The sequence below is a fragment of the Ornithodoros turicata genome, chromosome 1 (genome assembly GCF_037126465.1).
Source record: "Ornithodoros turicata isolate Travis chromosome 1, ASM3712646v1, whole genome shotgun sequence".
NCBI classification, from domain to species: domain Eukaryota; kingdom Metazoa; phylum Arthropoda; class Arachnida; order Ixodida; family Argasidae; genus Ornithodoros; species Ornithodoros turicata.
This window is the reverse complement of record NC_088201.1, coordinates 66,809,965-66,882,053: the sequence shown is the minus strand read 5'-3', so window position 1 is coordinate 66,882,053 and position 72,089 is coordinate 66,809,965. Positions and strand designations below refer to the sequence as shown.

General features: G+C 43.5%; 2 protein-coding genes across 2 annotated transcripts in view; one reads left to right on the top strand and one right to left on the bottom strand.

Annotated features, from left to right (window-relative positions):
* Positions 1 to 833, bottom strand: part of LOC135401129 (putative nuclease HARBI1) — a 1,737-nt gene extending 904 nt beyond the window's left edge. The window contains exons 1-2 of the mRNA XM_064633373.1: positions 398 to 833; positions 185 to 297 (exon numbers count right to left, since the gene is read on the bottom strand). Of these exons, the coding sequence (XP_064489443.1) occupies positions 185 to 297; positions 398 to 833 (549 nt within the window). The remainder of the gene's footprint in view (positions 1 to 184; positions 298 to 397) is intronic.
* Positions 834 to 20,539: 19,706 nt separating this feature from the next.
* Positions 20,540 to 70,558, top strand: LOC135400027 (uncharacterized). The gene is made up of 14 exons (XM_064631772.1): positions 20,540 to 20,572; positions 22,701 to 22,727; positions 24,277 to 24,303; positions 26,120 to 26,155; positions 26,220 to 26,249; positions 26,362 to 26,388; positions 43,283 to 43,318; positions 46,390 to 46,609; positions 47,876 to 48,029; positions 48,914 to 49,056; positions 52,363 to 52,483; positions 53,234 to 53,407; positions 69,239 to 69,346; positions 70,194 to 70,558. The coding sequence occupies exons 4-14, from the start codon at positions 26,143 to 26,145 to the stop codon at positions 70,356 to 70,358; spliced, it is 1,191 nt and encodes a 396-aa protein (XP_064487842.1). The 5' UTR covers positions 20,540 to 20,572; positions 22,701 to 22,727; positions 24,277 to 24,303; positions 26,120 to 26,142; the 3' UTR covers positions 70,359 to 70,558.
* The last annotated feature ends 1,531 nt before the right edge of the window (positions 70,559 to 72,089 follow it).

Here is a 72,089-nt window from a genome sequence, read left to right as displayed (position 1 = left end):
CACATGATGACACTGCTTGTGAAACATCTTCCACTGCCACGCGTAATCAGGTCATTCTCACACGAGAGCCATATTTTGTAGGTGAAACAGCACCACATAACAATGGGTCTTCTACTTAGACTCAAGAAGCTGCTTAAAACGTGCAAACACTTCATTGCAAAGGAGGTAGAAGATGAATACTTACGACCATCGCGTTCAGTGCAAAGTACTGCTTTCTGCAGAAGAACGCGCTCTTCTGATATTGTCCACTGCTTTCGGAGGGAGCAGTGACGCAGACGAGTGTGCCGTCAATGCAGCCTGCGTAGCAAATTATGTGCTCTGTTAATCAATATGTTACATGGGTACATTTGTTGAGAGATCATCCATAACCCATTAACTAACTTTACGAAGCACTCACCAATTACGCCGGGCAACTTCCACTTCCTCTGGAAACCAGCCATTGCCGCGTGCACCTCTGCAGAGCTTAGGGGGAATTTAATCCACAGAGGTGCAAGGCGAAGCACGATGGCATTCGTCACTCTAAACAGCACCCTGCTGACTGTGCTCTGGGAGACGGACAGATCGCGGTCAGTAGCAACCATCCCCTGAAAGCTGCCCGTTGCATAAAAGCGAAGGGCAATCAGTATCTGCTCCGCAACTGTCAACGTCCTCCTTGTCGCCCTTCTAGGTTGCAACGCGGGCCTAAGCTGGTGGCAGAGCCAGCGGACGAGTTCCTTCGTCAACCTATATTTGTTGAGGAAAACTTGGTCACTTTCCTCGAAAGCATCCGCGCGCTCCCGGAATGTCCGTTCAGCGTCGTGCTCCAGGAGAACTCCCGGCAACGCGTGTTGCATTGCAAATAGCGAGAGAAAAAAAAAGATAAAATACAATAAAAAGTTTCAAAAAAGTGGAAATGTACAATTAAAATAGTTTCACTCAATATACACGTTGAAAAAGTCACAAACACACAACACAAATAGAACTCGGACGGCACAACGTAGAGAAAATCACTAAGGAATGGAGCGCAGAGGAGTATTCAACTGGGAGCAGCAGAAAAGTGATGTAGAGGGTCGCGTTTCAGCAGAACTAGCACACGATGTTCGGGATACGCCCCGCAGATAAAGCAACCCCGTTATCGCCACGAACCAAGGAATTACGTTGCCGATATTTTTCCCCACTGAACTTTTCCCCACCTTCACATATTACTTATCTTTTTCTTTTCCAACGTGCACCTGTATCTGTGCGCTGACAGTGCGATTGATAAGCACACGTCGCCTGCACGACTTGGGTACAACATGTGGGTGGACATGCGCGTTTTGACGCTGAGTTTGCGTCCGGACCGCGAACTATGCATGGCGTGGAACGCAACCGATGCTCATATATTGCAATGTACACGTCCAGTTGTCATCAGTGGCGGACGTGCATGAGTACATAGGGCTCTGTACCAATATGTCACTGTTTTAAATATTTCACACGCGAAAACAACTGTATACTTTGTTGATATACTTTATTTTTTGTGGCATATGGTATTCCGTGCAAGAATTTGACATAACAACCACATTTGCAAAATTTTACAAGAGCACATATCTTGGGGGCTTACGACCCCTTGGCTCTCCCCCACCCCCAAGTCCGTTCTTGAACAGTGGCAACCGCCTTGCAGGCGCACCTCCTCATGATCGGTGAAGACTGGGTTCCACCATTACCGTCACGCGTAACGGAAAAGGAAATCGCAGTTCAACGCTGGAGCCGCACCATGTAGACGCACCTACATAGAGTCCAACAAACGGCTCAGAAACTTCTGTCACACGTAATTGTTCAACCAACATGTATGTCCTCTTCGCAAGAAACAGCGGATAGCGAGTTAGTAAACCTTGTGGTACGAATGCTGTATCCGGCTACGTCCTTGCCTACGTTGGAATGCACCCATACAACACCAATAAGGTGCATTATTTCATAATACGACTAATGTGCGCTATAAGCAATGCAACAACTGCACAGTTTTCGACTGTATTCATTTGCCATTGATACAGCCAATTGCTACAGTGCAATGTCATTACGGTGGTGTGAGAACTTGCGCGGAGATGGCCGATGGCGTCTTGGAGAAAGAGCACATTTATTTTTAAGATCATGAATGGCAAGTTTCATCGCCAAGGGCCATACTTTGAAATGAAATACTGAGCTTCTGCATTCTAACAATGTATAGTAACAAGAGCCACAAAAGCGCCTTCTGAAAACCTCATTCTTGTCACGGTTTCTCGTAGTACGCATAACTTCATTCTCTTCGTCCGATAGCGAACAGCAATGCAACAAAAGTACGACAACCACAATCGCGTTCTCCAAATGAACTACAACTCCAGTTTCGGTTTCGTACTCGTAAAATGAAACGCTGGTGAACACTAGAGAGAAAGTTGTTCGGTCGATTTCTGTAGCTTCGGCGGCCAAAAAGGACGGCGGCGACGCGACTACGTGCAGCCGTGAAATGCTACTGGAAAGTGGCGCCCCAATGTAGAGTCTAGCCTCTATTCGCCTCTATTACTGAATATAGCCGTCTTAGTTGTCCCTGCATTTCTCCCTAGCATTCCCTAGCTCATGGCTTCATGCTAATCAGGACCGTGGCCCTACGTCATTTTGACGTAATCATGACGTAAAAGATTAGTTTCAAAGCTGAAAAGTAATCTAGCGAAAAGGGGTCGATTACTTTGAGCGGCGCGACTTTAATGACGCGTCCGCATGCATACTTTTATATGATGTTGTATGAAGTGTGTATGTGCTCGTGGCAACAAAAAGTTCAGACCTTTTTCGTTTAATGGTTTAATAATGCAGAAAGTATCGATGCACAATGCGCTTCACCGTCACAATTTCTCTGCGCCGATCGCCGCTCGTATGTGTGAGAGTGGCGCGCTTTTCGAGGCGTCATGCAATCGATGTTCTTGCAATAGAAGTGTGCACACAAAATACTCATCGATCAAAATTCACTGCTTGTGGATAGAGTACCAACGATCATTTGAGTACCGTTATTACCCCCACAACTCACGAAGGAAGCATTTGAAAGACGACTTCCATAACGTCATCGCATGTCAGTACTCGGACACACACAAAAAGTGACAAAAATAAGCTGAAGCTCATGATTTAAAGCACAAACCGATTTCTTATAGTCGCGTTTACGCTTCGCGCCACACTGTCCGTTCGATCCTTTGTGGGTTTGTTTTGTCGCCTGCCGGAGGCTCTGATGCCGCCGTGGGCCACCGGCGCCATCTCACGGCCACATACACTCTTAAAAATGAACTTCACCGCATAGCACGTTCCTAGCCAACCATCATCTCAAATGATATCGTTGTCTGCCCTGAATTGTTGAAAACGGGAGGTGTACGCCTTTTCTGTGACATTTATGCTGTTCATAATTGTCACAGAAAAGGCGTACGCCTCCCGTTTTCAACAAATCAGGGCAGATAACGATATCATTCGAGATTATGGTTGGCTAGGAGCGTGCTATGCGGTGAAGTTCATTTTTAAGAGTGTACCGCTATTATAAACGTCAAGTACAGTCACGGTGTCACAGATACATTGCTGCCTTGCACATCTGTACACCATGAAAAATAACAAAATGAAAAAAGAAAATTACGAGCGTGCTTTTGCGCACATTTCCCACGAAATTCAGTTTTACGCCAGAAGAGCTTTCTGGTTCCGACACCAAACAACCGAAGCAACAAGGCAAGGCGGGCAGGTCACAGGTGTGGCCTTCGGGTTCTCAGGAGGAAACATCGATAAGGCGGGTTGCATCCCAAGATAATACGTTGTGTCATTGGCTGATAAAAAATGTCAACCACTTTTAATATTCACGCCTTTTTAGATTGTCCACCAATGACAGAAGAGATTTCAAGTAATCGAGCTCGATTACTTTGACCAGGATAGGGCCCCCGGTGTCAACCTAGCTGCTTCAGCAGGGGACACCATCTCCTCGAAGCTGCCGTATCGTTAATGCATTGTAGCAATGTAATGCTCTTTTATCCTAATGGCATGCTTTGATGGGTAATCCAAGCCCTCGACCGTCGACGAAATACTGGGAGGTCTGAGCCGCGCTTCCAAGGCAGAGAGGTATGAGGCCGAAGAGGGTTGCCACGGAGGTCTTCAAATTACCTGACGGTTCCACGGGGATATGGTTGTACTAGATCCACTTCAGAAACATGTAATAGACGCATGGGCGCCAAATCCCTCGGTTTTTCGCAGACCCATATGAGGCGGACGCACTGGGCTGACCCAGTTGGAGCTTACGATCGAATTCCGTTAATTTCTCTCTCTCTCTCTCCCTTTATTTTATTTTATTCTTTTATTTTTTTGATGCGGTCGACTTGGTGATATAGATTTTGGGAATGTGCGTCCATGTGTGCGCGCAAAACGACAGTATGTATACCGACATGGCGTGGCGAATAGAGCGAAGTTCATTTTTCGTCGACTTCAACTTCGAACACATTTGCGTACATACACATGCATGATTTCTATGTACCTGCGACACAGTATAAACGTGACAGAAATTTGTCGCCCTAGTGCTTCCTCGGAACATCCTCGCTGATGGACCTGCTACTTCCACAGGCTACGTGCTCTTCTCGAAATAACGTAATTTGCGCAACGCTAGCAAGCTAACAAAATACCCTTCTTCCGTCAACAACATAGAATTACGCGAGTGCTGCTTTCGCTGAATGCGTTGTAGATAATGTGTGAATGCAAATTGAAATTCCCAATTTCATAGCTTCGTTAATTAGCGACGTGTAAAAACTAACCGGCGGGGAAAAGCAGCAGCCTTACATTGGTTCTCTGTTTTCCACAGCTGGATGGGATGCTGCATCACCGGCTGCCACACGTAAGTCTCAATGGTCTTCTGGTGCTATCCCACTCATCTGTTTTGTTACTTTAACCATCAATTTGCTCTTGTGCAGGTAAACTACATTCAATAGCTTAGATAATATATATGAAATCGCAAGTTTTGCGGAATACTTTTATTCCATGGGGTTTTATTGTGAAAAGTTTGAATTTGAACTGAGCTTTACCAATTACGGATGTAAAAAGATTCATGGCTCTCTGTTTACAGTTGGTGGATGGGATGCTCCATCGCCGGCCGGTAAGTTCAAATGATTTCAAGGAGCGGTATCTGGAGTTGCACAGGAAGAGCATAATAATGAGAGAAAGTGGCTTCTGGCATTAAGAACGCGGTTAGCGGGTTGGATCACATTAGGTTTGGCGACTAAAAACGCGGTTAAATAATAATCTGTCCATGTGACGTTCAGCAGCTACCCCACGAAGAGTTGTGGTCTGCAGGCAACCCCCGTAATAGTATTGTCCATTGTCAAGACATTGAGAACGTTCTTTTGGGGAACTCTGTTACGAAAGAAGGCACTTGAAGAAAGTGGCAAGTGTCAGAGGAAGTGCACAACACATAACAGCAAGATAGGGAAACAAACAAAATGCAAGCGAGCTGGTGTAGGCTAGCGGTAACATTTCCCTGGGTCTGGGGATATGCTGGGATATGGGACATACGTTTTGGGGGATATTTCCCCAGACTCAGAGTAATGTTACCAACAACTAGCAGCAGGCTCATTCCAGCTCAAGCATCAGAAGTCGGTGGCTCGACCATCAGGAATTTCCACGATTTTTTTTGTGGGTTTCCAGTTCACGTGCACAAGACAAATGCAAAATATTCCGGTCCCAAAACTAACGGCTTCTCCGCTAGGTGGTGCCAAACTGACGCGCAATGCGCAAAACCTCGCTCCCTTTGCGCAGCTCTTGCGTTCCAACTCTTCAACGGATCGGGAAAATTTTTACGGGATGCGCTTGGAGAAGGGAGTAGTAATAGGTCTGGTCGTATAAGCATGGGTGAGAGTTAGCAACCTGGACCCCTGGACCCTGCCCTGAGCCCTCCGCGTACTTTTCCCCGCGCGGCGCGTGTGCGGAGGGTTGTCCGCGCGCTTATCGGCGGGGGAGGGCTGCGCGTGCGCTCATCGTATCGTATTTTTCAGCCTGGGCAGACTTCTTTGGCCATACGTGGGCCGACTTCACATATTTTTTCCGATGCAACAGGTGAGCGGTTTAAAAGGATAACCATACACAAAAGTACAAGTGAAAATATGTTTATTAAAGTCAATAGTGCAAGGAATTATGCTGTGACTTTTTGTGTAGGAAAAAAACCCAGACAGAAAACCTGAAGCAGAAGGAACACAATACACATAACAAAGAATATACTTATTAGAGGTACAATACAATAGCATTGAATACGTATCACAGATCAAACACAATATTTTTCATTAACTGTAATCATACACACAAGTTTAATGAATCAGAAGGGATAGCACATTTAATCAAAGAAGATGTTCTTAATAAATACGATTACAATCAAAATTACAAGTTTTATTATAAAAAGTCTGAGATGTGAGAACCTGATAGATGTAAGTAATTTCGAGCACAATATGGAAGCTAAGTTTAACATTCCAATATGACACAAATTTAATTAGTCAATTTCTATTGAAGTGAATAGCGCAGACATAAGGAAATAATTTGAATCAACACATAGCATTAATATAGAACCAATCATCCAACATGTAGGGAAGTAATAGCTACACCATATCAAAACGAGAAACGATCACCACATTTAATCAAAGAAGATATTCTTAATGAATATGATTATAAACAAAATTATAAGTTCTGTTATAAAAAGTCTAATATTCCTATACGTGACAACTATCATTGCAATAGCGTGAATATCTGATAGTTGTATGTAATTAACTGTGAACAGCAGAGACCCTGGAAGACTATGGGACACGAACACAAGGAGAAATAAAATCTATACCATTACAAAGAAGATATTCCTAATCAAAACAACAGAGTAATCTATCATTCAGAAAATCAGAAGAAAAAATCAAACTCATCAGAAAATAGACATGTTAAAAATGAACTTCACCACATAGCACGCTCCTAGCCAACAAACAAAACTAATGATATCTGCCCTGATTTGTTGAAAACGAGTGCCAATAGATGTATGGAAGACCACGGAACACAAACGACAAAGAATAACACGAACACAAGAGGAAATAAAATCTATACCACTACAAAGAAGATATTCCTAATCAAACCAACAGAGTAATCTATCATTCAGAAAATCAGAAGAAAAAATCAAACTCATCAGAAAATAGACATGTTAAAAATGAACTTCACCACATAGCATGCTCCTAGCCAACAACCAGATCTGATGATATCTGCTTTGATTTGTTGAAGACGGGTGCCAATAGTTGTATGGAAGACCACGGAACACGAACGACAAGAACACAAGAGGAAATAAAATCTATACCACTACAAAGAAGATATTCTTAATCAATGTGATTACAATCAAATTACAAGTTGTATTAAAAAAGTCTAATGTTCCTACACGTGAGAACCACCATTGCAATAGCGTGAATATCTGTCATAACATTTCGAGCGCAATTCCAACATTACACAACTTTTAATTTCTTATTAAGTGAACAGCATAGACGTAAGGAAATAACGAGAAACAACACAATCAACAGTTACAATTAATAGAGAGCCAAACCTGCGCACCATCCAACACATAGAGAAATAATAGTTAATCAATCTATCAAAAGGCGAAATATTACACTATAGCACAGACTTAACGCTGAAGAACAGAGGAACACGCGGCGACACATAAACAACAACAGAGGAAAATAATCTATCATTGAACCATCATAAAATCGACCAATATACAATTTTCATTCTAACAAACACTACGAACCTTGATGGAGGTATCCAAGACGTAGAAAATATGCACTGTGTTCATATCGGTTTTCACTCTTTTCCTCAAAGCCGGGAGACATTATGTCTCTATCTATATGACCAAGCTCCCATGCTTTACCACTCAAAGGGTTGGGGGCTATATTCCTTCGTCCAGCAAACAGGACGTTCTAGAGGTCAGATAAGATAGTTCAAAGGCGATATATTTTATCGTGCAGCGCAAGTAGATGTCGATATTATTCGCGGGGATCACTATCTTTTTGTATCCTTTCCTTGAAACGGAAATCTTTCGTCAAAGTGGTTGACAAGTCGACTAAGTTTGTACACATGCGATATTGTTATTGAACATGTAGAGAAAGTCCAAATTATTAAATGGTACTCAATCAAAAACGAGAAACAAATTTAATTACATCATTTTTTGTAATATCTTGCAACAGAAAGTTCTATATAGATGAACCACATAGAAAAATCAAATGTGAAACACAACTCAGATATATGAGGCATTCCCAACTCAGAGATTATTTTTACTTATCTCAATCGAGTGAACAATTGAAACAAATACGACACAATTAATACATCCTGCATACATAATGTCCAACTCATAGAATATCAGTCGAACCTGAAACAAAACAATAATTAATTCAGACAAATCATTTCTACGCAAGCAGCGTGAATACACCGTAGAATCTGTACAGAAACTTGTCATTTTCAATGAATAAACATGATCTAGTGGATTCAAGCGATAAAGTGTGATGAAACCCGACGACCCCCAACACCAACACCAACTTAGGGAGGGACGGGCTCTGGTATAGCCTTGTACATAGAATCATTGAATGCGCACATTTTTTTTTCTTACTCATCACATCTTTTTGTAAATCAATTTCCATAATTCTCATGGCATGTGGATATTAATAACATTCTGACAAATTTTAATAAATAAAATGAGCATAGATATGCTTTTAATTAAGTGTAGACGCGCACTTGAAAACAGAAGAGACAATTGTTCTACATTGAAAAGATGGACAGATTTTGTACTCGCTACCATAAGTCATGGGAAGATGTGATAAAACACTGCTTCGAAAAGGAAGAGCCGATTATTCCGATAAATTACAATTCTATTCCTAACTCTGAAGTTTTCGTTTGTTGTCTTGATTCATGAATTCCTAAGACATCAAGTAGTTTATTCTGATTATTGGGCGCTTGAATCCAGCATTGATTAACGCAGGTGATATGTTGTCGCCGTGTTTGTATTGCTTCAACAACTTGTACTTTGTCGCGATGAACTTGCACAGTCTCTTATTGATGTTTCCTTTCTTTGTATGAAGATTCTTGAATGCCGTGCAAGAGAGTATTAGATGAAAATCGTCCGGTGGTCCACCGCAATTGATATGTTTGTTGAGTTTCAATAAGTGATGATACATCAGACCTTGCACGACAATATTGAACTTCTGTTCATTCAACATCACTGACTGGTAGAATAAAATAATTGCGTTGCCGTGGTAGTGGAACATATCACGTGATAAGATTTTATGTACTTTCCATCTCAGATATATGTAATTTCAACAAATCCGCAATGAAGCGTGCGATATAGACCGCTTGTATATGATCTGACTGCTTTCTTGATGAATGCAATGCCCATTGCAATGATTACAATTACATCTGGTCTAGTGTATTTCAATTTTTCGTTAGCAAATCTCAAAAACTCCGCCATCAATCCCAGTGGCCTTTCCGACGTTGATGTGCAGATATTTTAATAAGTATTGTAGATTAGGCATATAAATTCTTGCATCTTCAGTTCTGTAGTTTCTACCATATCTCCGAATACGACCATGTCTAGGACGTATTGAAATGCAGCGATAATGGAATCGTTTCGGGGCTCTTCCTTTTCAAAGCAGTGTTTTATCACATCTTCCCATGACTTATGGTAGCGAGTACAATATCTGTCCATCTTTTCAATGTAGAACAATTGTCTCTTCTGTTTTCAAGTGCGCGTCTACTCCTAATTAAAAGTATATCTATGCTCATTTTATTGACTAAAATTTTTAGAATGTTATTAATATCCACATGCCATGAGAATTATGGAAATTGATTTACAAAAAGATGTGATAAGTAAGAAAAAAAAAGTGCGCTTTCAATGATTCTATGTACAAGGCCATACTAGAGCCCGTCCCTCCCTAACTTGGTGTTGGTGTTGGGGGTCGTCTGGTTTCATCACACTTTATGGCTTGAATCCACTAGTTGATCATGTTTATTCATTGAAAATGACAAGTTTCTGTACAGATTCTACGGTGTATTTATGCTACTTGCTTAGAAATTATTTGTCTGAATTAATTATTGTTTTGTTTCAGGTTCGACTGATATTCTATGAGTTGGACTTTATGTATGCATGATGTATTAATTGTGTCGTATTTGTTTCAATTGTTCACTCGATTGAGATAAGTAAAAATAATCTCCGAGTTGGGAATGCCTCATATACCTGAGTTGTGTTTCACATTTCATTTTTCTGTGTGGTTCATCTATATAGAACTTTCTGTTGCAAGATATTACAAAAAATGATGTAATTAAGTTTGTTTTTCGTTTTTGATTGAGTACCATTTAATAATTTGGACTTTCTCTGCATGTTCAATAACAATATCGCATCTGTACAAACTTAGTCGACTTGTCAACCACTTTGACGAAAGATTTCGGTTTCAAGGAAAGGATACGAAAAGATAGTGATCCCCGCGAAGAATATCGACATCTATTTGCGCTGCACGATAAAATATATCGCCTTTGAACTATCTTATCTGACCTCTAGAACGTCCTGTTTGCTGGACGAAGGAACATAGCCCCCAAGCCTTTGAGTGATAAAGCATGGGAGCTTGGTCATATACAGGGTGTCCCAGAAAACGTGTCATTGAATTATAATAAAAAAACTACGACACCTAGAATCATGCGGTCAACGGCATTTGTTCTTATTAGGTTCTTGCCACCTTGTAAAGTTAATGTCATTTACCCCAAGTTTAATTATGCAAATATTTGCGAAGTGAACGCAGAAATTTGTCAAGGGAAGGTCACTTTTTTACCCCACCAATATGAAGAGCGTGCCGAATTCACTCAAATTAATGATGATTGACAGTGATATTCACGAGCTGTCCCATCGGAAAAAATAGCCGAATATCATGCTTTTCGGAGCACCGGACCATAACGCGCGATGTCTTTCTGAGCGCAATCGCTCGCAGTCCGACGAAAGGAGGTTCCGAAGCCAGCCCACAGAGTGACATTAGAAAAAGTAACAGCTCCTAAAATTGGGAGAGGGAAAGCATTATCCCAGCGAAAGTCGGACGTGATAAGCCATGCCTGCGTTATCTCTTTCTGCGATGCCGGGTGGGCTGGGTTTCCATCCTCCTTTCGTCGGACTGACACAGATTGCGCTGAAAAATTCATCGTGCGCTATTCTGTGCGACCTCCGTAGAGCATGATGTTCGGCTATTTTTTCCGATGGGATAGCTCCTGAATATCCCTGTCAATTATCATTAATTTGAGTAAATTAGACACGCTCTTCACATTGGTGGGGTAAAAAAGTGACCTTTCCTAGGCAAATTTCCGACTTAAGCTCGCAAAAATTTACATAATTAAACTGACGTTACACGACATTCACATGAGGAGGTGGCAGAAACCCAGTAAGAACAAATACTGTTGACTGCATGACTCTAGGTGGTGTAGTTTTTTTATTATAATTCAATGACACGTTTTCTGGGACACCCTGTAGATAGACATAAAGTCTCCCAGCTTTGAGGAAAAGAATGAAAACCGATATGAACACAGTGCATATTTTCTACGTCTTGGATACCTACATCAAGGTTCGTAGTGTTTGTTAGAATGAAAATTGTATATTGGTCGATTTTATGATGGTTCAATGACAGATTATTTTCCTCTGTTGTTGTTTACATGTCGCCGCGTGTTCTGTTCTTCAGCGTTAAGTCGGTGCTATAGTGTAATATTTTGCCTTTTGATAGATTGATTACCTATTATTTCTCTATGTGTTGGATGGTGTGCAGGTTTGGCTCTCTATTAATTTTAGCTGTTGATTGTGTTGTTTCTCGTTATTTCCTTACGTCTATGCTGTTCACTTAATAAGAAATTAAAAGTTGGGTAATGTTGGAATTGCGCTCAATGTTATAACAGATATTCACGCTATTGCAATGGTGGTTCTCAAGTGTAGGAACATTAGACTTTTTATAACTTGTAATTTGATTGTAATCATATTGATTAACAATATCTTCTTTGTAGTGGTAAAGATTTTATTTCCTCTTGTGTTCTTGTCGTTCGTGTTCCGTGGTCTTCCGTACAACTATTGGCACCCGTCTTCAACAAATCAGGGCAGATATCATTAGTTCTGTTTGTTGGCTAGGAGCGTGCTATGTGGTGAAGTTCATTTTTAACATATCTATTTTCTGCGGAGTTTGATTTTTTCTTCTGATTTTCTGAATGATAGATTACTCTGTTGTTTTGATTAGGAATATCTTCTTTGTAGTGGTATAGATTTTATTTCTTCTTGTGTTCGTGTCCCATAGTCTTCCAGGGTCTCTGCCGTTCACAGTTAATTACATACAACTATCAGATATTCACGCTATTGCAATGATGGTTCTCACGTATAGGAATATTAGACTTTTTATAACACAACTTATCATTTTGTTTATAATCATATTGATTAAAAATATCTTCTTTGATTAAATGTGGTGATCGTTTCTCGTTTTGATATGGTGTAGCTATTATTTTCCTACATGTTGGATGATTGGTTCTATATTAATGCTATGTGTTGATTAGAATTATTTCCTTATGTCTGCGCTATTCACTTCAATAGAAATTGATTACTTAAATTCGTGTCATATTGGAATGTTAAACTTAGCTTCCATATTGTGCTCGAAATTACTTACATCTATCAGGTTCTCACATCTCAGACTTTTTATAATAAAACTTGTAATTTTGATTGTAATCGTATTTATTAAGAACATCTTCTTTGATTAAATGTGCTATCCCTTCTGATTCATTAAACTTGTGTGTATGATTACAGTTAATAAAAAATATTGTGTTTGATCTGTGATACGTATTCAATGCTATTGTATTGTACCTGTAATAAGTATATTCTTTGTTATGTGTATTGTGTTCCTTCTGCTTCAGGTTTTTTGGCTGGGTTTTTCTCCTCCACACAGAGTCACAGCATAATTCCTTGCACTATTGACTTTAATAAACCTATTTTCACTTGTACTTTTGTGTATGGTTATCCTTTGCATGTCTCTGCACGTAAACCGCTCACCTGTTGTATCGGAAAAAATATGTGAAGTCGGCCCACGTATGGCCAAAGAAGTCTGTCCACGCTAAAAAATACGCTACGATAAGCGCACGCGCAGCCCTCCCCCGCCGATAAGCGCGCGGACAACCCTCCGCACACGCGCCGCGCGGGGAAAAATACGCGCAGGGCTCAGGGCAGGGTCCAGGGGTCCACGTTGCTAACTCTCACCCATGCTTATAGGACCAGACCTATTACTACTGAAGGGTATGTCTATTTGTGAGCGGGTTTTTAGCGATTTTGAACCTAGAACAGCAGAGAGGAACGACTGCCAATGTTGCACAAAACCTGCAATATTTGATTTTTCTTATGCCGCGTTATGTATCACATATCGAAACTTTTTTTTTCGTTTAATCCCCACAGCCGTAGCCGAGGTATTCAATCATTTGGTATCAGACTTTTAAATGTGACTGCTCCCGTAATCTACAGGACCTCTCTTTTGACAGTGCCGTACACTTGACAACTACTTGACTGTGTTGTTTGCGTGTAGTACTTCGCTTAGGCGTGGACTTTATTCAAGAGCGTGACATGGGCGCGCAGTATGCGTTTTGTCATCACCTGTAGCTCACTGTTTCCCCTCTTTTCTCTAAGCAACTCAAGCAGGACACGACATCGGGCCAGTGTCGGCAGCGAGTTGGACATGTCGGCCCAACATATTCCCGACACTGCCAACTTGTGAGCAATATACGACAGAAGTTTGCAATGTCGGCTCCATGTTGACGGAAAGACACGACATCTACAACTTGCGACAGACAACTTGCGACACGACATCGACAACTTGCGACCGATATCACGTTGAAGTTGGCAATGTCGGCTTGATGTTGACCGAAACAAGTGACCTGTAGCCAACAATGACGACTTCCGACCGACATCCAGCAGGAGTTGGCAGTGTCGGCTTGATGTTGAGAGAGACCAGCGAGATGACGCAGACAATGTCAACTTGTGACCGATATCACGTTGAAGTTGGCAATGTTGGCTTAATCTTGACCGAAACAAGGGACACATATCCGACAATGCCAAGCTGACCGACATCCAGCAGAAGTTGGCAGTGTCAGCTTGATGTTGCAGGTATCTCTGGACTATCTAGTATGCAGCATATCATCTACTATGCGGCATTCAGCGACGCCAGGTCTACCGATTTCTGAGGAAACGGACCAGTTGCGTAAAACCTTTCAGGCTTTTCAACTTTTCAGAGTCTTCAGAGACCACGGTATCCGTCTGAAATGTAACAAAAGAGAGTTGGGCTAAGACTAAGTGGCACGAAAAACTAATGGCTTGCACCTATAGTTAGACTAGAGGCTTTCACCTATTGGAACAGAAATTTGAAGGAATTCCTAGGGCTTCATCCCCAGCGAATAATAATAACCTTTATTCACCACTCTCGTGGACGGAAGTTGGGACAATGATTGGAATATGTCAGAGCTACGTTATTTCCCGGCACGCCTCTGTACGCCCTGTGAAACTAAACATCACCTGTAACTGGGAAGTAAGCAAGCTACGGCTTTAGATGAAAACGCTCATGGAAGCAAAGTGCTTATAGTTCCCCGTTACTCAAAGAGGCCTAGAATGCTAAGCACAGTAGAGGGGCTATTCTCAGTTTAAAAAAGAAACACTCACAAATTTTTGGAATGACAAAACTGAGGGATTACGTACTGGGAACAAAGCTTGTCGTCAAGACTGTCGATCAGCCCCTGGTGGGATTCCTTGGTGAGAAGAAAGCTCTATTAGTACTTGCATCAGATTGTATTCAGCGCTGGTCTCTCATGTTGCATACTTCCGAGACTCCCGATAACTAAGACATGGGCTTCAAAAGGAAATGGGGACGCTGTCAGCCCACAATTACCTATAAAGTCTGCCTATACCAGGGTTGTGTGGATTTAATCCACATAGATTTTATCCGGTGGATTTTTTAAATTTTATCCACACAATTTTATCCGGATTTTTTAGACATTTTCTCCAGATGTGTTGTGAAAAACAATCTGAATTCAACGTCACACGGAAAACTCCTGGTGTATTTTCTTGTAGTGTTGGCTGTTTGCAAAAGCTCAGGTACGCGCAACATTAGCTTTTAACTTTTTAATTTTTTAACTTTTTAACTTGACTTTCTTAAGTTATAACTTGTCAGATTTAACTTTTTCCCGCTTTCTTCTACTTCTGCCTGTTCAGGGAGAGACTTTCTTCCGCTTCCTGGAGGCACTGTAACTAAAGTGCGCCGAAACACGACAGTTAATCCAGACGTGTAGGATCCACACCATTCAACCGCGCCTGCATGGAACTCCACTTTTCGGAAAAAAGTAGAAACTGATACAATGTTGCTGGGACAGGCAGTTCCGTAAACGGAAACTATGAGAGGTAACCTGAAATCGAGAACAGCAAAGCACATTTGTTTTTACTCTGTGTCGCATTTCGAGCCTTGTATATATTCTCCAAAGATATCCGGGTTTTTTTCAACTTTGGCCTGCACAGGACCAATAGCAGGGAAGATAGTGTCAGACGTTGCAGTGGTTGTATTGAAGCTATTTCTGTTCAATTTGCAACCGCAACTGTGACGGTTGTTCATTTTTGGGCCCAGTGTGCTCGTTTCGGGTTCACAACGCGCATGTCGACTGACAAAGGTGCAGACCTGCCGTAGCTCCAATAATTTGTCCAGAGAAATAGAATCGAACACACAGTACTGCCAGAAGCTGTTCTCAACGACTTGAGGGAAGATAATCAAGAAACCTGGTGTCAACCTAGCTGCTTCAGCAGGGGACACCATCTGCTCGAAGCTGCCGTATCGTTAATGCATTGTAGCAATGTAATGTTCTTTTATCGTAATGGCATGGTTTGATAGGTAATCCAAGCCCTCGACCGTCGACGAAATACTGGCAGGTCTGAGTCACACTTCCAAGGCAGAGAGGTATGAGGCCGAAGAGGGTTGCCACGGAAGTCTTCAAATTACCTGACGGTTCCATGGGGATATGGTTGTGCTAGATCAACTTCAGAAACCTGTAATAGACGCATGGGCGCCAAATCCCTCGGTCTTTTCACGAACCCATATGAGGCGGACGCACTCGCTAATGGGCTGACGCAGTTGGAGCTTACGCTCGAATTCCGTTATTTCTCTCTCTCTCTCTGTCTTTTATATGCGGTCGATTTGATGATATAGATTTTGGGAATATGCGTCCATGTGTGCGCGGAAAACGAGGTGAGGTTTGCGGATGCTAATATTAAACAGAGCAAATCGCGTGACTGTAATGAGATACAAATTACACCTGTCAAGGTTGTCATCGACGCTATTGCTCCTGTTTTGGCATATCTGTATAACCTTGCATTTACAACCGCAACATTTCCTTGTGCAATGCAAGTGGCCAAAATTGTTGTTCTGAGCAAAGGGGGAGACAAAAATATGTTTAAAAATTATAGGCGAATATCTATATTACCTGCTCTTTCTAAAGGGTTGGAAATATTATTATATAATCGTCTTGCGAAGCTTTTCTTGAAGCACCCAGTAATGAATGACCGTCAGTTCGGTTCTCGGAAATCTCGCTCAACGGAACTTGCACTACTTGCCCAGGAAGAATTGCTCATTCGTAATTTTGAGGAAGGGCTATACACTATTGCAGTGTATCTTGACTTCTCCAAGGCCTATGATTTCATTGATCATTCGTTACTTATGCAAAAGCTTGAGCGTTATGGGGTTCGCGGTATCACCCTTTCTCTACTAGATTCATACCTGTCAAGCAGATTACAATATGTTTCAATAGGCAATCACTCCTCTAGCGCGCAGAAAATAAGCTCTGGTGTACCACAAGGTAGTGTACTTGGACCGCTCTTGTTTAACGCCTACATACGAAGGTGGTTCCATAAGTTTCCGGCCCGAGGTAGAAAATGCGCGCGAATTTGAAAATGCGATTAAGGACGCGTGGCGCCATCTGTTGGAGGGCCGGAGCACCACTCTCAACCCTCTTTATGGTTTTGTCGGTTGGAGAGCGGCATTTCAAACAGCCAGGGTGTACTCTTCAGTTAAAATGGAAAAAATCGAGTACCGCGCTGTGATAAAATTCTTGACAAAAGAGGGACTTTCGCCTAGGGGAATTAAAGCGCGACTGGACAACGTGTACAGGGAAGCCTCTCCGTCGTACACAACGGTAAAAGACTGGGCTAAGCAGTTTCGCCTGGGGCGAGAGTCCATTGAAGATGATCCACGCGATGGTCATCCAGTGGAAGTGGTGACACAAGAAAATTTGTCTCTTGTCGAGGAGGAAGTGCTGAGCGAGAGGCGTCTGAAGGTGAAGAAAATCTCAGAAAGGCTGGGGCTTTCCAAAACAACCGTTTTTCGCATCATCGGCGAGGGCCTTCACATGGAAAAGGTCAGTGCGAGATAGGTGCCACGACTTCTCTCGTCAGTTCAAAAGCAACAGCACGTCGTCTGTGCTAAAGAGTTTTTGGAGCTATGTCATGAGAACGAAGAAGAAATATTGAAGTCAGTTGTCACAGGGGATGAGACTATGGTGCTCTACTATGATCCCCTTTCGAAAAAGGAGTCGATGGAATGGCGCAAACCAGGAGAAGCACCCCCAAGAAAAGCCAAGGTCACACAATCCACAAAGAAGATCAATGCAACAATATTTTGGGATTGTCACGAGATCCTCCTCATCGACTTCAAAGAGCGGAACACCACAGTGAATGCAACTTATTATGCTTCACTCCTGCACCGACTGCGAGACGCCATCAAGGAAAAGAGGCGCGGCAGGTTGAGTCGAGGTGTCCGGTTGTTCCAGGACAATGCCCCTGTCCACACGGCTTCTGTTGCCAAGGCTGCACTGAAGGAGTGCAGCTTCGAAGAAATCCACCACACACCCTACTGTCCAGACTTGGCACCGAGTGGCTACTTCCTGTTCTCAAACGTGAAGAGGGATCTCAGAGGACGGAGATTTCAAAACGATAGTGAGGTGCAAGAGGCAGTTTTCCAGCATTTTGCGGACAAAACTTCGGACTATTTTTTCAAGGGTATAAGAATGCTGGTTGAAAGGTGTCAAAAGTGCATCGAAGTTCAGGGTGACTATGTCGAAAAGTGATACACTTGTTTCGTCTCTTTGACTATTAAAAGATGGTCGGGCCGGAAACTTATGGAGCCACCCTCGTAAATGATATTGTTAATGCCACCGAACTTAGGGAGTTTTACAGACACTGAGAGACATGACATCACTATTTATTTCGCAGGCAGAAACTTGGTAGATGTTGTGAAATGTGCTAATAATGCACTGACTGCTGTGAATGAGTGGGCTATCAAAAATCGTTTTCTAATCAACAATGACAAATCCATAGCAATATTATACAAGGCAAAAAACAAGCCTGTGCCCCCTCAGATAAACATTGCTCTGGGCGATCAGGGGATTGAATTTGTTCATTCTGCAAAAAATTTAGGTGTGTTTTTTCCTGCAGACTTGTCCTGGGATGCTCATATTGAGCAGATATGTAATAAACTATCAAAAGTGTGTGGCATCATGCTGAGAAGCAGATCTATATTGCCTAAGCAGATCAAGTTATTAATATACCAATCCCTCATACATTCTGTTCTTTGCTATTGCAATCTCGTGTGGAGTACCACCAGCTCGCATAACCTCAGCAAAATACTACTTCTGCAGAAGAGAGCTGTTATGATCATAGAGGGAGTGTCATTCTCTGCCCATACTACATCAATATTTAAGGAATTACATATCAAAAGACTAAATTCCTTATCAGATTACGTATTAGTTAGATCGTATCTAAGATCTGTACGCGAAAATAACAGTACATGGTTATCATTGTGTAATTTACACAGATCCGCTGTGCGACTGCGACCTAGCAGGCAGAGCAATTTATGGCAAGTTCCGTTTCATAGGACGAAATTATGGAACACAGTTTTTGGCTTACAGGATGGCGAGAACAACCGTTTCTTGCTTGCGAATATTAACATTTATTGTGCTTCTCCCGTGAGCCTTCGCGATATGTTCTGAGTTCTACAAAGAGGTTTTTGTTCCATGTTTCCGTCATATGTTGCGTTGCATACTACTGTGCAACGTGTTGTAACCACTGTATATATCTCTGTTTGCATCAGGTTTTACCATTGTACAGTGCTGAAACTTAATGCAATTCTTTGACTTGCTGCTCAGGACGCCAAATGCAAGGGGGTACTGCCCTAGTCAAGCAGCGTTTGCTGCCTTTTTGCGTACCTCCTCCAATTGTGCTGTAGCGCAAAAGGAAAATAAATGGAAATGAAATGAAAATGTATACCGACATGGCGTGGCGAAAAGAGCGATGTTCATTTTTCGTCGACTTCAACGACGGTGGGCTTGGAGAACACATTTGCGTACATACACATACTTGATTTCTATGTACTTGCGACACAGTATGAACATCCTCGCTGATGGACCTGCTACTTCCACAGGCTACGTGCTCTTCTCGAAATAACGTAATTTGCGCAACGCTAGCAAGCTAACAAAATGCCCTTCTTCCGTCAACAACATAAAATTACGCGAGTGCTGCTTTCGCTGAATGCGTTGTAGATAATGTGTGAATGCAAATTGAAATTCCCAACTTCATAGCTTGGTTAATTAGCGACATGTAAAAACTAACAGATGGGGAAAAGCAGCACCTTTACATTGGTTCTCTGTTTTCCACAGCTGGATGGGATGCTGCATCACCGGCTGCCACACGTAAGTCTCAATGGTCTTCTGGTGCTTTCCCACTCATCTGGTCTGTTACTTTAACCATCAATTTGCTCGTGTGCAGATAAACATTCAATATCTTAGATAATATATATGAAATCGCAAGTTTTGCGGAACACTTTTATTCCATGGGGTTTTATTGTGAAAAGTTTGAATGTAAACTGAGCTTTACCAATTACGGATGTAAAATGATTCATGGCTCTCTGTTTACAGTTGGCGGATGGGATGCTCCATCGCCGGCCGGTAAGTTTCAAATGACTTCAAGGGGCGGTATCTGGAGTTGCACAGGAATAGCACAATAATGAGAGAAAGTGGCTGCTGGCATTAAGAACGGGGGTAGCGGGTAGAATCACATTAGGTTTGGCGACTAAAAACGCGGTTAAATAATAATCTGTCCATGTGACGTTCAGCAGCTACCCCACGAAGAGTTTTGGTCTGCAGGCAACCCCCGTAATAGTATACACGATGATTCAGAAAACAGCATTTAGCACAGACAAGGGCTCAGCCTTTAACGCGGACTTAGTGTACTGTCAGATTTATATTTATTTATCCATATACTTCAATCACGCACACGTACCTTTCTGTTTTCGTGCTTCATAGACAACGACCAGTTAATATATTAGTCCTTGACTGCTGTTTACTGGTCTAGATTCAAGTGAAGTGACTGCATGCACACATACTAGAGAAGTGTCGAGAAAATTGCATAGCCTGAGTTCCTACTTTATGGTACAGATACTTCAAACTCCTTGTTCTACGCTTGCAGGAACCGGATGGAGTACTCCGGCAAGCGGGTGTAAGTCTCGCAGCTCCTCAGAGAGCGATTTCCCACGTTAAAGCAGCGTGATTCTCTGGGAAAACGAACAAATACAAACGAACACGAAGAAACAGCACAAACAAAACAAACACACAAGCAAAACCGCAAACAAGTACACACAAAAGACTGTTGTATCAGGTATTCGCTCCGAGATCGAACGGTGTCGGCGCGCTGCGGAGAACAGAGAACTATCGCAGTGTGGGCGCGTCGTCTGCTTTTACACGTTTATTCCGCGTTCAGTGCCGTAGGGGGAACCGAATAGTGTCGTACCAACGCGGCACAAGTGATCTTCCGGTGAATATACACAAGAATTATGAAAAAGAACCATCAAATCCGAACATCGGCCCACGTGTTATCCACACTAGAATGGTGACAGTGTCGCCCCCTATAGGTCGATCTCGCAGCGAATAACCGTTCTTCGAGAGTTCCCCACAACTTTCTTCTTTTATTTTATTTCTTCTTTTCATTGTTTTCTAATTCACCTTTCATCTTCGAGAACAAAAGAATGTCAATGGATATCCTGGCGTCCAGCTTTTGAAGGACACTTTAAAGGCGAAAAATAAGGACATGCGAATAAATTTAAAAACGTCTTTCGCGGACGGTTATTTTTCTGTGTTCATGCTAGAAAGCCGAGTTAACAGTGTAACACCCAGGGATTTCTCAACCCCTACCCTGTTTGTTTGTTTTCTTTTTTCTTTTTTGCAAAACTGCCACTGAAATTTCTGAGAGTGTGTAATATAGATCGGCTACCAATACACAAATATGGATCCATAAACATATACCTCCTCCGAAAGCTGGGCAGCATCCGGAGGGCGGTTTCGGGGGAAATTACTGGTAACGCCGTGAAGAGTGCATGGGTATGTGAGTTTTGTAATAAAATTGTGGCAGTTGCTAGGCAGAAATACCTGTAGCTTCTGTATTTGTATTGCCCGCGTGTTTAGAGTGCGCGATTTAGTAGGAAGCGATCATCGCGAGCCCAGTATCAGTTTCTGGTAGCTTCTGGGCTGCGTTCCCCACAGACAATCTGCGTTGTTGCGTGTTCTTCTGGACTTGTATGTAATGTTTGTGGCACCGACCACACCCGGGATTTTGGTAGCACCCCCCGCACCCCTTGACACCCCGAACAATCTTGCAACCGCCTAAAATATACCGGACAGAAAGGCCAAAAACGCCATATAAGCAACAGATATGCGCGTCACATCCCCTATACGGGATCCCCACCCCCCGATCCCCACCCCCCGATCTTGGGAATATCCCTGCACCACACGAAGCGTTCGACGGGACCATTCTGACCTGCAAGTGAAAGGGAGAATGGTCCTCAGCGACCACCATGGAAGTGTAAATTGTCTCTCGTAGAACTATGAGCAACTTTTGTAGTGAAAAAATGGCTAGGAAGCAAGCGAGCTGGTGAAGATGATGCATAATGTAAAAAACCCCGAGACTAGGGAACACGAAGGGACAGACACAAACACGAAGTCTCAAACACAGCTGAAAATTTTACTTCACAAAACAGAAATATATACAAGCGCCTTCCTTCCGCTTGTATATATTTCTGTTTTGTGAAGTAAAATTTTCAGCTGTGTTTGAGACTTCGTGTTTGTGTCTGTCCCTTCGTGTTCCCTAGTCTCGGGTTTTTTTACATTATGCAACTTTTGTAGGTCATTATTTTGTTTACAGTCTCGGTTAATGCTCTTCTGATGTTCGCTATAGCTTAGTTAACGTACATGGTTCCGGTGTTGCTTCAGAGCTGAACGTAACTCATTGCTAAAACATTTGTCATTAAAAGTCGGGCAGCCGAACGCGTGTTGTGAAATGGCTCCTGGAGCAGTGCACTTCAAGAAAAACGCGCGTAGTTTGGAAGTTTCTAACTATTCCCCTGTCTACACCAATGCACAAAGACGTGCCTAAGGACACTGTAGTTAAGGCAGGAAGGAAGACTCAGAACTGACTCACAAATATGCTTTAATGGTACAGTAACTGGTTTGATTTGATTTGATTTGGGGTTTTTTGGCGCAAGAGCAGCTCTGGCCATGCTGCGCCAAAGTAACTGGGGTTATTGTATCAAGATGGACAAATGCCTGCATAACGCACATTTTTCTCTCAACAGATGTCGCACCAAGCTACCCACCATATGGTAAGGACGCATATAAAGCGTACCAAATGAACCGAAAGGGTGATACCCCATTTAGTTGGGTAGAGGAAGGTGGGGCAAGATGAGACACAAATTTTCAATTGAACATGTAATTTTCATGTTTCATGTGTTCAAAAAAGAATCTAAAAACTAGCCATCGGCACAAGAGCTTCTGACCTGTGAATGCAGAAGGAACACAGCCGGCCTAAAATACACGCGTAACAAGAAATTCAAAAATGCAGATTGTCTTAATCTGCCCCAACCCTCGGGGCAAGACGAGACACGTCGTGATAATGAACTATACAAATTAGACTTTGCAATCCAAGCAGAGTAAGTAAAGCAAAGTAAGCCAAGATGTAAGTAAGTAAGTAAGTAAGGCAAGATGAAACACAAATATTCTATTGAACACGTAATTTTCATTTTTCGTAGCCATAGGCACATTCTTAGGGGTCTAGAGCTTCTGACCTGTAAATGCAGCCGGTCTAAAATAAACGCGTAACAAGAAATTCAAAAATGCAGATTGCCTCAATCGGCCCCAACCTTCGGGGCAAGATGAGACACATTGTGGTAATGAACTATACAAATTTGACTTTGCAATCCAAGCAGAGTAAGTAAAGCCCGTGGGCTCCAACACAAGCCACTTGAGCCCACCGCCCACATGATGTGCAATAAAACCATACAGAACCCGGCTATTTTGCTCCACCGCCCTTTGCAAGCAAGGCACCGCCAGTCTGATGTGTCGCTGGTCGCTTTTGCGCGCGCTTCTGCTTTGCTGCTCTCCAACTGGCTGCTCGCCACCTAGCGGACTCCAACAGAAACACTAAATGAATGACAGTAATAGCAGACGGCAGGTTATTTATACAATTTTGAGGCGTGTCTCGTGCAAGTAGGCATGAAGCAGTTTGATTTGTTCATCGGTGATCATTCTTTTCTCGGCCATTTTGAAGACGACGCGAGCGCCTCTACAGGTAGTTGGAGAGGCGAATCCAAGGAAACAGGAAAATTTGCTGGAAAATCCTAGGCGGTATGCAAACAAAAAACAATAAATATCTGAGGAACAAGCATAAAGCCAACTAATAGTTGACTTCTCCGTTTCTAAATTACATTAAACTGTCGCGTCTTTCCCCGTGCACATCATCGGATGCAATAATTTTTCTGTTCGACATAACCAAGAGTGCCCATATTTTGCATATGTCAAGATGAATTAATAAAGAACTAGGCTGTGAACTTACACTGACAGAATAAGCCTGCGAAACGCTGCTGCAGAGATGATAAGAAAAAGGACTGCAGAAAATCGCTCCTTTTTGGCGAGTCTTTACATTCCAGGCAGAAGTTTTCACTTAAGTTTTAACCATTATGCCGTACATAATAGGTACAAAATAGGCTCCGCCTACCGTTTTCAACAAATAAGGTGCGAGAACTTTGTCATTCGGGATGATAGTCGGCTAGGAGCGTTCTATGCGGTGAAGTTCATTTTTAAGAGTGCACTGTCTGTCCTATTCCACGTCTTGTTCTCTCAACTAAAGCGTAAATAATCACCGGTTCCTTCCAGGGCTCGATGGGACCAACAACGTAGCAAGTAAGCATTTTATCCAGCACGCCGCGATCAAGTGGACCGAAAATTGACTGAGACAGTGTGCCAACTGTGGCCCAAGTATTTCATTTAAGGAAATTATACCTTCCTCGTCACAAGTTCTTATTGTGTCCTAAAGAAATAAACAGTAAATCGTTTTAAGGAAGCGGTTTGGGGCACAATAGGAGGAAAACGGTATCCGAAAACAGAAGTCCACAGAACCGAATGTCATTTTCAACCATGTGTCGATATGTGCTTCTTATGCACGTGAATTAATATTGTTCGATTTCGGACTCAATATTTTTTACGAATGTTTGGGAACGGCTGCGCGATTGCAACAGTACCATTGATATCAATACCATTGATGCAACAATACAGTAGAGTGAGGATTATCGAAATTGTTAATTAACTGTTTTTTTCTTCATAGTTCACGATGTCAGTTCTCTTTATCCATTGTTCACCGTGTCAGCTCTGTTTATTCATTGCTTACGGTGTCAGTTCTGAATAGCAGGGTCATTGCGAGGCACGGCCTCGGAAAAAAGAAGAAAAAAACGCCAACGTTGGTCCACTGATATCCTTTTAGGGAAATTGATAAATTTAGGTTTCTATATATTTTACGTGTACTGTGCTGCGAAGTCTTTCCAAACCAAAATTGTCATTGGGGATCTGAGGACAGAGAGGCGCGGACAATTGCTTACCAATCCAGAGCTGGGACCGGACACCGTTGCTCACACCGTTCTATTTTATCATGAACCCACCTTGACAGTTTCATCAGTTTCAGTAATTTAGTTTTATCTTTTCCACTGTGTGAAACAGTGAACGATAATAAGCGCTGTATTTTTCAAACCACAGTTTTATTTTTTGAACCTTTTAGAAACGAATACATCTTCTGACAGCTGCCAAAAAAACAGCTTCGGTCTTCCCTTGGTGGAGGTAATGACTTCCATAACGCAAGACACTTGTGACAATGTTAGATGCTCTCAAAAAAACTTTTCCAGGTTCACCTGCCCAGTGAATTTCCATTTCTTGCAGGATTACGCTATGGAGTCATCCGACAGAATATATACGGATAACCTTCGCAGCGTCTCGCCACTTGCTGAAGAAAAAAACTAATTTCGTGGCCTCAAATTTTCACGAAGCGCGAAGTCAGGGTTCAAGTCTGTGGCTGGATTACTTAGCACTAAGCCCGATATTACCCTCACAGCATTTCGTAAAAGCAGCATTGATACGCATTATTTTTATGCGCTTTTGCAATTGTCAGGCACGCGAAAATTTCACTAGTTAAATCAGTCTGCTTCGCAACTATTAAATACATTTGTGGAAGTGAATGAACTACCAATAAATGCTCTCGATTATTACACTCATGATCGCCTTTAACGACATAACCCACTGATACCACCCGGACCCGCAGCAATGAATGTATGAAGTGCACATGTACGACTTATTTTACTATTAAGGAGCTTCAGGCATGCGCGACATGACGCAGAAATTTAATGTTTGCCACCTGTCACAGCAAAGTACGTTCTCCCGCGACAAACATTTTGCAATTATACTGTGCCACAAAGCGCAACACATAACTTGCGAAAATAACAGTTACATAAAGAACTTGGTGATCACTTGTCCGCCTTGAGCTTTCGCGCCTTGAGCTTTCGGACGTTGGGCAAATCTCCAGTGAGCAAATGTACCGGATCCGGGAACAGAGGATGTCCTTAAGTTTGAATGTATTTGCATACAAGGATGCAGCTAACTGTTGAAGCTGGAGGCTTGTGTGGGACACGTGGGTACAACCATACACTTGATGATGGACTTTACTCTCTTTTAGCACCTGCTGGAAATGAACCGATTATGGGGCAAAACGGTACGTTAAACACAAGCAAACCTTTTTCTTCTGGGTGATTAATGCCTCACGCTATTTAACGCAGTAAAAGCTACGGGTTCAACGCTTTCGAAACGTAAGCATATAAATCCAGTGTTGGGTTGTTAACCCAATTGCGGATTGGGTATGGATACTTGTGCACGTTCATGGTGGTCGTATTCTGCCTTTGCTTTCTTTCTTTCTTGCAGTGAAATGGGGGCGCAATCGATATGCAAGTAAGTTCGAATCCTAATCTCGGTCGTGTTTGTTCGCGCCCCAGTTCTATAAACTTTAAAATCAACAGTGACGGTGAATGCACTACGCCCTCTACAGACCCACAACGCAGTGCAGATATCCGTGGATATTTCATGTACACCTCGAAGCAGAGTTAACTTGAACGCGCCTGCGACCTGCGGACCGGGAAGAGAGCCACCCTAGCGGCGCTTACGAGAAATAAAGGGATAGAGTGTTTCGACTATGCCAGTTGTACTGCGGGGGTGTCCGCCATGCTATGAGCTGTTGACTCGGCAACGCATTACCGTCAGCTGTTGTTATCATCGCGACATTTGTTTGGTTTTGCGGCGATTATATAGAGGTGTATGCTGGCTGATATCGCAAGGATGCGATGCCGCTATCTCATTGATACACGAGAAGGTGGCCGCGTTCTCTGAGTGGGGCATTTTCAGCATTGTGATGAAAGAAATGAGGCTGCGCGGACTCTAGTGGCAAATTTGTTGGATTCGCAATGAATCAGGAAAAAACTGAGCTAACCTGTGATGATTGCAATCAGTGCTAGCCAACTCGATCTGTCGCGCATCGCTGCGATATCCTATCAATGGGATAACAGCAGCGCATCCTTGTGATATCGGCCAGCATACACCTCTACATAATCGCCACACCCAAACAAATGTCGCTGTGATAATAACAGCTGATGGTAATGCAATACCGAGTCAACAGCTCATGACAGCCGAAACACTCTTTCCCCTCATTTAGCCTAAATGCCGCTAGGGTGGCTCTCTTCCCGCTCCGCAGGTCGGAGGCGCGTTCAAGTTAACTCTGCTTCGAGCTGTACCATTATATTTGGACATGTTGCGGATATTGCGTTAGGTATGTAAAGGGGCGTCCTCACGGCATATTGAGGACACACCTTAATAATGTACGTTCAAGGGACTGAAAAAAAAAGTCTACTGGAAGACGTCCGACAGACATCTACTGAGATATACGCGGACGATGGAAGGATGCTCTGTGGACATTTTTATGGGGTGATTTATTCAAGCTGACAAGAAATGAGCAGCTGAAATAGACAGCGATAATCCGAAAGAAGGAGAAGAAATTATTTAAATTATTTAAGCAAGACAAGCAAATGTTAATATCGAAGTATAACTACTAAAATAATGAAAAAGTTACACATACGTGAAGCATGGCCCGCGGAGGGGATACAGAGCAGTGTACACATTGTAGCTGCCAGCTCTCAGGCTTGCAGCTTCGCGGCTCATTGCATCAACATCTATTTTTCACAATTTCAAAAGCAGTTTTCGCCACTTCAAACTCTTTGTTGCAGTTAAACATGCTCCTCTGCCATATCATTTGATATCAGCAGTTTTAACGGCAAGAAACTTGTGATTTTACATCGACACTTCAAATGTAACTTATGCATAATCACCATTCCTTTTAGCTTGATCATGCTCCTAACGCAGGTTGATTGATACAAACATGCTTTAGAACAAAGTTACAGTGCGTAACGTAGAAATCCCGTATTGGAAACAATCAAAATGGGGGCGTTGTGAAGTGCATGCAGTTGAGGCGCTGCTCCCTAGACGTACAACAACGAAGGGGCCATCCATTGCAAGACCAGCTAACCGCGATTCCAGCCGCTGCGATGTTGTGCGTCATGACGCCCTCTGGAGAGCAGCGGTTCAACAGCCCTTCGCAACACCACTATTTTGATTGTTTAAAATATCCGATTCGTACTTTCGCGTTATAAATGTGCGCTACGATATTCAATATGATCAGTCGATCAGTATAGCTTAATGATCAGTCGATTGGGGCCTTCAGTCGACATACCCGTCCATGTAAGTGCAGCTAAGGACGGGATCTTGAGGTCTTTGACGTCCCAAAGCGCTTCCCAAGGGCGCGTCGCAACTGTGGGGCGCAAACGATTGTTAGGGTTATTGACAAGCGTAGTGACGACCCCTTATTTCTCTAGGGCCCCAAAGCGTTTGAGAACTGTTTTAAAATTCCCCTAACTAAATGCCATAATTCCGTGACGCGGTAGCGCAGCGTGACGGGGTTTCGACGGAGATTTACCCATTACGACCCATTAATCTACATTTCAACCAGGATTCCGTGTAATGTTGGGGATTGGATTCACAACCCCTTTAAGCATTCCTTCATTCTGTAGCTTTTTAATGGTGTCAACTTCCGATGAAGCAACGTGGTCCCAGTTTCGTGTGATGAAACTTATTCCAATTAGGATAAGTGTAGCCGTTTATGTTTGAAGAATCTCACTTCATTTGATTTATTTTACCTTAAAGGAGTACAGAAGGCCATCCAAAAAAAATTCAGATTAAGACATCTGATGAAAGTGTGTGTGTCATTATACCGAATAGCGCGAAAGGTTTTGATGTGTGCAATTTGTTTCCCAGAAAAAAACTCACATAAACATAGCTCCGCGCCTTCACCCTTAACTCGCCACTCCAGCTATAACGAGGATGAGGAGGTATGATGGCACGTCACCGATGACGGCATAAGGAGACTCGTTCCGGTTTGCCGATCAGTGGGGGTCAGCGCATTGTCCCTTTGCCGCCGTAAACCTGTTTTGCCAGTTTTCCCGGAGAATTGGGGATAGAAGGAGCGGCCGAAGCATTACCGAGCAAGGAGAAAGGCTTTATCAGAACCCCGAACAGCCGAATAGCAGACGACAGCGGAGTAGCAGACAACATTTTTCTAGGCCAATCAGCGAGCGTTCCCCTTATAGCGTCAGCGCGAGGTTCCAGGCAGATCACAGGCTGGTACTGCTCTTCACCACTGTTGCGCACGGTCGCTTTTTGCGGCGTATTTTAAATTCAATTTCTCCGATAATTATGACTGTGGTGTAAATTACTTCGCATGGTGCATCTTACTGGCAAACTTAACAGTTTTATAAGAAGAAAACTGGGTGTTAAAAATGACTTCTGTGCTACTTTAAAGGCCCTGGAAGGACATTACGTTAGGGGGAAGAAACACTGAAAACAAACTTTAAAAGAAACGTACATGCTCAAAGAAACATTCCTTCACAAACATCGTGAAATTGGCGTAAATCTGATATTGAAACATCTTCTACTGGCAAGTGGGTTCATTCAGAAATGCCCAACTGCAATGTCGAGAATTTGTAGGCATCAGTATGACAGAACATTTCCTGAAATTTATAGGGCTGGTCAAGTCGACTTGATAAAAAATGTGCCGGTATGACGTAAGAAGAACTAGAATTATAAAGCTCGTACAAGAGAACGAGCCGAGATATCTTACGCCTTACAGACAACAAAGGAATTTTGTACTGAGCCTTTACTTGAGTTATGCTCACAGTAGACCTTCCTGCATTATTTTGTATACGCCCATGCACGTTTATGACATAATTTTGATCAGGGTTCCAAACAACTGAAGCAAACTCGAGTTTAGAGAGTACAAAGGAATTAATGCCAAAAGTTCAAACATCAGCCGATGCCAAGTACATACGTTTTAAGCATAGGTGGGAAATTTACTTTTATTTTGTAGTGCACTACCGTTACTCACTACTTTTTCAAAAAGTAACGCGTTACGTTATTCGTTACTGTTGCGATAGTAGGTAACGCGTTACTAACGCCGTTATTTCTGATAAGTAATGCCGTTACTTTTGCATTACTTCGCTAGTTGTCCTTATAATATGTACCATATTCGGTTGAGTCACACAAGTGCGTTCCGCAGATCAATACACGCAATGTTGTGCACGAACAAGGGTCACGCATGAACAAAACTTACATGCATGATTTATTGCAACGCAGAAGTAGTTGACGCTCAAAATTTTCATCTGTGTGGCAGTGGCTGAGCAGAGTCCTAATGACACGTGCGTGCTGCTTGTGAAGGTTGATAGAGACGGTGACCTTTTATCTCACACAGTATAAATCCAAACAGCGAATTCCTTGGTACTTTGTTACTTGTTCAGACGGTAGAGGATATTTTTCTGTCGCTTTTACCCCATTCGTCCGAAAAATACCAAAGGGAGTGAAAAATAGAGGTGGTAAACAAAGGTGACATCTCAACCAGGGTAGGTCAATAGTCCTTTTGCGTTCTTCGCGGGTGCGGATGTGACCTTCTTGTCATTGTTGAAGATGAATAGAAAAAATAGGAGATTTTCCCGGAGTCTACAGGCACGGTCCTCGCTCAAGCTTTCAAGTTTAGACGATGCAGCAATGTTCCCAAACACGCAGTAACGCATAACGCCGTTACGCGTTAGTTAGTAAAAATGTAATGACGTTACGTTACTCATTACTTTTCTCCCAAATGTAATGCGTTACCATATTCCACTACCCGAATGTAACGCGTTACCGGTAACGCACTACTTTGTAACGCGTTACTCCCCACCTATGGTTTTAAGAAACCTAAAGTACGGGATGCTTTGCAGCACAGCTGCTCTATGTGAAATTTCTAAGAAAAATCGTCTGATATATAGACACCCAAGTATTTGTATTGCTTGACACTTTCAAGTACATTTCCTCGAAACATACAACTGACACATAACAGACGGGCTTTTTCGCTCTTGCTGAGGACATAACTTTTGTTTTCTGACTTCCATCTGCCATGGTCTACACTTACCTCCAAAGCTTCAAGGTTACGTTGCAAGTTATTACAATCTGTATCGATATCCACAATTTGATAAATTTGTGTATAATCTGGCCCTACAATCAGGATACTGTGGCAAATCATTAGTATAAACAAAAAAAGAAGGGGACGTATTACAGACCCTTAAAGAACACCAGATAACACAACAGACGAATCACTAATTGCATTGCCCCGTTTACCACATTGTGATCTCATGCTTAAGAAATCCGATATCCATTCAATGACAACAGAATGAATCTTAGGCAACTGTAACTTACTAATTAGTCGTCTATGTTGTACATGATCAAACGCGTTTTTGAAATCAACATATATTGCGTCAATCTGTAAACCATTATTCGTTGCTTCAAAGAAATCTGTTGTAAGTTCTGCGCATGAAAAATTTCTTCTAAAACCATGTTGCTGACTAGATATGATATCGTAGCTATCCAGATGGTTCATGATGTGAGCACCGAATGTGTTCCAATATGTGACTGCAATTCGGACGCGATCTACGATAACGACAATGAGGCAAGCAAGTGATAACGCTCTAGAAAGAAGGTATCATAGGCTAATCTAAGCAGTCGGCGACTCCATAAGAGAGATTACTTTCAGCCCAAATTCACAGGTGCAATAGCGCTTTCGTACATTCGTTTGCTTTTGTGAAACTATAAAATATCTATCGCACAACGTAGGCTACATCATCGGTGCTCCGCCATCCGAAATCACATTGGTCAAAGGTAAGCTGTTGCAGAATCCTAGTTACGTCAACTACGCCATTATGTCAGTTGAAGCGAGAATGGTTCCTATAGATAATATAACTTAATTATCGTTTGGTGCAACCGCAGATCCAGTGCAAGTATAGGGCCACTGGCCAACATCTCAAAACTTTTCAGAATGCTTTCGTTTCCTCGCGATTGTCGTAAAGAGGTTGACATTTCGATATGTGCGGTTTATTACATCATGCCCAAGATATACTGTACGCCAGAGTATATATACTAAGCAGAATTGTTTGCCTACGTGTTGCGTACCTGACAAGATAAACCCTCACACAAACTTTGGCGTCGACCTCATGGGTGAGCACATCGTCCATTCCTATTGGTTCCCGTGAGCACGTAACATCTCCCGCGGCCGCCTCACTGGTGGAGATGCCTGCCGTGGAGCCGGACGAGGTTCGGTACTCGCGGTGCCGATTTTCTATGCGTGTATTGCCCGCTTTGCTGCAAGACTTGGCGTGCAGGTTCACATCGTTGCAAAGAACTGTCGTTCACATTAATATTTGACATAAGTGCGTATTACTGGAACAGTAGTATAAAGTACTGATAGTTTGACAGCGCACGTGGCTGCTCTGAATAATGTTTAATCACACATATAACGCTCAAGAATTCACGAAATCCCATTTTCTGCTCGGTTGGTTTAAGCAAAATAGATGTTCCCATGCGTTTTCTGGAACGCAGCTCCTCTGTTTTATGTAATCGGTTTTATCACGCTAACAGTTCAAAACTATTTCAAAAATATCAATAGAAAAATAACGGTATTTCATTAGGTGGATAACACAAATGGGAGCAGTGACTCGACTTCTATGTTTTCGCAGCAAATGGTTTTAGACTCTGTCGAACATACTATCGATAGCTGATGCTATCGATATTTTTGAGCAAAACTATCGATAGTCAAACGAGTGGTCGTCACAGACATCGATAGTGCTATCGATACTGTTTGCATGACTATTGTCCATCACTTGGAGGGGATTGAACGCTTTGCCCCCATCCACGAAGCACTTTGCCCCTCCCCCTTGAAAAAAATCGTGGGAACGCGCATGATCCGTACACAGTACTAACGCATACAAGCACGGATAGAAATACGCAGACATGCAGACACAAAAGGAAAGTTAGGTAGCGAGCGAGCTGGTGGTGACGATGGTACAGACACAGTTTTTGACGGATTTTGACCCACGCGCCGGCCGTTACGAGCCACTGTAGATAGCGTAAGAACACAGGGGTGAATGTATTCTGCCAGTGTAAATTACGTATAACGGCGCTTGTTACGCGACATGGTAGCTTTTCTGAAGTGTGAAGCGCCGTTGTCGTTATCATGTTTTTGGGCGGAGCGGGTGCAGCACTACCAGGCCTCATTTGCAAATCTACGCGCGCTTTGTACTGCTGGGATGTCGTATAACACTAATTACTGAGGTCAAAAGAAGGAACAAAATGGCGCACAGCGACGGCGTTGTTTATAAACAGTTTGGTCGCTGATCATGGGCGGAACTGTTTTGATGGTGACGTATATGTTGACGTTTGGAATGACGAGTGATCAGGACCCGTTCAGTACGCATCGTGTTCGCCCCAAACGCTATTAGGGAAGTTTAGTGAATCGTTTCACCCCGAAACTGTTCGCGAACGGTTTTTCCCCTGCCCAATCAGAGGATTCCATTCTGAGTCAGTCCCTCTTCTCATTGGCCCGCCGCGAAACCGTTCGTGAACCGTTTGACTGAAAACGATTCACTAGAACGACCTGTCTACGACACGTTACGGGCAGGGCAGCGGGCACAACTGCTTCATGAAGTCTGAAACGGTGCTACACGCTATAGAGTTCATTAGCGTGGCTCCTAAGACTAGCGAGTTTTAGTAGGCCGTTGATAACGTCACCGTCAAGTTACCGTACCTACCGGAGCCAATAGGGAGTTTTAGTGAATCGTTCTCAGTCAAACGGTTCGCGAACGGTCTTGCCACGAACCAATCAGATGATTACGTCTGAGTCACTTGCCCTTCTCATTGGTCATCCTCGAAATCGTTCGCGAACCGTTTGAAGAAAAACCATTCACGAAAACTCGCTATTGACAGCGTGCGTGACTCTGAATCTTATATGTTGATTGGGTTAGGTTGGGTTGTTAGGGTTACGTTGATAACTTGGCTTCCGAAGTACCGTATGTACCGCGCCTTATCAACGGATAAGTTTCTGAGTCATCCACGCTGTCATTGATCACGGTAGGTATGGTAGCTTCACCGTGAAGCTACCATACCTACCGGGATCAATGATACCGTGAAGCCTTCACGGTGACGCTACCAACGGCCTGCTAATACCCCTGTCACACGGCAAATTGAATGTCATTCCCAGAAAATGACATTCACACTGAATGACATTCGTTCCGTGCCACACGGTGAAACCAAATGGTAACACGTGCGAATGACATTCGCCAAGTGAATATGTTGCAGGAACTCATTCACTTTTTCCCCTCGCACCGTGCTGCGTACACTCGTCAGTGGAGAGGTAGCAAAAACAACAACGGTAAACCGTTAGAAGAAATTAGGTACGAATTAAAAGTTGTACTGCAATATTTTATCACGAATTAATAACTTCTGACAACAAGCGAGGAAGGCTTAACACTCTTTTTCGGAGGACTACCCTCGTTGCCAGTCGCCATGTTGTCAGGTGTGGTTCAGATATAGGCTTCTTATTTGTCTTTATTTGTGATACTTGGCAAACTGAGTCTTGTTTTGTGAAATAATCTAATGTTTCTGTAGTTTCGAGAAAAAGAAATAAAAATATATCGAATGTAGCTGGTAGCTGAAAAAAAATAGAAGCAGACAACGAAGGTGTAGGAAGTAAGGAAAAAGGGGGAAGTTATTTATTTACAGGTGGAAAGTTAAGGGGGTACGACGTTGCGGCAGAAGCTCCGCCTTCGTCAGGGCTAAAGGGTGACAATGGTTGCTTGGAGGTTTTGCACATGTCAAAAATGACATCAGAATCTGGGGGGCCCCGCTTCGAATATACCTGTATATAGTTTCACATGTTCGGCTTTGGTGTCTTAATCATCGACAGCGACAGTGACAGTGACGTCATTTGCGAATAGGAAGTTTTAGGAAATCGTAAGCGCTCCCCGATTCCGTATCGCTGTCAGTCAATCAGATATGGGCAGCTGTCAGCCGCTACGAAGGAATCGGGCGATTGACTTATCATGTTTTCCCTAACGTTATCGTGAAACTTCTACAGTTTCCTAAAACTCCCTGTTGACATTCCTTTTCTTCGTGTAGCTCGATGCAATAACACCCCTGTCACACGACAAACTGAATGGCATTCCCAGCGAATGACCGTCGCACCGAATGTCATTCGTTTGTCTACATCGAGCTACACGATGAAACGGATTGTCATTCGCAAATGATGTCACTGCCGATAATTAAGACACCATGGCCGAAGATACGAAGCATTATACAGGTACATTTGTTATATTTTTATTTCGTTTTCTCCAAAATAGCGAAACATTAGATTATTATTAAATATATTATATTAAATATTATTAAATGCTTGTCATTATGGCGATAAAGACGCAGTGTCTGGCCCATCCAATGACACGACCGCAATCGTGTTTACGAGTTTAGGAGAAAACGAGAAGTGATATCAAACACTCGCTCGCGGGTGTTCCTTATCTTGCGACTCCCCCGCCACCAATAGAAGCGGATGAACACGAATTTGAGCGCCGGATAGTTCAGCGAAAGAGCACGTTCCTGCACTGGTCCGCGCAAGGAATTTGTAAACCGAAACCAGTTAATTTCTCGAAAAATATCACTAAAAGTCGAAGCTATTTCTTTACTGGTTTGACACTGTCTCAGAGGTGAAGTGAAACAGAAAAGTCGGAATGTTTATTTAATGAACGAGTGCATGCAAATGAGAAACTGGGGCGGCCAGTTTGTGGCCGGCACATCAAGGACGCTAACCGACAAAAAAAAAAACAAACGATAATAATAATAAAATAAAAGCTATCCCGATAGCTCTCGATAGTATCCCGATGGCGACTCGCGAGTTTCGTGGCACTGTCAGTTGAGAGTTTTAGTGTATCGCACACTATCGTCTTTGCGAACGTAGGGAATAGCGTTGGTGGCAGCATAAAAAGAGCTTCGCGCAGTGCGCAGAACCCCCACGCTATTCCTTACGTACGCAAAGGCGATAGGCGATAGCATACGGTGCACTAAAACTCTCGACTGACAGTGCCCCGAAACTGGCGAGTTCCTTTGCGGGATAAACTGAGGCGCTTCACGAGCTTTACGTCATCGGACGTCAGGAAACGTTAGAAATTTCACGTCACGACGACATCCAAGGTATATTTAAACAGGTAGCGTAACTCCCATAGGCCCCTGTGTCTTCAGAATGACGCCATGACAGAGACGGTCAGCGCCATCCATCCGTTGTGCGGACTACTACGATTGTAAATAAATGACGTCAGAGACGACGTCACTAGTATGAATAATAAGTAGTGCATAATTATCCATGCACGTTTACATTGGCCCGGCCCACTTCGCTTGCCGTGTATTCACTTTTCCGCGCCCAGTCAACAATACCAGACGAGAACACAGAAAAATAAATGAATTATATCAATCCCAAATACATACAGTTATCACAGATTTTGAAAACTCCATACAGAAACGCATCGTGATGACCATAGAGAAATTAGGAAGGCTCACACAAGGCCCATTTCTCACCTAGAGCTACACGTACACCTAGTGATTAGACGCTTGCATTTATTCAATAAGTGGCCGTTATAGGCCCATTGCAACAAAACACGACATCGTTGGTACACAGTTGGTTCCTGCTAACACTCACACCATCATGGCCGCTCGTGGCTTCCGGCTCAACTAATGTGGTTAGTCCCTGAATCTTGCTCGTCCCACCCTTGTCGATTTCAAATGGAATTACGCAGAAGCCTATCTGCATCACACTTGGCAACATGGCGACTGGGAACGAGGGTAGTTCTCGGAAAAACAGCCTTCAAACCTTCCTTCGTGTCAAAAGTTATTGAATTCGTGGTACGATATTGGATTACAACTTTTCATTCGTGTTTGATTTCTGCAAACGGTTTATCGTTGTTGTTTTTCGCTACCTTACTACTACGAGGGCACGCAATCGGTGCGAGAGGGAGAAGCGAATGAGTTTGCTGAACTCGAACAAGTCATTCGCATATATTGCCGTTTGGTTTCACCGTGTGACACGGAATGAATGTCAGTCAGTGCGGATGTCATTCGCTGGGAATGCCATTCATTTTGCCGTGTCACTGGGTTATAATACTCTCTATTAATTCAGCGTCAAACATTTTTTCCTGTCTGCTCTGATCTATCTCTGCAGGGCATGTACTATTCTGGTTGTCTTAATCACGGCTCTCGTAGTCATCGGCTTACTGATTACAGTTTTCATCGTAGTTTACCCAGTTTTGTTCGGTAAGTTTTTGTATTCGTAAGTATAGTAAAAGTAACTACCAGGGATGGCAGTATATCAAGGTCGTGACAACACTAGAATGGCTGACGAAGCTATGGCGAAGTAGTGCGCTAACCAAAACAGAAACTACGTAAGATGTACTTTACTGCGAACAACTGAATACGAGGTTTTTGATAGCGTCCTGCGACAAGCCAGTACTTTTTTTTTTCACGGTTAAAAATTTATAAATTCATTAACTAACCAGCGACAATACAAGAAAAACGTTTCCTTGCGCAAGACGACTGCCAATCAAATCCCGTTGGTTTCACCCTCATATAATGCACCGTTCTTTTTTAGGCTTTTCGTTTCGTAAAAAAAAAAAAGAAGCTTGGTTCATTTTATGGGAAGCACCGTGTATACTTCTAAGTAGGTAACCATAATTTGTTGGATAGCCCCAGATCCTTAGCTCCTCGGAATCTTAGTCGGTAACGTGTTGGTTTGCTAATTTCAAGATCGCGGGTTCAAACCCAGCCGAGGACGGTAGCAATGTGGGGGAGGTAAACATTATCTTCCAGCACCGTGTGCACTTCCAGCACGTCGAGAGAACCCCAGATGGTCAAAATTATCAAGAGTCCTACCCTGCGGCACGTGCAACATGTCGCCACACTATACACTCTTAAAAATGAACTTCACTGCAAAGCACGCTCCTAGCCAACCATAACCTCTAATGATACCGTTATCTGCCGTGATTTGCTGAAAACGGGAGGCGTACGCCTTTTTTGTGACAATTATGAACAGCATAAGTGTCACAGAAAGGCGTACGCCTCCCGTTTTTAACAAATCAGGGCAGATAACGATATCATTCGAGACTATGGGTGGCTAGGAGCGTGCTATGCGGTGAAGTTCATTTTTAAGAGTGTAGGCAGAAAAACCTTACGTGTAACATCACAGTACCATTATTAGATTCGCCACACCCTAGACACCCTGCATGCGCACAGGGATGGGCAGTATTTAAATACAGTCAAGAGAACTGCATTTATATTTTTATTGAAATACTGTTTCTGATTATTTATTTGCTTAATACTTTGCAAGTACGTCTAAATACCAGTGATGGCCACTAACTACTTCTACAGTAGTTTAACTATAACTACTAACTACTTTGTGATTGAGTAGTTTAACTAGTAGTTCAACTACTTTTCAGGGCAGTAGTTAAAACTACTTTTTTAACTACTGCAATGTAGTTTAACTACATCTATAACTACTTAGCGTTGTCCACCAACACCAATCCCTTGTAGTGTTCTTGGACACCTAAATATGAATCACAAGCAATAATAAACTTTGGCTCAAGCCATTGCTACGATCGTCAAATACATAGCTTGCGGCGGGATTCTCTTTGTGCGTACGCGATAAACTAAGGTGCAGAGTTATTTCACAGCAAATGAGACAAGCATTAAAAGTGAAGATTTAGTACACATGCACGACACAATTGCTCTGCACCTCCGTTCTCATCAAACAAGTATCTCAAGGTAACAGTCGGAAGCACAATCGTGCCGTAAAGCTTGCGGCAAAATCAGAAGTAGTTGGCGCCTTCAGTAACTTAACTACTGTAGTTAACTACTTAAAATAGTAGTTTAACTAGTAGTTGCCACTACATCTCTGCAAGCAGTTGATAACTACTTTTTAACTACAATCAGGTAGTTTAACTAGTAGTTTAACTACATGTAGTTAACTACTGGCCATCACTGCTAAATACATCAAATGCGCATATTTCAAAATTGCACAGCTGCATACTGTCGTGACTGTAGCTTTGCTGAGAGTCTAGAGGTTATTCACCGGGTTAGGTGGATTAGCACAGTTTTAGAGGTTTCTTTCGGGCACACATGGATATTGCACTTGTGTCAGCAATCGAATGGCATCAACGTAACTCATTTCTACCAATGCTGTACTCAGTGCCAAATATGAACCTTTGGCTCTGAAACACTAGAAATGCTCCAGGACCGATGTCTAGATTTTGCAGGACCTTCTGGATGTGCATATTGTGCTACAGATGGTCCGGTGAGGTTCGTTTCTTTCACGAACCAAACATCTCTGATCAAACAGGTGCTGCATGGACGACATAATCGTCTAATTGAATCATTTCATCATTAAAATCACCGTGATGAGGGAGCCTTGTTACTTCGCAACGGTCTGCATGAATGCTTATTTAAAGGAGCACGGAAAGTGGGGCGAAAAAAAGTTCTCTCCTTGACCGCGTTCAGATGTGTCGCCACTGTATTATATTTTTACACAATAAATACCGTCCTAGCGAACATATTGCGCTCACGGCAGACGCTTGATTTTACCTTTGGCGCGATGCTCTCCCCTTTTTACTGCGGAGGCCGCGTGAACGGCCAAGAAAACACGCGTCACGATGTGACGAAGCACCTGCATCCACTCAGACGAGGGATCACGGAGTAATTGTCAGCCGGGATCGGTCATCGACACGGCGGAGGTGCTGCGTAGTTTCTCACAGTTTCTTCTGACAGACGCTTCTCCCGATACGATCACATGGACTCCGAAACGCTGGATGTGTCTTGTGCAGCAGCGTGGGTTATAGTGCAGGTACTCATTCTTTGCCATTTGCATTGCCCGCTCGCGTCAGGCAAATTTAGCGACGGAACAACACATCGCTACAGACAGATTCAGAAGTCGGCACCGACGGATTTCGCGACCCTCGGTCGTGATTGCACAATCAGCCTCAGTGAAATAAAGACTGCATATTCGGAGTTCAGTGGCAGGTTGAACATCATTGAACAACATTGTTTCTTTTCTTTTCCTTTTTTATGTGCGCTGCCTCGAACTCCGCACGGCATCACTGTAGGCCTCCTCAATGAAGCACACACTTGTGCAACACACGTGTACGGCCAATTATACAGGCTCTATATCGATTAAATGGAACCAAAACGAGAGACGCATCAAACCGCAAAATCCACACACTGAACACCGAGACATATAAGGCGCCGATTGCGACGTACTGTAGGGGACACGGTTGTCTAAAATCAGCACTCCGTGGTTTATCTCATCGCAAAACTCCAGGTGTTGCAAGACTATTTCTTTCGAGTAATAAACACGTGCAATACATGGTTCACCTCCAAACCGAATATTGGCACAAGACTTTCAAGCGGTACAGAGGTAATACGGGACCGCGAGGTACTGCCAGGCGATTTTAGCTAACCGTGTCCCCGACAGGACATACCGTACGCACTCCACACTCGTTGACGCACGCAATGAAGATAAAAGAACCACCGTATCGTGCTCTCGGTAAACAGGTACCGTTTACCGTTTATTTCCTTGAATGAATAGCAGGGAACCAGTATAGCACGTCGCGCTGTCGAGAGCAGACGAATTTTTCGCGGCGAATGAGGCACATTGCCGGTGCGGCGTCACAGGACTGGAGGAGCGGCCTGGAGATGGAGTCTGGAAACCTCCTGCCGCGGCAGCGTTTTTTACAATTCGGTTGCGTCGTAGTGGGACCTTTTGAGCCGAAATGCTTTTCGTGTATGCTTTCCATTGGTCATTTCACGAACTACGAACGGTTTTCATATAGCTTGAATACCCTTTCCATGCTACTTCAAACTGTTATTCAGTCTATATTGATCTTAGTCGTTTGCTCATTCAGTGTATTTATGAAAGTATTTAGTGCATTTAAATACTGTAGTTATATTTCCTGTTTCAAGATATTACACATATAAAGTATTTATGCCAAGTATTTAAATACATATTTAAACAAGGTATTTTGTATTTATATTTAAATACATCAAACATGTGTTTATGCCCATCCCCGCATGCGCATGACATAGAATTTACTGCGGAACGGAACAAAATAGAACCTACAACAAAGATGATGAGGGCAATACATTAAAGGCACGTTTGGTCGTATGCTTTGAATGCCTGATTGAGATGCCGATTCGCCCTTCACGATCACTACGAGATCACAGGATCACATGGATAACAAGCGCGCTAAATGGTTAGGGAACGTTGAGGAAGATGAGTACACAATCGTCTGTGGCTAATCTCATAAGGTCCACAATACAACAAGATCACAGGTTGCCACAATCGTCATAATCACATTCCTCCTTGTGTTCTCGTACTGAATGATGTATGACCAACTTACACGATGGCATAAGACGTTTACTTTTACGATGATTCTCCGCGAAGGAACGGAAAAGGACGACGAGGGGGTGAGTGACGACTTCGACGTCTCAGGGAACAGCACTAGAAGCACCTACGAGGAAGCGTATGAAGGGGGTAAGTAACATCCCTTCGCCTTGCATTCCTCTGTTGCATTACGTCGTTTGGCATTCGACGTGCAGCAAACATGTCCCCGTACATCAAAGCGACAGTACAGTTTCGGGACAATTCAAGAAAATGGCTGAATATGCATTCACGCTTTCTTGAGGTGGGAAAGTCTTGGTGAGAGAAACGCCGTTTTCTGCAAAGCTGTGCTCGACTGTGGAACGACGTCGTCACGCGCAACGTGAAAGAAGTATTAGGGGCCAACCGCAGGGAGCACTTTTACCAGTTGAATGCCAGCAGGACGTGAACGGAACGTCGACGTTACGACGCCCGACTCAGCCGAAAATGGACACTCGAGTGATGCATCCAGTTCTGCCAAGGATATATATTTCGCCTGAGGAGAGCATGACGCAACTCGACTGAATCATATGCGCCAATGAAAAACGCTGCCGCTGCCACAAGCACGCGCCGATGCGACCACGTTTGTTTTCCCGTTTCGTCCTCTTCACCACCCGTGCAGTGACGATGCGATGCGAATCACGGCCTGCAAACACTAAGAAGAAGAAGAATCGGCAGTAGCCCTTGCCCGATGCTTCACCATGGCAACCTCAACGTGTAGATTCGGTTCCGTTCAGTTCTCCTTCGCTCTTTCACCATCCTCTCTTTTCCTTCCCCTAAGTGCACCGAGCTGCCACATCAGAGCAGGCTGACCGCACCTTCCCCCTACATCAGCCCCCCTCCCCCGTTCCGTTCACGCTCAGTTCAGGTCATTTGACGCTCCGCTGGAGCAATTCGGTTGGCAAAAGTTGCTCCATGCGGTTCCTGCCTTACTTTCGGCTGTTTTCCTTAGCGTGTCGTACTATTGCGTGAATTAGCCGTCCAATTTATGTCACCTCGTTTCATAATGCGTCAGAAACAAACATTTTTAGGTGGATTTCTGTGCACCTTTAAACAAGCAGTGAAAGACCCATCCATTTTTTTTTCGGCCGGGAAGGGAAGGACAGCAAGCAATGAGTGTTCTTACACAAGAAAATTATCGTTGCGTGCCAGAGAAGGCCTTAACCTGGACGACATTCTACAGAGAGAGAGAGAGAGAAAAAATAATTTGATGAGTCCACACGACAATCAATGAGATCGGCGTCACTCTGTGACGTGGGGAATTCGACGGTACTGTCTATTCCTATGCGCCACGCTCTGCTCGTTACGTCACGGCAGCAGATTATAGGGCCGCGCCTCCCAGGTTATGCCGTCCGTGCAAGGCTGATTTTTAGTAGGACTTTTGTAAATTAAATTAAAGATGATAATATGATGTTCAGCGTAAGTGCTTTGTATCATCGCAACTGATTAACTGTTGGATTAATTAAAGGGACACTAAAGTAGAAAAATTGCTCCTCGCAGAATGAGAGATGCCGTTACCTTGACAGCAGTACAAAGGAAACTTGATTTGAACGAAGGAAACTGCAAGTTACACTTTCACACTATACCTCTCCTTCTCAAAAATCGCGACAATGCGGAGCGGGCTCTGGTTCCTTCAAACGATTCGTCCAATCATCGCGGGAGATCGTTTAGGGAAACCAATCCGATGCCACTCAGCGTTTCTGTCGGCCTATCGCGTTTCTTAAGGAGGGAGGGAGAGGGAAAGCGTACATTGAAGTTTTCTTCATCCGAATCCCGTTTCCTTTGTGTTGGTGACAAGGTAACAGCAACTCTCATTCAGCGAGATTTTGCACGTTAATGTCCCTTTAAGCAGTGTTTGAGAAATCCTATTTGACTGCTCCTTGAAGCACCCTTGAACCATGATATGTGCTACCTGGAACATGAGTCCTCTACTTTCTGCAGATTTACACACCTACATAGATAATACACCGCTCAAACGTAAGTATGGCCACCATTCGTCATATCAAGTTCCTCCTCCCACTCAGGGGCGTCGGAAGTCCATCGCCACAGAGGGGGCGGGAAGGGGGGGGGCTTAAGTTGGAAGAATTGGCGGTCCATGTCTAGTTGAGGTCCGCCACTCGATTTGAAATTTCGGATGTACATACCTTGATGGAATTATGCAAGGTGCATCGCAATCCGTTTTCAAACCGTTTCCGTGCCGCTCGGTTCCACAAATCCCTCCATAGTCCAGTTTGTCACGTAAAGTTACAGCAGCGGTGACCATGTCATCTCCATGCGCCATTGTTTAGCTATCGTAGCCTACACTCTTAAAAATGAACTTCACCGCAAAGCACGCTCCTAGCCAACCATAATCTCTAATGATACCGTTATCTGCCGTGATTTGCTGAAAACGGGAGGCGTACGCCTTTTTTGTGACAATTATGAACAGCATAAGTGTCACAGAAAAGGCGTACGCCTCCCGTTTTCAACAAATCAATGCAGATAACGATATCATTCGAGATTATGGTTGGCTAGGAGCGTGCTATGCGGTGAAGTTCATTTTTAACACTGTACGCACACCTCTCTTCCCGGCATGCTCTTCGCCTGTTCCCTCTCGGCCGTTGCTAGGAATGCACAAGGAAGGCACTAGATCTCAACGCGTACAGATTCGGGGTGCGCTTACGCGTCAGACGTAGTCAGTATTTGGGTTAGGTCAGTTTAGGTTTGACATATTACACGCGGGGGGGGGGGGGGAGAGCACCCGCCTCCCCCGCAGTTGTTCTAGACTGTGCTGGCAGCAAGACCGTGCCAATTTTGGCGCGCAGCAATTGCATGAGGAGGCCGGCTGTCGTCCGCTAGCGGAACTGCTGTGCCTCTTAGCAACGAACAGACAAAAAGCATGCCGGGAAGAGTGCGAGCTGTGCGTAGGCTATCAGACGTAAACAATAGGCGCATGGAGATGATAGGGCCGCTGCTTCCGAAACTTTCCGTGGGAAACTGAACTCTGCAGGAATTTGTGGAACAGAGCGCGGCATCTTTAAAACGTATTACGATGCACCTTGCATAATTCCACTCAGGTATGTAGATTTCAAGTTTCAAATAGAGTGGTGGACCTAAACTAGACATGGACCCGATACTGTAGATCATCTACTCTCTTTGCTGTGTTTACACCAGCTCGCGTGGCTCAGCGGTTAGCGTGCTCGCCATGTCACGTCGAGACTGGGAGGTGCTCGGGTTCGAATCCCGGTGCTGGCTGTGCTGGCTGGGGTTTTTCGTGGGTTTTCCTCTGGCGCTTTCAGACGTATGTCGGCACAGTTCCCTTGCAAGTCGGCCCAGGACGCACATTTCCCAGGGCGTCAGTCGTGACGTTGCCCACCTCTGTGAGGCCGACAACGGCAAGTCCTCTCGCCATCATCACCATCACCACCACCACCGCCATTCTGCGTTTAGGAACCGATTAGCAGTGGCTGCCCTGGGCCGCTTCAGGTGTGCACCATGGATGAGTCAATCATTTGTTACCTTATGAGTGAACGTGTGAAACCCATTGATATCCCTCGTTGCTTATGAAGACACATTATGGTAGTGCCTGCATGTCACTGCAACAGGTGCAAAAACAATAATAATAATTGGAGTTTACGTCGCGAGACAACTGAGATCATGAGCGACGCCACAGCGGTCTGTCTGTGGATTGCTTTTGCCCACCTGAGGGTTCTTTAACGTGCGATGAAAGCTCATCACACGGCACCCCGTATTTAACATCCCTCGCGGAAGACTGCGTGTGTAAGCAACTTGTATCCTGCCATCAAGTTGCTGGCGTCCTCGGCCGGGTTCGAACCCGCGATCTCGGGATCAGAAGGCGCACACGCTACCGACTGAGCCACCGAGGCCACAGGTGCATAAATGCACGCGAAAGTTCGCAGGAGGACACACACAGATGTGATGGAAAGTAACTGTTTGTTCGTAACTGTTAAAACCTGCATGGCTCGATTCCCAACGCTGTCTGGGTTTTTCGACGACTGTCATATTAGAAACACACACACACACATGTGTTGGGTTCGCCTCGAAGTAGTAACGCGCCCACAACTGTAGCGGTCGGAGCTACCGAACCTCCTTCAGGGACATCAGGGTGCAGTTCTTGAACCTTCAATGCACAAACAATGAACAACGGAACATAGAGTGATCTTCTGGTGGCGTCTCTGAAGCCGATCATCAGAATAAAACGTCGTGCACTACTCGCAAAGAAGACTACTGAATGTGGACTACTGCTCAAATATGACAACACCCAGTCACATACGTCACACGTGACGCCATACGTGTCATATGTGACGTTACATATCAAGTAACTGCTTCAACCACCCATGATCTTCAATTTTGACTACATCAGCGATTTTCGCCGGACTTCGCGTCGTCGGACTATCACATATTCGGTGGTGTCAAGGAGGATCTTGCCGACAGGAGGGTTGGTCCCGACGAAGACGTCAAGCAAGCAGTGCATGAATAACTGCCACACCCGACCCATAGAATTATTATCTGCTAGAATACAAGCGCTTACCAAACGATGGCGCACTTGCATTGAAAATCAGCGGGACTACGTAGAAAAATGAAACACTGTCATTTTCATTGCTCGACAATCAACTATTTAAGGTTGCTTATTGAACCACCCGCGTATATGTGCTGCACAAGAACAATGTCGCGTAGATCACAGATAACTGCAGAGCAAATGGTGCATTATATGGCGGACGAGATTCTCTGGGTGAGGGACCGAGAGTGATATCTCTACCGCAACTGTAAACGTGATAAAATATGTGCCTTTTGGAGGCTCTAAGGAACAGGCACACAATAAATATTAAGGAAGATACTGATTACCGTGTTCCTATATAAAGTGGCCACGAAAGCAATATTTCATTTTGTTCCTCATATACCCTGCGCAACTTGAACAAGTATTCCATGAATTGATGACTGCTGTTAGTAGTACTCTCCTTGTTCAGTATACTTACGAGCGTTTTTTTAATTTGCGCTGACAATTTTTCCCCACTGTTTATCAACCTTGCTTTTGTCTTTGAATTTAGAGAGGCCGATGTCAGACAAGCCAGTCCTGTGTTTCATGCTGGACAAAGTGACACGGTCGACTGTGTTCCCTGAAGATGGCCTTTGCCACTTTCTATTTCTTGAAGTTCGTATAGACGCCAGCAAGATCGCCTACACCAACGGAGATGAGCTGCTCCAACGATTTTACGCAAACGCCGAGAATTCTTCATCGACGGGCTACGGACTATCCATCAAAGCAGAGTACGTCATTTTCTACACCTTTCCTAAGCTGGTCATCTGCAGTCTAAGTGGTGATGGGTCATCTGGATGTGAGAAATCAATGGCTGGCGATTACCGTCTACAAGTAGTATCCGACAAACTGTACTGTCCCGTCCCACAAGGAGTTTGTCCACTGCATACGTCAACACATTTGGTAACGGGTTCGGAGCATTGTAACCTGTGCCCATGCGAGTAATACAAGTCGTTTGAATACGTACACATGTGTCGCGTTGCATGTCTTTACCATGTGTACAGCCACAATCATACTCCAATGCAACGCGCGAGCTGCGACCCCTGATACGATTCGCGAACCTGGTTGCCAGATATGAAGCCCGTCGGAACTACCTCATTTGCTTGCAATTTTGAATTTCTTCTCTGCACGTAGATGCCCTCCGCTACAAAGAGATAATGGTCGGACTGGCTGGGTTCATGTTTCGCACCCAGGTGCTCGAATCGTGTTAGACCTTCATGGCGCACATGTTTGAGTAGCTGCCTTAAGGAAAAAGAAAAAAAAAACTGTTCTGTATAGCTAAAGTGACCACAACCTTGAAAATGCCCCAAATTTGTTGTCCAACCCAAACGCGATGGCCATATGGGTGTTCACACAACACGCAAGGAGCAGCGGGACCTAATCAATAGAAGCGTGCGCCGGTGCGGTTATATCTGCGGATCCGGGCGACACCATCGTTTGCGGATAGAAATATGGCGTTTTGAACTCGGCGCGGATAGAATGTGGATAAAACCGCGCACCTCTGCGGTGCCCGTGGATATCCGTTGCAGATGCACCTGCCCCAACATACTTGAAGCCTTAGTTTGGGCAAACAAACGCACACACGAGGAACTGCCCAGACTCAGGCTTCAAGTATATGATGGACTTCGTCCACCAGCTGGCTTGCGTATACGAGCTCGTATATGCCGTCCTATCGGATACACCTATTTCAACTGGCCCTGTTATGGATGCGGGTATTACATGCGCGATACCGTGCGGATGCCGATACTGTCAATCTTATTTGTGCTCTCCTCTAGTCGTTGCTGCGATAACGTCATAAAAAGATACGATGTCGTTACGAAACCCGCATTAATCTCAACCTGCATTCCTAGTGAGTGAGAACAGTTTGCGTTGTATGAATATGAGGCCAGTTGTAGAGGCAATGTAATCACAACTGTCCTACTTGATGCGGCCATTCTTGGATTAATTGAACATCGATGAATTTTGTTCTCACTTTCTTTTTTCTGTTTTCATTCCAGCGCGGTTCCTGCAGCCTATGGAAGCATTAACGGCATCTCTGGTAGTCTTCAGGAACTGTGGAGCAGGAATATTCGTCACTTTGGCGTTTCGGACCAGAAGCTCGTACATGATGACACACCTTCTGCCTACTACGAAGTTTCTTTGCTTCTTGGGGTAGGGGAGTTATTGAGAGAAGACCAGAAGCAAACGGTGCAAGCTGGAATTAAACAAAACAAAAAAAAAAGAGTAATTTGGACGTACATGTAAGAAAAATAGTATGCATGCACATTTTCACTATATCAAAACATCGCACAACGCCGCTTAAGCAATAATACAGTGTCAGAAGCGTAAAATTTGTGGAATGCTAAATCGTATTTGTTTGAGGTTCATACACAGAGGAAGCAACCTTCGGACCACCAAGCGAGCTTTGCTTTGAAAGTAGTGCCTCTGACGCGAACGAAAAAGTAGCCGACGCAACATTTCGTTCCACATCCATCCTAACGTGCTGCCTAGTGCCTTTTTTATGGCAAGCTTTATGTAAACATGCATCAGTAGGAGTGACAAAAAAAAGAGAAAAAAAGCGGGCTCTGTGAGAACTCCACCTTCGAAATGCACAGCCAAATGTACGATTTGGGGGGGGGGGGGCGAAGGTACTTAGTCCACGCACTGGATTCCACGCACATCGACGACGATTGGTTGCTCCCAAGCTATGCGGACTTCTAAAGTTTCAAGCTGTTAGTATATGTTGCAACGCCGCAACCAACGAAATATGTAAGGGAACTCGTTGCGGATTCCCTGCCCACCCTGGGCAGAAATGGTTGTCTAATTTGGGTATGTAACAGACGATTATTCTTCTCACATACATTTACTTTATCTCCGTACGTGATCGCGCAAGATATTGACTGACACGTTAGAAGAGCAAGATGGCAATTGATGTTCTGACGCTGGAACAGGACTGCTGCACGGCTTCCTGCTTCTCTCCATAAAATGTTTACGCTCCTAAACGAATATCACTTGATACGAAAGGCCAACTAAAAGGGATATCCATATCATTCCAGAACGTTCGATCTCTACAGGGACAGTTCAAAAACTACAATGCTGAGCCTCCCAGCTATATCATCTTGAGTGTGATCCCTCCCGATAGACTCGGTCGCACCGATGAAGACCTGTTCTTCGTGGAAGCTGTCGGAAACTTGATTCGGTGAGTTGCACAAAGCTGTGACTGAGGGCATTGGCAAAAAGCTTTTGTTCCTTACCGTGGGGTTGACTCGCTCAAGAGGCGCGCCTAACTGTGAAAGATGTAATAATTTATCAGCCGTTAACTTACTCGTAATAAGTGAAAAGGACGGCGCTATAACATAAGGAGATCCATGCCAACGAAATGGACCGTCATCGGACACCATTGCTATATATTTCTTGGGCTTAGGAGTACCTCAAAACGTATTCGTAGTCTGCGTTAGCTGCCTGCCGCTGTCACCGCTTACTCTATGAAGTCGCGCGGACGTTGGTTTTCGTCTGTGAGGATTTCGATTCCCATCTCTATAGCATCCACCTATCACTTATACCCCTGGACACCCCACTTGGACAAGCAGAATGTCGTTAGAAGCAGGGGTCCTTTACAGCGTTGAGGGACTTCTTACTGAAATGAGTTTGTACCGACAAACAGCAATGCCAATCTCCCTTGAGCGTTTCCTTCAATGCACGCCGGCAGAGATGTGGCGGTAGCTGTTCAGACCAGAAATGGCACAGCAATACAGTGCATTTCGAAGAAGTAAGTTTTAAATTGCTATACAGGGTGTTGTACGAGAGAGTTAATTATTTTTTTAAATCTACGTGAGATAAAAATTGAAGACCTTGTGCACGACACTGGTGAATGCTGTTGCTACCCCAACAGGTGTTTTCTATGAGTGTACCTAATTAATTAGTCTAATTAGCTTAATTGGACTAAAACATTTGCAAATAAAGGGTAACGTCTTCTTTTGCGTTAATTAGAAGTGCAATGACCACAACACACTATTTTAGTCACAAATACAGGGCCTTTCACAATATTTCCACAAAAATTTGACACGCGAAAACGCATAACAATCGCCACACTCTAAATACAGAGCTTCACCGCATAGCCCGCTGTGCGCCAACCATTGCCACGAACGATAGGGTTATCGCGTCTGATTCGAGAAGAGAGAGGGGCGTACGCATTTTTGTGGCAATTTGGCTATATGATAATTGCCACAAAAAGTCGTGCGCCTCCCTCTCACCTCGAATGAAAAGCGATAGCCCTATCGTTCGCGGCAATGGTTGGAGCAGAACGTGCTATGCGGTGAAGTTCAGTTTTTAGAGCGCAGGAAAACCGTCGCTAATCAAGGTGCGCACGACCTAGTTGTCCCGCCTAAAGTACGGGGAGAACGAAAGGACAACACAAGAAACAGCACACACTCTTAAAAATGAACTTCGCCGCATAGCACGCTCCTAGCCAACCATCGTCTCGAATGATATCGTTATCTGCACTGATTTGTTGAAAACGGGAGGCGTACGCCTTTTCTGTGACACTTATGCCGTTCATAATTGTCACATAAAAGGTGTACGCCTCCCGTTTTCAACAAATCGGGGCAGATAAAGATATCATCCCAGATGATGGTTGGCTAGGAACATGCTATGTGGTGAAGTTCATTTTTAAGAGAGCAGAACATCCGATGCGGGTGATTATCAGTAACTGAAGGCTGCGACCAGATAAGCTTGATAAGACAAAATAAGTGATTTGGTCGGTCCCCGCCCTCTCTTTTTTCTCATGCTGGTTTCTTGCTCAGTGGGAGTGTATTCGTGCAGTGAGGATGGCGCCGTAACTGATGCAAGCCGAACACGCGCTTGCAGAGACGCCAAGGTGTTGGGTGTCAAATAATTTGGGAGTAGTTGAAGAAACTTTAAAGTTACATTTAGAATAGCATTTTGCGGCTCACGGACTTTCTAATTAACACGTTACCTTTCCTTGGCAAAATTTCGAGTTCAGTTAAGGTAATTTGCCTAATTAATGAGGTACACTCATGCAAACCGCCTGTTTAGGTGTGGAAAACCTTCAGTGTCATGCAGAAGGTTTCCCATTTTTATCTCGGTAAGATTTTTTAAAACAAATAGGGGCCACTCTCTCCGGCAACACCTTGTATAGAGAATTTACATAATTTACAGAATTTTTATTAAAAAACTATAAGAGCAGCCGTAGATGTCGTTTTTCCAGTTGAGTTCTACGGCCAGGCGGACATCATCGCGAAGAAAGTGTGCAACTGCAAGATGACTAATTACCTAAAATTCATTAAGTAACTTTTTAATTTGGGGATTTTGGGCAAAAGTGAGATCGCAGATTGAGACTATCCTAGTTGCAAGCCAATTGACGTTTAACAAATCCAGAAACGTGCACGTACACTCTTAAAAATGAACTTCACCGCATAGCACGCTCCTAGCCAACCATCATCTCGAATGATATCGTGATCTGCCCTGATTTGTTGAAAACGGGAGGCGTATGCCTTTTTTGTGACACTTATGCTGTTCATAATTGCACCAGAAAAGGCGTACGCCTCCCGTTTTCAACAAATGAATGAATGAAGTGAATGAACAATTAAATCGCACTAGCTTATAATTAATAGGAGTATCTAGGGTCGTGGTTGTGGTGCGGTAGATACAAACCACCTGCGTGCGAGAGTACGTGATGAGGTATGCACAGGATTTTAACGTGTACAGCTCCGGTCAACCTTAATAATAACACTGAAAAAAAATCGGTCTCATTTGCCAGCACGATAACAGTCACCCTTGGGGCACTGAGGGAATGTTAAGTGAACAAAATCCTTGCGTTAAACTAGCAGAATAATTTTGTTCAATCAATATTTTCTCATGGCCCCAAGGGTTGCTGTAATGGCACTCGGGAACGATACCACATTTTTTCCAGTGTTATTATTAAGGTTGACCGGAGGTGTACCTGCCCGTGGGCAACGACAAAGTCACCCCGCTACGGACTGCACCTCCAGAAGCAGTTCAGTTTTATCGACGCAATCATGGAGTGGAGGCCACGGGTTGAGAAGGTTCCCAGCACATTCGGCCGGGACATTTCATCGCCGTTGATCAGGACTTATACAGAGGGAGAACACCTCATCTACAAGTAAAAATTTTAGCCTTAGTCGTTCTGGTTTTACATAGTCGCGAGTTGCAAATTATTCGGTGACTCGCGTTCCTGTCTACACTTTTCAGTCGTGAAGGACATAACCGAGCGTGTCTTCCCGAAAGGCTGTACCCAAAAGGAGATTCTCTGTTGCAGTTCGAGTGGACACAAATGCCATTCAGATTGGTGCCGCTCGAAAGGCAGTTAGAATGGCAATACTCGCCCGTTTGACTGAAACGATTCACTGAAACTCGCATTTTCCTTGCTTCTGAACCCTTTGCTTCCAACCACCGTTGTCCTCATAACTTGCACGCTGTGTCTCCAGCAACGCAGCTGATATTCCTTGCACCTTTACCTTTGCAGGCACTTCTCTCCCGATGCCCTCGTGTTAACCACGGTAGCCTTTAATGCCTTGAAAGAACCGTGTCGCGTCACAGGACCGACACCGTGGAACGACGATACTGATCCAGATAAGGGATACCTGGTACGTTGTATACCACATCCACGACCGCAACTGTATACTAGAGACCTGGACGGCAATCGCCTATGGGAGAGCTGGGTCATGGGTTAGTTACTAGTGGCGCTAGTGGCCGCTGCAAGCGCAACATAGCATTATTGGGGAGAGGAAATGACATGTACACTATTATCATCATTGCCACCGTTATTCATCTGCTTCACAGGGCTACGGAGGATGTGGCTAAGCACGCCCTACTCTCTTCCGTACCTCTTCGTCACTGTCAGCACGGCCCACCATACACTGCCGTAGTTCCGGCAAATCTTATGGTACCGAATAGTGCTAACCAGCGCAAAATCGCATAGCAAAGCAGCGACTGCCAGGACTTCTACCCCGGTGCTGGGAGCTTCGCGCATGTCCAGGTCTCTATACTTAGTAGTATGTGGTGACCACTTCTCTCTTAATTTCTTCCTTTTCTCATTTTTTTAAGTAACATTTCGACATTTCGATGCATCAGAAGCACGTGATATATAATGGGCTGTCTACGCTTGATCACCGAACAAATAAAATAGAGCAACAGAGGAGAAATCAAAACAAGGCAGAATCTTTCCGAAGCAAAAATGCTGACCACACTAATGGAACAGGAATACGACTTTCGTCAACAGACAGTCCCGCCCAAACTGATTAAACGTCCGATCACTACGTTTTAAACTTACGAAGTTTTGGTATACAGAGTGACTCAGTCAATCGACTAACTAAATTCACAACACGCTATTTTAGATGGTGAGGGTGCTGGAGGCATGGCGGAAGGCGAGCATTTCCCAAAGCGTACGTCTACTCATATCCTTTACTGCGAGTGGATTCGCCTATACCGCCACCGCAACTCATCCCTTCGTCTCTACTGATGGCGAAGGTGCTTCCTGTGAACAAGCAGCTGTAGCGCCACGGAATGACGTAAGCCTGCATATGCTCAGATACAGTGTTGACATGTAACACATAAGGGTTAACATCTGATCGGTGACACATAGTGATACCACAGGGGTGCCCTATACCTTATAGCCGTCCATAGGAAATAGTGCGCGAGGTGAACGGAAAGCATTCTGGCCAGGTCCAGACCTCACGTAATCGCAAACGTCACCATACACCTGATCATTATAAAGGCTGTGCCCATGATCGGCAGCTGAACAGTTTATAAACAACGCGATTGCTGGTTCACTGGGTCGTTTTATAACTTCTCTTGATTGGCAGTTAAAAGTACTTTAAAAGATGTTAAAAGAATGTGGGGGCAAGGGCACGGCTGAGGCTGTGGGGCCTCGCCCTCGTCTTTTATGCATGGAGATAAGGCAGGGTATCTGGTGCTTATACAAACATATTACAGGATTTGCGTGACCACTTGTACAAAATTTGCTTACTGGCTTACTGCATGTAGCGTGTTTTTGTTAATTAGTAAGGGGAAATCTGCTACTTCGCATAAACTTAATGCTTGTGCCATCAATATACAGGGTGTCTCAGTTAAATCCCCGGGCTAAATAATTCGCGAACCGGTGCACCAATCGAAGAACTTTCTTTTTTACAAGTATCTGTCCGATACCGCCTGCAACCTGCGCACCGTGTGAATGAGTGGAAGGCGCTCATTATTTAAATAAAAATTCAAATGAGTTTGGTAAAAAAACATAACTTCTAAAGCAGGGCGCCATCGGCATTAAAATGGGTTCTACCCCTTTTGGGACCTTCAGTGGACACCTTTGAGAGAAAAATCTGCCACCGAATCTGCGGGTCATTTGTTGCAGTAATTAATTAGTTTCGGTTTACATATTTTTGTCGCGGCGAAGTGCAAAAGGACGTAATTCATTGGTGTAATTCATTCGTGTAAGGACGTAATTCATTGGTAGACATGGGAGTGGAAGAGCCACCTTTTGCGCTTCACCGCGACCAGCCATGACAAAAATATGTAAACCAAAACCAATTAATTACTGCAACAAATGACCCGCTTTGGTGGCAGATTTTTCTCTAAAAGGTGTCCACTGAAGGTCCCAAAAGGGGTAGTACCCATTTTAATGCCGACGGCGCCCTGCTTTAGAAGTTATGTTTTTTCACGAAACTCATTTGAATTTTTATTTAAATAATTAGCGCCTCCCACTCATTCACATGGTGCGCAGCTTGTAGGCGGTATCGGAGAGATTCTTGTAAAAAAGAAAGTTCTTCGATTGCTGCGCCGGTTCGCGAATTATTTAGCCCGGGGTTTAACTGAGACACCCGGTATAGTCTCTGGCACAAACCACATGTCTATATCTGTTAATCCCATAGGGAAAACTACACTCTTAAAAATGTACTGCACCCCATAGCACCCTCCTAGCCAACTATCATCCTGAGTTACATCGGTCTTTCCTGCCACTGGCTGAAAGCGAGGGGCGTATGCCATTTGCCTGGCATTATGCAGTTCGCAATTGCCACAAAAATAGCGTATGCTCTCCGTTTTCAGCAAATCAAGAAAGAAGACAACGTCATTCGAGTTGATGGTTGGCTAGGAGTGTGCTATGCAATGAAGCTCTGTTTTTAGACTGTACCCATCGCCTAATTAACCAAATTCCATATCTGGATGCTCCGTAACATAGTCATACTGTGAGTATGACGTGCCATTACACTACGAAATCATCCTACACACAGAAAGTTCTCAGTGACCAATTTTTCGAACTTCAGTTCTCCTCCCCCCTGTAGTGATGGATTTCAGTGGCCTCTGTGTTAACATAAAGCAGCTACCACTCTTAAAAATGAACTTCACCGCATTGCACGCTCCTAGCCAACCATCATCTCCAATGATATCATTATCTGCCCCGTTTTCAACAAATCAGGGCAGATAACGATATCATTTGAGATTATGGTTGGCTAGGAGCGTGCTGCGCGGTGAAATTCATTTTTAAGAGTGTAGGCTTGCAAATGTGGCCTCTTACTGCTCGGCTTAAAAACAACGGTGCTAAGACACTCTGACCCGACGTGATGCACTCACAGTCTCAGAACAGAACTTCACTGCATAGCACGTTGTGTGCCAACCACTGCCACGAATTATAGGGCTATCATTTCTGATTCGAAGAGAGAGAGGGGCATATGCCTTTTTGTAGCAATTATCATATATCCAAGTTGCTATAAAAAGGCATACGCCCCGTCGATCTGTGAAGCAGTAGCCGTAACCCTATCATTCGTGGCAATGGTTGGCGCACAACGTGCTATGCAATGAAATTCTGTTCTGAGAGTGCAGAATTCGCAGGAATGAACTACTACACTCTTAAAACTGAGTTTCACTGCATAGCACGCTCCTAGCCAACCATTTTCTCGAATGATATTGTTATCTGCCCGGATTTGTTGAAAACGGGAGGCGTACGCCTTTTTTGTGACACTTATGCTGTTCATAATTGTCACAAAAAAGGCGTACGCCTCCCGTTTTCAACAAATCAGAGCAGATAACGATATCATTCGAGATAATGGTTGGCTAGGAGCGTGCTATGCAGTGAAGTTCATTTTTAAGAGTGTACACCCTAAAAACAAAACTTCACCGCATAGCATGCTGTGCTCCAACCGTTGCCAAGAGTGATACACTCTTAAAAATGAACTTCACCGCATAGCACGCTCTTAGCCAACCACCATCTCGAATGATATTCATATCTGCCCTGATTTGCTGGAAACGGGAGGCGTACGCCTTTTTTGTGACACTTATGCTGGTCATAATTGTCACAAAAAGGCGTACGCCTCCCGTTTTCGACAAATCAGGTCAGATAAGGATATCATTCGAGATGACGGTTGGCTAGGAGCGTGCTATGGGGTGAAGTTCATTTTTAAGAGTGTAGGGTTATCGCTTCGGGTTCGAAGAAAGAAGGGGGCGTACGCCTTTTTGTGGCAATTTTCATACAGGGTGTTTCAAAAAACGTGTCATTCGGACTTTATACAAAAACGGGGCGACGGAAAAATACGGGGTAAACGGCATTTGTGTGGCAACTGAATTTGCCACCTTGAAAAAATATTTTCATTTGATTTTAATTGAAATAAATTGAATTTCTTTAATTGAACTTCAAAATTTCCCAAGTCAACCTAACGTTTTTTTTACAGAATTAGAGGGTCCGTAGCGAACTTAGTGAGATCCCCTAAGAAATCCGCTCGATATTGCAAATGGAACTGCCAAAAAAAAGTCCCGAAATTGAGGCTTCCAAGTTTCGGGTATTCAACGGCGCACCAAATCAGACGCAAATATTCGTGGAGAGGAGGACTGCTCCTGCCCCCATGAAAGATAGAAGGTCGAAAGAACACAGGGCGGGAAAAAAGGGGCGGAATCATTTTTGTTTGCCGCTTATCAACGTATGGTGGAATGTCACCTGCCTTGTTATCTGCGCATCTTGTGCTGCACGCCGGTCCGGCGATAAACTGTTCTAGCTTCATGGGGGCAGGAGCATGTCCTGCCCTCCGCGCATTTTTCCGACTGATTTGGTGCGCTGTTGAATACCCGAAACTCTGAAGCCTCAATTTCGGGACTTTTTTGGGGCAGTTCCATTTGCAATATCGAGCGAATTTTTTGGTGGATCTGATTAAGTTAGCTGCAGGCTCTCTAATTCTGTAAAAAAACGTTAGGTTGACTTGGGAAATTTTGGAGTTCAATTAAAGAAATTCAATTTATGTTAATTGCAATCAAATTAAAATATTTTTGCAAGATGGCAAATTCAGTTGCCACACAAGTGCCCTTTACCCCGTATTTTTCAGTCGCCCCGTTTTTTTATAAAGTCCGAATGACACGTTTTTTGAAACACCCTGTATATCCAAATTGTCACAAAAAGGCGTGCGCCCACCTCCCTATTCGAATCAGAAACGATAACGCTATCATTCGTGGCAACGGTTGGCACACAGCGTGCTGTGTGGTGAAGCTCTGTTTTTAGAGTGTACGTCGAGGAAGAGGCACTGTGTAATTTACACTTGCAACAAACATTCATCGAATGGTTTTACGCTGATGACGAAATGGCGGCCAGCGCCCAAACTGAACATAAACAAGGTCGCATGACCTAAAAGTACTATTGCTTGTGACGTGGAGCCAGAACAACGAAGCCAGGCCTAGCAGTCCTATATCAGACAAAGTGTGAATGTATAGTGTGAACAAAAGATTTCTGAATTTCAATTTAAAGTGAAGACGATTTCGTCCCGAGATCGCAAGTAGTACAGGGTCCGTCCATTTTAACTCCAAAGTCCCTACAGTGTGGTCCATTTCACGTCCAAGCCCCAGCCCCTGCCAGGTGCTCCAATTTACTTCCAAATCGTCCCCCACATGCACTGGAGGGAGCGCGCCTCCCTGCGTCCTTGGCCGACTTCTAAGGGAACTGTGCCATAAAATGGTGCTGGGAATTGTGTCAATTGTAATGCCAGTCAGGTGAAAAAGAAAAACCCAACCGAAAAACATTCACGATGTGAAAACAGACAACAGAACACAAGACAGTTCATATTCTACAAGATGAACATATATTTATTCCATATTTAATAATTCCATAAAACTATCTAATAGTCATTGTCCAATTAATTTTATCAAATCATTAGGGTCTGAAAGAAAACACGAGATCAGCATTCATCACATTGTTCACTTCTTGATAACTCACATAGCCCACTGCAGTAATACATACAATCAGATGGTGCGGGACCCCAATGACCTGAAAGAGGAGTTATTATGTGAAACCATAATCTCATTCACTAATACATACAATGCATTGCCCCCGGATTATCTAAAAAAGATAGTCGCAAGCAATATAAACATTCACACGCAATAGAGTAATACATACAATCAGATGGTGCGGGACCCCAATAATCTGAAAGGGAACCTCAATTAATATAATTGAAATCATCAAAACGTGTCATTGAATTTTAATTAAAAAACTACGCCACCTAGAATCATGCGGTCAATGTCATTTGTTCTTACTAGGTTTTTGGCATCTCCTGATGTGCATGTCATGTAACCCAAGTTTAATTATGTAATTTTTACGAAGTGAACTCGGAAATTTGCCAAGTAAAGGTCACTTTTTTACCCCACGAACATGAACAGCGTGCGGAATTTACTCAAATTCATGATAATTGACAGTGATTTAAGTGATATTCAGGGTCTATCCTGTCGGGAAAAATAGTCGAACATCATGCTTCTGGGGGTACCTGAGTATAACGCGCAAGGACTTGTCACTGTCAGTCTGACGCAAGGAGCTTGGAAACCCAGCCCACAGAGGGATAGTAGAAAAAGTAACAGTTTCTGAAATTGGGAAAAGGAAGGTATGGTCCCAGCCGAGGCCGGACGCAATAAGCTATGTCTGTGTTATCTCTTTCTACCATGCCAGAGTAGGCTGGGTTTCCAACCTCCTTTCATCTACTGACAATGACTCCGCAGAAAAGTTCATCGCGTGCTATCCTCGGCAAGCTCCGTACAGCATGATTTTCGGCCATTTTTCCGATACGATAGTTCCTCAATATTCCTGTCAATTATCATTAATTCGAAAAATTTCGGCACGCTCTTCACGTTGGTGGGGTAAAAAAGTGACGTTTACTTGGCAAATTTCCGACTTCAGTTCGCAAAAATTTTCATAATTAAACTTACATTACACGACATTCACATCAGGAGGTGGCAAAAACCTAGTAAAAACAAATGCTGTTGACCGCATGATTCTGTGTGGCATAGTTTTTTTATTAAAATCCAATGACACGTTTTTGGGACACCCTGTATATTCAATAATACATACATTGAGGTGGTGGTGGCACCTTTGGATAATTTGCAGGGCAGAACTTTTTAATTAAAGAAGATATTCGTAATTAATACGATTACAACCGAAAAACAACTTTTATTATAACAAGTCCGAGATTCCTATACGTGGCCACTATTGTTGCGACAGACGTCACAACACTGACAATTTTCCTGAGCCAGCATTACCCTAGAGTTTCTTATTAAGTGACATTACCAGTGCTGATGGATGTAAGGAATTAATCGAATTTCAGGCACAACTGAGAAGACACATCTAAACCGCACATCCTTTTTCCATATCCTCCGGGACACAACTTTTAATGGAATAGGTTCATTCTATGAAGTTCCTGTATGAGACCAGCACAGACGAAAGAAATAATTCTTCTCTATATGCTTGCATTATTCCATTCTGAAGAACAGAGGAGCACTCTATCAATCGGCAGCACAAATACAGAGAGCACCATTAGATGGACAGCAAAACTGAGAACAGTCAACAGTATAAGAGAGAATCGGTTTCTCCAAGCAGGACCAAAACCGGCGCTTGCTGCATTAGACAGTCTATGTTATCGTATTTCAACCAACACTCAAACAACACATACATGTTGGGAAATAATCTATCAACTGAAGCATTGAAATATTAATTAAAACCATCATCGCGACCTAAGCTAGACGAACACTATGAGAACAATTTCCATTCTAACAAACAGACGCCACAAAGCTTGCTTTGTTTTATGAATCAATTGGAAGCATCCACACTAACACACAGAAAATACAGGGTGTCCCAGAAAACGTGTCATTGAATTATAATAAACAAACTACGCCACCTAGAATCATGCGGTCAACAGCATTTGTTCTTATTAAGATTTTGCCACCTCCTAATGTGAATGTCATGTACTCCAAGTTTAATTATGTAAATATTTGCGAACTGAACTCGGAAATTTGCCAAGAAAAGGTCACTTTTTTACCCCACCAATATGAAGAGCGTGCCGAATTCACTCCAATTCATGATAATTCACAGTGATACTCACGAGCTATCCCATCGGAAAAAATAGCCGAATATCATGCTTTTCGGAGCACAGGACCATAGCGCGCGATGACTCTTTGAGCGCAATCGCTCGCAGTGCGACGAAAGGAGGTTCCGAAGCCAGCCCACAGAGTGATAGTAGAAAAAGTAACAGTTCCTAAATTTGGGAGAGGGAAAGTATTATCCCAGCGAAAGACGGACGTGATAAGCCGTGCCTGTTTTATCTCTTTCTGCGGTGTCGGGGAGGGCTGGGTTTCCAACCTCCTTTCGTCGGACTGACAAAGATTGCGCTGAAAAATTCATCGTGCGCTATTCTGTGCGACCACCGTAGAGTATGATGTTCGGCTATTTTTTTTCGATGGGATAGCTTCTGAATATCCCTGTCAATTATCATTAATTTGACTAAATTAGACACGCTCTTCACATTGGTGGGGTAAAAAAGTGACCTTTACTAGGCAAATTTCCGACTTAAGCTCGCAAAAATTTACATAATTAAATTTACGTTACACGACATTCACACGAGGGGGTGGCAAAAACCCAGTAAGAACAAATGCCATTGACCGCATGACTCTAGGTGGTGTAGTTTCTTTATTATAATTCAATGACACGTTTTCTGGGACACCCTGTATATACGATAGAATGGCAAAACAAGGCAGCTGTTTCCACTATTTCACACACTTTCCTCAAACGAACGATCTCCCCAAGGAGGACTGCCGTTAAGGAATGAAGTAACATTGCCAAAGCTTACACAGAGGCAATATTTTTTATTATCTTCATTGAACAATTACCACAAACAGATGTAAGGAAATAATTATTCTCAGCTGCCATTATTCAATTCTAAAGAGCAGAGGAGCACAAGAAGCAATCTATTAAATAGCCAACACTAATAAAGAGAGCACCATTAGAGGATTAGCAAAACTAAAAAAAGAATGGTCAACGATATCAGAGCGAACCGGTTTCTCCAAGCGGGACTGAAACCAGCGCTTTCTCCATTAGACACTCTAGAATATCATATTTCAACCAACATGCAAACAACAGATACATGTAGGGAAATCTATCAACTGAAACACCATAACATTAAGTAAAATCATCCACGCGAACTAAGCTAGGCGAACACTATGAAAGACAATTTTCATTCTAACAAACAGATGCCACAAAGCTTACTTTGTTTTATGAATACATTGGAGGCATCCACATTAACACACTAACACACAGAAAACATGTGTTACAGGCAACAGGCAAAACCAGACATTTCGTTAAATACCCGTTCGTGTCGGGCAGCTTGCAAAATGCTTTGGGAGTGCTATGTCCAAGACACTGAATGCAAAGAGAGTGAGTAAAAAGAAGAAAAACATGGATAAATTGGTACCACCAATGTCAAAGCCGGGACGCAAAGGAACAGATCATGTGGACTTGTTTTCCAAAGATTGATGTACGCAAAACGAAAAAAGAAAGAGAAACAGATGGTGAAAGCTATAATAAAGTATGAGAGTGATCATATAGAATAATTACGATGTGCACGATGTTGGAATGAAATGAAAGAGACCCATTTCATCATCACCCCGTGTATGTGTGTGTGCACTTCTACTACACTCTTAAAAATGAACCTCATCGCATGGCACGCTTCTAGCCAACCATAATCTCGAATGATATCGTTATCTGCCCTGATTTGTTGAAAACGGGAAGCGTACGCCTTTTGTGTGACAAAAGTTTTTTTTGAAAAAACAAAACAACTGGGATTGATGGTCGAGTTTTTTAGGTCAGCTGACGAAGAACTGAAGTACTCGACGTCAGACATAGTCGGAATCATTGCAAATGGTGCTGCATTCATCAAGCAAGCAGCCATATCAAATTACCATATATTCGTACAAGCAGTGTATACACTCTCAGAAAAAAGGGTGGAGCAGTTATACTTTTCAGGAGGTAATATTTGTCGCATATGTTGTGCATAAGTTCTACCTGCTACCTCACTCTCTGCCACGAATGATAGGGTTACCACTTCTGATTCGGTGAGCGAGGGGGGCGTGCACCTTTTTGTATCTATTTCAATAGATGATAATTATTTTTACCACCCTTTTACACCCTTTATCAGATGCCATGTTGATCTAGGTGGTAACTATAGAAGTTACCACCTTTTCACGCCCTTTGTTCTTAGAGGTATCGCACGATCATTATGGACTTGTTGAAAGTATATCTCTCTATTGACATGGAAGGTACTGAAAAGTAAAAAATCGTATCGCATGACGTGTTCCACTATCACGACTACGCAATTATTTTCGTCTACCAGTTAGTGGAGTCACTTGGATCAATGATGTCGAATGAGCAGAAATTTAATATTATAACACAACATCTAATGTACCATCACTTATTGAAACTCAACGACCATATCAACCATGGTGGACCATTGGACAATTTTCACCTAATACTCTCTTGCACGCCCTTTAAGAATATATATAGAAAAAAGGGAAATATCAATAAGAGATTGTGCAAGTTCGTGGCAACTAAATGCAAGTTACTCAAGCGCTACAAATATGGGGAAATCATGTCACTAATTCAAGCGCCCCATCATAAGGAACTACTACATAGTGCATTCTCAATTCATCGCTCAGCAAGACAAAGACAGCAATCGAAAACTTCGGAGTTTGGAAGAGGACGGTCGTACTCTATCAAAATAAAAGTACCAAACGAAGTGAAGAGATATCGTCCATTAAAACCAATTGTAATATAATTAATTTTAAACTTTGCCATATCATGCATTTTAATTCTCTTCCTTCAAATGCTTAATTTTCAAAACTGGCCGGCAAAACGCTCAAATAAAAAAATCATCACGATTAGCTTTTAATGTAGCTAGGCTACATTCAAACATAGCGCTTCTTGCTATATCGACTGACTATGCACAAGTGTTTAACCTATATCTTAAAAATTCTGAAATTTGTAAGAAAATATGGGCGGCTTTGACTGGTGAAACCTGAAGCAAGGAATGATATTTGTTGTACAGTTTGGATTTGGTTGCCTCATTATGAGCTATAAACCTCTAAATTTAAGTATGCCCTTTGGACTTTCTAATATAGTTTATTTTGAAACTTTGCTACACCGTCTTCATTAATTTGCTCAAATGTTTAATTTCAAAAAATTAATAATTAGCGTATAATGTAACATATCCTAACAGGCAGATAACTTCACTATTTGAACCTCATCATTGTTACCAGTTTGTACCATACTAAATGTGGTCAAAATCTTCGCTGCTCGTTCTTGGTTGTGATGTGAAGAAATCGATATGGCAATCCTTACACTACGTGATGACAAAAGAATCTACACCCATTCTTTCAATTACACACTTGTTTATTTTCATATATTACAACTGTCCTCTCACAAACTCCGAAGTTTTCGTTTGCTGTCTTTGTCTTGTTGAATGATGAATTGGGAATGCACATATAGTAGTTATGATGGGTCGCTTGAATCCAGCGTTGACACAGGTGATATGACTTCGCCGTATTTGTAGTGCTTGAGTAACGTGCATTTAGCTATCACGAACTTGTGCAATCTCTTAGTCATGTTTCCACGGTCCCTCAATACCCTTTCTGGTCAGGAAACTCCGCTCGAATGCAATAGAGAAGGTCACCTAGGGACAATTGCTCCCGCGTGGGGCGATCGCGTCGTTCGGGGGGAGACATCCTCGTGGAGCAGACAACGTTTCCAAGGGGGTGAAACTCGCGAGTTCCTTTGCGGACTAAAATGAGGCGCTGCGAGCCTTTCGCGTCATCAAACGTCATGAAACGTCAAAAGTTTTACGTGGAAGCGCGAGTTCTCTACCGAGAGCATCCCATTGGCTCCTGCGGCCGCTCCCCTGGTATGCGAGCGCTCATTGGTCGGTTTGAAATTATAACCTTTCCGTGGCGCGGGAAAGCGGGCACCGCCGTGTCTGGGGTGCCGGAGCAGTTCGCCGTAAAGTTTCGAAATATGGTGCAGCAGGGACGCACGCAAAGCATCTTTGCCGGTACCGCTTTAGATGGCTTTTAGTGCCCGTCGATACCGACTCTGCAAAACTCGAATCCTCTTGGATACTTCTGCAAGTAAATTCAGTGATAGATAAGTGGAAGGCGCAGGTCTGCTTCGCTTGCTTGGCGCGACAACGATTCAAGGAGGATCAATACTGTGTTTTTCCACTCGATGGCAGGTAAGTCAGTTCCTATTCCATTCTGCCGCTTAGCGTAGCATAGCATAGCACCGCACCTGTGGCATATACTCAGCATTTCGGCCGGTAGAATTTTTAGTTTTCACGTTTTTTGATCCCTGTTCTGGTCTTTCTTGCTCAGGTATCAACTAGGTACTGCTGAACTCATATCTGCTTCAGAAAAGCATCGGCATGGACTCAATAGAATGGATATGCCACTCTGAGTGGTTGGAACATCATCTTTTGGCTTAGCAGCTGCACAGGTTCCTTTGTGACGGGTCAGCCTTGACATGTGACACTATACAAGCAGCAAAGGGATATGGACATGTTTTCTGTCATGCTGGATTTGTGAATGTGTGTGCCTGTGCAGTGAATTTACTGATCTACTGTGAGGTCTTCCACTTGAGACATCAGCTAACAGTGAATGTGAAGTTGCTTCGGCATATTACTCGAACTTCAGAAACAATGTTCATGTCAAGTTCGTGTTTGGCGCAGATACAGAAGACTGCATATGTGTGATTTGGAAATACCAATCCCGAAAAATAAAGCACCTTGTGCAACAGAAAGAGCCAACGCTTCCGCGTTTTATTTATTTCACTGGATGCGAACGAAAATCCAGAACCGCCAAAGCGAGGAGAGAACAGAGGTGAAAGGGAAAGAGAACCCCTCGGCAGCGTCGCTTTACGTCACGCGTCACCCATGGAGACAAAATAAAACAAAGCAAAAAACTACTCTACCGAGACCCAACGATTGGCCCGACGTCTGAGGTCACGTGAGTTTTTCCCGACAATAGAAATATACTACACGTTCATTCCCCTGATGTTTCCATGAAGCTCCCTGTTTGCAGGGAAGATTTGATCGACTACTTTTTAAACTTTGTTTCGGATTCAGAGTAGAAATAATTAATTCACGAATCGGTTCATGAATTGAGTCGACACATTTCCGTTCAGTGAATATAAATTTGCAGATTTTCTACGTAGATTGCAGCTTTTGTTGTTGTCTTTTTCTGACACGGAAACTTTGCTCTCGCTGATGGCTCTCAATGAAGGTCGAGAAACATATCAATGCATTTTGTTACACAATTACGCAAAGAAGTCATATATTGTAAGGCAATGACGCTTTCCGAAGTTATGCATGAGGGCGAAACCTTCCAAACGCGTGATTTTCTTGTTTTCGTCGTAGCAGTTTGTTGTAACTTGGACAGAGACAAAGATTACTAGGTGATTCTATGTCGGCGCAGACAGATAATACGCCAGAAGAAGTACTTATAGAAATCATGTATTTTAATTATGTGAACGTCGTCTCTGCCGGCATGAGAGCCGGGGGATACACATACTATAAATCGCATGGCTCGATCGTCTTCGGTGAAGAAATAAACTTATTTTATTTTTCGATGTGGTGCGGAGCCCCACACAATGTTGACAATAACTGATCCATTATACTATTATCGTATTCTAGATAGCCATCTCTACACACTTTGGGAAGGGATGTATCTACGTAAGAAAGCAGTAGCTCTAGCTCGTTCCCTTTAAAGGTAATGCATATGATCACCCCTTGATAATCTTTCTGAAGAATACTTCAAGCCCTTCTACTGTTTTTTTTTTTTTTTTTGCAGTTTGGATTGACTGGTCAGCCAGTTGTGATGAGTAATGAGATTCCAACATGATTCAAGCCGTGTTAGTAAATTAACAGGATCGAATTTCCGCTTACTGAAGTGCGGCGTAATAGCGCTTTCCAACTATAGGAATTGACTGACAAGATTCAGGAGTCAAATTCAGCGGCGAAACTATCATCGTGTTGTAGATAGCCTGGGCATATCAGTCAGATCAGTTTCAGGACGTTCCAATGAACAAACTATTTAAAATTATGGAATGAAGTTTTATTTGGGAGCGGCCATTGCTCTCATTGCTCGGAAGGAAGTTTTAGGATTGGTCAAACAAATCATTTACGAGAACAACGTTGTGGTACCTGGTGACAAATAAATAAGAACTGGAAAGAGATAAGTAAGGGGAAATGCGGAAAATTGCTTGAGTCAGCCTTTCGCTTGAAATTAATGATGAAGACAAGGAAAATATATATTTTTAAGCACATTACACGGCCATGAATGAGCTCTAGAGTCTGTAGGTTATGGTCCGCAGAAACTTTTAACGCATTGAAAATCAGGAAGGAAAAATAAAAATGAATAAGTAAAAAGATAAAAATATCAACCCTCCCTCTCCCCGCTTCCGGTTCAGCAAAAACGAGTATGTAAACGCGTATATAAATGAACGGGTACAAGCGAACTGAGTTTACTAAGCCGACCTGGCATTACATCTTTCCCCGCAAGCTGTACCCTTAGAAATCGTATTGTGTTGACATCATGTTTAAAGATCTACCCTTTGAAAATGTTACGGTTCTTAGTGTTTGATGCAACACGTGTCACACAGCAATCAACTTGAAGGAGCTCAAGAAATCACACTCATCGCACTACATCTCCAATAAGACAAAGACCGAATGTTTTGTGTCTATTCCCGTATGCCAAGTCATCGCTGTTTCGTAGACAAAGAAAGAATAATTTCATTCACTTCTCGTCAAGTTGCGGCTCCCCTTCCATGAAGAACGTAGTCACCACGAAATATCACGCACTCCAGTCTCCTTGATCTGCGTAGATCATTCTTACATACGAACAGAGTGGAAAGATTGCAGTAAAATTCAGAGATATTCAGAAATTAACCTCTGGTTACGCTCGCAAAATGCAAGCAAAAAAAAAAAAAGTCAGACTTCTAAACAGCGGCAGAAACGCTATGCAAACCATACGCGCAGGCCACCTGCGGACACGAAAGTCTCCCCCCGAACGACCGATGCGCCGCCACGCGTCGTCGTGACGCCCTCGGCGAACTTTTTGGCGGAGTTTCCTGACCAGAAAGAGTACCGAGGGACCGCGATGTTTCCTTTTTTCGTATATAGGTTCTTGAAGAGCGTGCAAGACAATATTAGGTGAAAATTGTCCAATTGTCTACCACGGTTGATATGGTCGTTGAGTTTCGACAAGTGATGGTACATTAGATGTTGTATGAGAATATTAAATTTCTGCTCATTGGAAATTGGTTCAAGTGACTGCATCAACTGGTAGACGAAAATAACTGCATAGCCGTGATAGTGAAACACATCATGTGATAAGATTTTTTTACTTTTTAGTACTTTCCATGTCAATAGACAAATGTAATTTCAGCAAATCCATAATGAATTGTGCAAAATACACCACTTGTATATGGTAATTTGATCTGACAGCTTTCTTGATGAATGCAACCATTTGCAATTATATCGACTACGTCTGACGTCGAGTACTTCAGTTCTTCGTCAGCTGATCTCAAAAGCTCTATCTCCATCTATCCCAGTGGTCCTTCCAATCTTGTTGTGTAGATGTTTTTGTAACGACTGTAGATTTGACGCACAATTTCTTGCACCTCTAACTGTGTAATTTATCCCATATCTCAGAATACGACCATGTCTATGGCATGTCGAAAACCAGTGATAATGGTATCGTTTCGTGGCTCTTTCTCGAAGCATTTTTTTATCACATCCTCCCACCACTCATGGTAACGTTTGCAAAATCCGTTCATCTGTTCGATGATGTTTCCTTTGTAGAGCAATTGTTTGTTCTGTTTTCCAGTGTGCTTCTACACCTATGCTCATTTTATTGGTTAAAATCTTGTGACCTTACTGATGCTTTGAATTCGATAGCGCTACCTGAATCATTCAATTGATATTCACCTCTCCTTCCGTGTGCTGTGTGTTGCTATACCACGCTTAGAATTGAATTTAAAAAAAAATGTGTTCCGGCTCATGCCGTGCTTATAAGATTACTCAAACTTGATGGATTGAGAATTATGCAAACTGATTTACAAAAAAAATACATGTGACATGTTTTGGTGTAAGAAAAAACTGATGCATTCAGTGATTCTGTGTACGAGTCCCCCGTACTTCGGGCGTAGAAGTCGTAAATACCTTGCTTCTCCCTTGACATGAGGGGAAGTTTACGGTCGGTGGATTCGGCTAGAAAGCATGTCCTCTCTCTCTCTCTCTCAGTTTGTTGTTAGAATATTTGAGTTTGAATTAAACTACTTCACCCTGTAGCTAGCGAAAAAGATATGTTTCCTTTGTAGAGCAACTTTCCCCGTTTCCATGGTGCACTCATGTCGCTTGCTTAGAAACGACGAATTGTGCCACGTGTTGTGAAATAAATTAATTATCGACTTGTCTTTGTTTCAGATGTTCATTGGATTGATATTAATAAAAAATATTGATACATAAAAATCTTGAGATTAATATTCTTTGTGTCGGCAAAGCCTCAACTAGCTATTATGTATATACAGGATGTGAAAATATATTTCTGAGGTGTGTGGGATGGTTGTTTGGTTCGTCTGTACAAAACAAAATGATCTTTTACGATAATTTGCATGTCAGAACGCTGATATGAACACTTGTGTCGTGTTGGTAGCTCTGCTACTACTACACGGGAGCTGGTGGGCTGATACTGGATGATTCTCGGTGTGACCGGAATGCATGTGAAAAGGATAGACACAGAGCGGGGTTTCTGACATAATAGCTAACGTCACAGCCATGAGGCTATGGCGACTAGCTAGGCGCGCGGAGACAGGGAATTCATTTCTGCTGTGCCGCGCATGTGATGCTCGGCATGAAAACCGATGCTCGATGCCGAAGAAATAGTTCCATGGGACATTTAAATAAAATTTACTGCACTGAGCGCAACATTCTCTTTCCTCAGTGTGAACCACTCGATTTTCACTTGCACCTGTGTTGATGAGCTTCACTCTTGACTGTTACCTTTCTTCCAAGTTCTGCAGGATAAACTCCACCATAAAAGACAACGGCACCGTGCTACAGTACGGCATCAAGGATGGCGTCCTATATGCATTCGATACCGCGGACACGATGGAAGAAAAGGTAATTTACGTAAGGCGTGGTACGGGGAGACCCATCTGATTGCCTGCGTTGCGACAACTAACTGGCCCTCCAAGTAGACAATTTATATGTGTCTGGGCTCCATTGAAACCTTAGGTGCTGAATGTTTAGAAGCTGGCCGCGAAAATGACGCAAATGACCTTAAAATGCCCTCATGTCAAGTACAGTCACTCAATAGGGACGTTCAATGACACCAATGTCGAAGTGCCCCTCTCCTTTTTTTTTCATTCCGTGTTAGCACCGCGAAGCAACTGTGGCTATGAGCGGCGTACAAATGTGGACAGATGGAGAGAGGACAGCAGGAAGGAGTTGGCGACAGGGGGGTTAGTATGCGTCCTGGGCCGACTTTAGGGGGAACTGTGCCGACATTCGTCTGGAAAGTCTTCGGAAAACCCAGAGAAAACCCTGCCAACGAGCGGGACGCCTTAAGCCCCTCGGCCATGCCGCTGGTGCCTCTTGGCAAAGATGTTGCCAAGTACACTTGGCCCACGAGAGCGACTCTTCCTTGTTGCACTGGTGGTAAGCTGCGATGCCAGACAATCTCGACACACACGGAGATGTCCCCCGTCAATCAGTCTTCCAGCTGAACTCTCGGTAACTGGAACACCCCAAAGCGAAGTTTTCCGTAAAAGTCTGAATCGCTTTAAATTTTACCGGCTTAGGTTTTTCGGATTTTCGCGGATGAATTCGAAAATCCGAGACCCTACCAATGTGATATGCTAAGTAGTAGATACAGGTGTTGTGATTAATTGTATGGTTTGTAATGTATTTCCTTGTAGATGTCCCCACTGATCATCATTTAAATAAAGTTGTTGTTTGTTCCTTGCAGATGTGCCGCGCTGCTGTGGATTACAATTTCCAAGGGGGCTACTGCATGTTCAGCATAGAAAATGCAGATTCTACAAATGCCTGCGACGACGACAAATACAAGGGAGACTTGATAATCGTTCACCACCTGAAAGACCTTGCTGCAAAGACGTTCACTTCGTGTTGAAACGCTGCAAAACGATACAATTATTTTCTCAAGCTTCGAGACCATCGTTTCTGGCACAACTACGCCTAGCAGATAGGATCAATATGATCACCTCGCTCTGGAATATTGTTTTCGTCCTGCTTGCGATATGTGCAATACGTACGTGAGCTTTATATTGTAGTTTATGATGATATGTGATATTAAAAATGATCTCAAATCCAGTTACTCCAACTCCAAATGATCTGAAACACTATTGCTTAAGAGGCTTTTGCAGTACGGCACGCATAACAGCTATATAAAACCTGTGAGATCTTTCTACGCCCAGGTTCACTCTCTGCAGTCCGCAGAGATTACAGGCAACAAACAGGCATCTGCAAGCGCAGACACTGCGCTTTGTCTGAGCCAATGCAAGCTGCAAGCATTTATGCTTCCCTTTACATAAAATCGAAATAATCGAGCCCTCGACGCTGGACCTCGGAAACCAACAAGATACTCTCCTCATTGATCCTTCAAGATGTGTTTGGTGGCTGTGTCCTATTACATCCTCTTTGGGTGCACTCATATTATTCCCTAGCTCTTTATACCGACCATGACAGCTTCGCAGACTCTTTCCCGTCAGTTTCGCCGTTGGTGGCCGCTAGCGAATACAAGGAATGAACGTAAACTGGGTGTATATCAAGGCAAGTGAATGGTCTTACACCTTTGAAACCACTAATTTCTATGATTTTTGTTTGTTTGTCCTGTATATGTGCTGAAAATTGTAGACTAAAATAGCATTGGAGTGTGAGGAAGATTCGCAAAGAATAGACTTCATACGACCTTGTCAGCTGCTATGGCTTGCGAACAAAATCGTCTTTGGTAGTCTTTTGGCTTCCAATGAATCTTAGGTCCCAAAATAACACTTCGTTTGCAGCGCTTTACCTTCGGGTTTGCTTGTCGCAATGAACGTGGGACCAAATGCAGATGGACTAGGTGCTTCCAAACGTCCTATGATGGATTAGAGTGACATCGATGTGCACATGGAGAATCATTCCAATGGGTAGCTCGAAGATTATTGTCCTAACATCTCGAACCGACGCTGGCGTTTCTACACAGATCGTCAGAAGGTATGGACGCCATGTACACATCGGTGCCCTCCCCCCAAAAAAAGGAATCGGCCTAAAAACCTCGGCGCAGATTCATGCAAGATACCATCGTGCTTATACCTCTTTCGTTTCGGATATAATTATTCTTTACTGGTGGTGGTGATAGGGCTTGCCGTTGTCGGCCTCACGTATGTGGGCAACGTCACGACTCACGCCCTGGGGGAATGCGCGTCCTGGGCCGACTTCTAAGGGAACTGTGCCGACATATGTCTGAAAGCGTCTGAGAAAAACCCAGGAAAAACCCCAGACAGCACAGCCGGCACCGGGATTCGAACCCGGGTACCTCCCAGTCTCGACGTGACATGGCCAGCACGCTAACCACTGAGCCACGGGAGCTTATTCTTTACTGAGTGATGAATTGGTAGTCTGTGCATAAACCAATCGGGTCCTCAGCCTGGGCTGACCAATCAGGAGATATAGTGATGATGGAAGCTGATGTCAACTGTTAGAATTGTGCTAGTATTATGCGGTTTATGATTAATGACGTGTCCCTCAGCTCGAAGAGCATACTCCAATCGCCGATGTATGGGACAAATAACAGTGCACTGGCGAGCAAAAGTTGAGCTTATCTGCATGTCATTCGTTGCTGGTTCTGACAGATCCCCCA

Bases quoted from the DNA above. Each gene is read 5' to 3' on its own strand.
- LOC135400027 (XM_064631772.1), top strand. The intron at 26,389-43,282 runs GTAAGTTCGAAT...TACTTTCTGCAG, and splicing joins GGGGCGCAATCGATATGCAA to ATTTACACACCTACATAGAT. The intron at 53,408-69,238 runs GTAAGCCTGCAT...CTTTCTTCCAAG, and splicing joins CTGTAGCGCCACGGAATGAC to TTCTGCAGGATAAACTCCAC.